The sequence below is a fragment of the Mustela nivalis genome (genome assembly GCF_964662115.1).
Source record: "Mustela nivalis genome assembly, chromosome: 7".
Classification (NCBI taxonomy): Eukaryota; Metazoa; Chordata; class Mammalia; order Carnivora; family Mustelidae; genus Mustela; species Mustela nivalis.
Genome location: NC_139026.1, coordinates 1931697 through 2002792, shown reverse-complemented (window position 1 = coordinate 2002792; position 71096 = coordinate 1931697). Strand labels below are relative to the sequence as shown.

The window sequence follows — 71096 nt, the reverse complement described above, 5'->3', positions numbered from 1 at the left end:
AGTATCGTGGGACGGAGCTACGAGCTTTCCCGGGACACTGCTGATGTGCTGGCTTCCGCCCTGAGCGGCCGGTGCCCGGCTGTGTCTACTGATGGCAGTCTGTTAAGGGTACATTATGAATCTGCACCTGTGCATGTGTGCCTGTGAGTGCGTATGTGCGTGTGATAACTTCATCGAGAAAGTCTTACCTCGCTCAGATGCATGGACGGGCTTATGGTGGTGAGGTTTCCACCAAGTATTTCAGGCATGAAGAAGGAGCTAATTCTTAACTGAAGAGAAAATGAAAAATTATTACAAAATACTAAATGCCTCGATACTCAGCTCGTATGCAAAATAATGTTTACATGCACAAAATATTGTAAGCATTGAATGTAAATCGAGAAAGGAATTATCACATATGCATGAGCTAATGAGGCTGGTTGTGGGGGGGACTGTTTTATGTGGGCTTCAGGGCGATCGTAAGAAAATCAAATCCCCAAGTTCTTTGTTAAGAAGATAGTAGTTAATATCTAATGATAAAGAATCAAAAATTGCAGGGACTCCTGGAGGACTCAGTCAGTAAAGCCTCTGCCTTCAGCTCAGGTCATGATCCCAGCGTCCTGGGGTGGAGCCCCGCATCGGGCTGCCTGCGCAGTGGGGAGCCTGCTTCTCCCTCTGCCTGCCTCTCTCTTTCTCTCTCTCTGTCTCTGACGTATAAATAAAAGCCTTAAAAAAAGTAAAAGAAAACTGCAAGAGAAATGCATCACTCGGGTGTAGTCAACCTCGGAAGGGTCACCTAGAGTAGATCAGGAGACTGCTCCTGGGGAGCAGGTAGGGAAAGCACCGTCACAGGGCTTGCTTCGTTTGTGTAAGAGCCGTGTAGAATTCTCTAGAGACTTGTAGAATTTCTAGAAATCTCCAGCTTTTAGAACTCTGTATGTGTAACTCAGATAAAAAAAGAAGGATTTTAGAAGAAATCGACAGCTCTGTCGTGTGTTTACATACATCGGAGAAATCTACAGGAGGCTCGGCTAGCAAATGCCACACGCATCTAATAACTCACAAGTTTTGTGAACTCTCAGAGACTAGGAAGAAGGCATGCCTACTCATTTCATTAAAATAGCTTGTGTAATTAAGACATCACTAGACAAGCAAGCACACAAAGAAAAATCTATCTCCAAGGCTACCGTAAACAGGTGAATAAATCCTAAATAATATTTAATAGCAAGATCAACCTCGTATTAAAGTTAATGCCTCCCAACCACACAGAGTTAATCATAAGAATATAGGGATGGTCAGAAAAACCTATCAGTGGGGTTATTACGCTCAGAGTATAAAGGAGAAGCTTTAATGATCTCACTAGACGCTGTGGAAGCATTTGATGACGGTCGATGCCCATTCCTGACAAAAACCACTTAGAAGACAGAGACAGTAATGAAACACTCTTATCTTGATAAAAGTATTTACCAGAAAACTGAGGCGAACACCATCCTTAACAGTGAACATGAGCGATATTTTCTAAAAATCAGCTCAGCAAGGATACCTGCAATGCAACCCTGTTTAATATTGCACGAAGGGTTCCAACAATGTAAAAACGAAAAAAAAATAACATGAGAAATATGACATTATGTATATGAGAATGTTCTTTCCTACAAAAATGCAAAAGCATAAACTGATGAATGGCTCGAGCCGGTCACGAGAGCTTAGCAACCTGAGACTGAATATATCAACCGATGAAAATCAATAGTTTTTCTAGAACCAACAACAGCCAAATAGAAAATGTAATAGGAAAAAAAAAAAAGGATTTTATTCACAGCCAAAATAATAATATAAAAGAACTCCAGACAGTTCTAGCCTATTGAAAAAGTAAAAATTGGCCTGAATAGGAGAAGAGACACAGACCACTGATCAGAGTCGACCAACACTCTAACCAACAATCCCCAAATCTCTGGAGCTTAGCCAAATAGAGGTGGTTTTCCTGCTCAGATTTCCAGGATGTGGACTTCCGCACGGAAATCCAGGGGCCCAGGCTTCTTCCATCTTGTGGATCTAACATCCTCTGACCCTGGGTTTCCCTGACGGGTCTCTGCACGCAGGTGGAAGACGGTGGCCCGGCGTGGCGCAGAGCAGATGGCTTCAGTGGGTCGGCTGGAGGCGGCTCACGGCACACCTGCCTCCTTTCCACTGTCTGGGACTTACTCACGCGGTGACCTCCGACTGTGAGGGAAGATGAGGCATGCCGTTCCCTATGTGTCCAGGAGGAAAGGGAAAGTGGCCCGCGACACTAGTAAGCGTGTGCCACCCACGGCAGGACTCCGGGTCATGTCACTTCGCCTCAGGAACCCACGCATTCCATCTGCATCCTGAGCAAATGCCGAGAGGTCTCACGATAGAGACTGATGAACCTATGTCTGGCTTAAATGGACAAGAAGAGGGTGGGAACGGCCGGCTCCGTTTTGAAAAGGTGCACTACAGGCTTGGACGTGGATGTGGGTTTGCCTGCTTGACGTGACCCAAAGTCGAATAAGAAAGGCGGCGTGGTCTCAGTGTGGCCCACGTGCGACGGACCAGAACGGGCCGTTGGGGATCCGAGGGACTCAGCAAGGAATGTAATCCTAAGATTACATTAATAGATGATGAAAGTGATGTTTCTGTGAAACTGAAGGTCTAATAAATGATGGGGGGATAATTGACTACTTACTTGCTTCAAAGAAAGTACCGATGGGCTGTAGGTTATAGTAAAGGTAAAAAAATTTCAGTTTAATCAAAAGCATAAGCCTGAAAAACACCTCTGTGAGCTGCGGTACGGGAAAGCACAGCTGTGCGGACAGCGGTGGACGAACGCCTGTGATGAATGACAGGACACACAAAGGTAATGCCAGAATCACAAAAACATTTTCAATAGAAAAAGCAAAATATTGATATTCAAATTTTACAAAGGATCCATACAAATCAGCGCAGAAACACGACCCGCTAGAAAATAGCCAAAGAACATGGACTGAAGGTTCATGGAACATGAAATAAAGTGGCCAATAAACACATTAGGAAATTTTCAAACAGAAACTAAAGATTTTTTTCCATTTTATATTAGGGAAATAGTATAAAAAATCATAACAGGAAGTGTTGGGGAGGATGTGCTGTCTTTGCATTTTGCCGGAAGGTTGCACTGATGAGACCTTTTAAAAGGGCAGCTTGCCAGTCAATTGGAAGAAAAATGCACAGACTCTGATCCAGCACTTACATTTCAGGAATTTATGTAAAAAAAGAACCAACCCGTATGCATAACACATGTATGCACACACGGGCAAAGAACTCTTTTCAGTATTATCTGTAATTGCAAATGCATGAAAACAAATTAAATAATCACCAAGAGGGATACGAGTAAATTAATCATGGCAAATCCACTCAATGGAATCCTATAAATAGCAGTTAGAAATGGCGGTAGTCCGCAGGGTTGACTTGCAAAATCTTTAAGATATATTGTTAAGTGAAAAAAAGCAAGTCCTTGAAAGGGTATAATATGATCCCATTAGTATCAGGAGGCACACACAGGCACACGCCGACAGGGAGGGGTGCGGACAGCATCAGGATACACACCAAATGGGGTACTTTGACGGTGTCCGTTCAGATGAGTGCAAGGAAGAGGTAAGGCATGCATCGGAGGAGTTGTTTAAATTGTTCATTGTGTATTTCTAGAATTCTTTTAAAATGGAAATGCGTCAATATGTTAATAATTAATGTAAATGTAACAAGATACAAGAAAATCAAGCCCATCACCTGCCTCCTCACTTCTCCCCTTCTTCCCCTAGGAGGGAAGTCCCTGTCTATATTAGTATTTCCTACAACAAACCTCTCCTGCCCTACAACTTCCCCAGCTCTAGGGTTCTTGTCAATGGCTTGGTACCCATGTGTCTGTCCATTTCTGTTGCTTGCTATTGAGGGCAGGGAAGAGAAGGCTTAGAGGCAGGTCCATCAAAGGAACCTCCCTCAGCTCAGGTCCACTGACCCATCCCCCTCGAGGCTGTTCCAGAGCAAAGTGGGGTGTCTGTGTCCACAAAGACCAGTCAAACTATTAGCATTCCCCAATGTTTCTCCTCTGTGTTGCCCAAAGGGATGTGGCGTCTTCCTGATCCTCTGTGCCAGCTACCCTGCTGACCCCTGCTTTCAAAACTCCCCTTTATTGATGCCTGTGGGACTGCACTGCCCTGGCTAGTCTCCAGCTCTCCGATTATCTTTTTCCTCTTTGTGGAAATTATATAAATTCTTTTAGCTTCACTTTAGAATTTGGAGGTCCTTGGAATTACTCCAATTTTATAAGCAATTATTGAGCAACTAGAATGTGCCTGACTCTGTGAGAGGCAATGTGGCTCAGAGGTTATCTAGGCACAGAACCGTGCTTCCAAGTTTTCACAGCCCGTGAGTAAGAAAATCAAATCTTCCCAAATGAAACAAAGTCCTTGAATAGCTGCTAAGTATCTCCACCACGGTAAGTAATCAGGATCCCGAGATCTGGCTTAAAAATCACAGTGATGTGCTGGAGACAGAAATTTTTTTTCACCATCAGGAGGAATCCAGGTTCCATAAGTTGCTTACAGTGAGAATTAGGACATGTCTCTTAACCGTATCAGCTCTTCACTTGGGAAAAATGACTAAGATACTCTCACTTCATCCACTTACAGTTTCAGAGATTCTCAAATGAATAGATCAGACAACTTGAACATTTATCTTCTTATATAACAATCACAGCATATGGGATAAATTCGAACAGAAACCCTTACAAGCACAGCTGAGTTTATATGAAATAAAAGGAAATCCCCTGTGAGTAGCAAGGTTTGATAACACGTCGGCCTAGGCCAGTGTTTCCCTGGGGCTATTTTCCAACTTAATGAACTAAAATACTTTGTTTTAAACCTAAAGACAAACCTTTGGGTCAATGCAAGGGAGGAAGATATAAAAGTGACTCCTGAATATTCAAACCCTGGGAACTCAAAGGATTGTACATTCAGTAGAAACCTACCAGAAATAAAAATCTACCCTCCAGAGAAGAGGGGAAGTGACCAACCCAACCCTAGGACCTAAAATGGACAGACACATGGGCATCTTGTTAGAAACATCTTAAATTTTTAAACTGCCCATCACCTGCTGCCAAACAAGCCTGATAGTTTCAAGTGAACTGAGCTACACCACATAGTTCTGAGCATGGAACAGGAAAAGGACGGTTTTAAGAAATAAAGTGGAATCCTCAAAAAATTCCACAGGGAGTGAGCAGTCAATCTAGATAATTTTCCATCTGCCCAGCTCAGACATAATCTTTTTAAAAAAACTTAGTTTTACATGGCTTTCTGGTTTGTTGACACAAATAACTTAATAATGTTTTGCTAAAACCCTGATTTTTTTCCCCTTTGAATTCACACAGTATCTACATATTCCATTAGTTGCTTTTAATACTTCACTTGTCCTTTAAAAAAATCTGACTTTTAAAAGGAAGAGAGGGGTATAAAGATATGCAGGTAAATACAATAAGTGCTTTTCTCTAAATAAGCTGCCAGCGTGTTCATTGGACTTAGGGCAAAAAAGAAGAAGAAGAAGAAGAAGAAGAGGAAGAAGAAGAGGAAGAAGAAGAAGAAGAAGAAGAAGAAGAAGAAGAAGAAGAAGAAGAAGAAGAAGAAATAATGATCATTTATAATATTAATCACCGACTCAGTTAGATCTGAGCCCTGAAGTTAGATTTGCTCTCTGGTTTAGGAAACTCTAAGAAATATGAAATAAATCTTGGTTGGCAGTACCTTAAAACACTGGTAGAAACAACCTAAATTTTGTCTGTGCAAACCCTCTTTTTCTCAAATTTATCGATGGATTTTCCACCAGAGAACTTCACCAAACGTGAAGTCACAATCCACAATCCCAGAGCATCTGCCACCAACACCGCAGAGAACAGCTCACAGAAGTGCGGGTTTCAGCCACCAGAACTATGAAATAATAAAACTGCCAGAGAAGCAGAGTATAAAAGGGCAAATGTGAGATAAACAAACCTTTCAAAGATATAATGCTCCCCAATGCTCAGAGCAGCAGTGTCCACAACAGCCAACGCTGTGGAAAGAGCTGAGATGCCCTTCAACAGACGAATTGATAAAGATGTGGTCCATATACACTATGGAGTATTACGCAGCCATCAGAAAGCATGAACACCCACCATTTGCATCAACATGGACGGGACGGGAGGAGATTATGCTGGTTGAAGTAAGTCAAGCAAAGAGTCAGTTATCATATGGTTTCACTAATTTGTGGAGCAGAAGGAATAACACGGATGGCATGGGGAGATGGAGAGGAGAAGGGAGTTGGGGAAATCGGAGGGGGAGGCAAACCATGAGAGACTGTGGACTCTGAGAAACAAACTGAGGGTTTTAGAGGGGAGAGCATTGGGGAGACGGGTTGGTCTGGTGGTGGGTATTCAGGAGGACATGTGCTGAAATAAGCACTGGGTGTTGTACACAAATAATGAATCATGGAACACGACATCAAAACCTAATGATATACTGTGTGGTGACTAATATAACACAATAATAATAATAAAAAGATATAATTTAAAACACCAGAAAGAAGCAGAAAGAAGCAGGATAATATTAACTAAAACAAAACAACACTGGAGAGGTTTAGAGAAACAAACCAAACAAAGAGAAATATTAGAGATCACAAACACAGTTAATAAAATTAAAACTCATTAGGATGCATTAAATGTCCGGTTTGACACAGATAAGAGAATTGTTGAAAAGAGAAGATAACCGAGGAGAATTTACGCGGGGCTCTTCAAGAGAAAGTTCTGGAACACATAAAGGAGTCGATGGAACAAGAGAAGTTGAAGTGGTCGGAGATCTAACAGAACGCCGTTCGATTTCCAAAGATACGAAGTAGAGAGAAGGCAGATAGTTGCTAACACAAAATATCAGGAAATGTAGGACTAGAGAGAGCTGATGAGGACTTAGAAATATAAATGTTGTGGCCACACAAATATTGGCTCACATAAACAATTAATTTCCCTAATCAATTCCTGAGCTTAAATACACGTGGGAGTGGATTAAAGCGTGGAAAATTAACACAGTGTTTGGGAAAAGAGATAACTGGGATTAAGCCATTGTAGAGTCTCGGTGTGGAACAGAGGGGAGCAACACTGAAAAATTCTAGACGTGGTTGTAGGTATACACCCGTGAAAACCTTTCGTTTAAAAAATGGTGGAGGGCATAATTTCAGTAACGGTCGAGAGACGTGGAAAACCTGTATTGGACAAAATTATTGAAGTAGCGGCTAAGAGTGTCAGGATCCCAAAATACAGAAGGGACAAAATGCAAACAGGTCAAACTCACAATTTAGAACAGAAAGTCTTAAATTCTATTATAAAATGTCTGTGGGGATCTTTATGAGGGACACATTTAAACCGATTCATGCACATGCTGAAAAGTTAAAAAAAATCAAAATAGTTTACTGGGCCACATAGCAGACAGGAGTAGTGCATTCGACAACAATAGAGTTCACATTTTCCCCAAGCCAGGCCATAGCAACCCCCTTCCCAATTGCCCAAAGATTGAAATCACAGCAAGTTATCTGAACACAAAGGAATTTACTTGTTTATTAAACAAACAAACAAAAAGCTAGAAAAGTCCTTATTACTGAGAACCTGAACGATGCACATCAAAATGATCTTGGGTCAAAAAAAAAAAAAAATCAAAGTAGAAATTAGACAGTATTTTGGCTATGAAGACACAGCATGCAAAACCAGGTGGGGTGGAGCGGAGTCATGGTGAGTGGGAGAGTTAAGCCCTGAACATATATTCTAGAAAAGAAGGAAAGTCAGTTTTAAGAAGTAACACTTTAGAGTAAAGTAAAGATCCCATAGAGGAAAAACTGAGAGTAACAGAATAGTTATAAAAATCACTGACTTTATGTCGATAGATTTTAAATGTAGACAAAAATGAATAACTTCCCCCCAGGATACAATTTACCGTATAGACTCAAAAAGCAAAAGGAAACCAGGGTTTGCCCAAAGCCGTGAGAGAAACTGAATCAGGGGTCAAAAGCCCGGTTGTCGGTGACTTCCACTTCTGGTCAGGATCTAGAAGTTCACGAAAAACCTTACCTCCCAGGGCAATAGAAGGAAAATCCAGGACCCATAATTGCGCATTTCGTGGTGAGAAGAGGAAAGAGACATGGACAAAATCCTAGGGAGAGATTTTCCGAGCGAGGTCGGTCGGTCTTTCATGGGTCCACAGGGAGCCCAAGAGCTTTCGCACCTGCGTGCCTGGGGCAGGTGCCTGCTCTGGGCATGGGTGGGGTCCCATAAACCAAAGACCTTCAAGGAATGAGGACACATTCGTTCAGCTTTGAATGTCGGATGAAGCCGGCAGGGAGGTGCTGGAAAAGCCACAGAGTAGCGGCCGCAAGGGAAATGCAGGTAAGACGGACGGTAGAGAGAGGGACGGATTGACGGATCCACAGCGATGAACGACAGATAGGCCGAGAGATGGAGGTAAGTGCTGGGCGGACAGATAACGGACGGAGGATAGGTCGTCGATGAGGTAGGTGTACCGGAGCGAGATGGGAATGACCGATGGCTGGATAGATCGGTGACGCACGGACGGACGGACGGACGGGTGATGGATCCGACAGTCACAGGCAGGTAGAAGTAATAGAGGAGGGGGCTGGGTGGCGCGGATGCAGACAGGAACGATAAGCGCGAGCGAGCCGGGTGGACAGCTGGACGCAGGAGCCGGCTGGACAGCTGGACGCAGGAGCCGGAAGGACGCAGCAGAGTATTTCAGGACAAAAATGGAAATTCTAAAATGGTTCACGTGACGTTCTGAACTAAAAATCACATGCTGAAATTAAAAAAAAAAAAAAATGACAGAGGCTTAAATCAGATCGGAGTCTGAAGGAATCGTTGTCGGTGAAGTTGAAGACAGGTCGGTGGAAACCGCCCCCGGGAGAGCAGAGAGGAAAATCGCTGAATGAGAAGCGGAGGGCGCCTCGCCCGCGCGCCGTGAAGACAGCGACCCAAGCCGCGCGAAGCCGGGGCGGGCCGGGGGACGCGGTCGGCTCCCTGAGTCCATACTCGAACATCTCTGCCCGATTCCGTACGAAGGGCCGTCCTCCCCCAGGGCACGGCACTCCCTGAAGTGTAGGTATGGACGCACCGGAGGCCGACTGCGGGCAGCAAGAGGCCGGGAGACAAACTGGGCCGTGGCCGGACACGGTCCTGCCGCGGGCCTCGGGCGGCTGGCCGGGACCAGCGCCGGCCAGCGCGGAGCTCCTCCGGCCTCCGAGTGCCCAGAGGACAAAAATACTGCCGGCCCCGATTCTGTGTGCGGCGAGGTCATGCTTCGGAGCACGACGTGAGTCCAGAGATGCCACGGTCCGCGCTCCAAGGGGCACCGAAGAAGTATCCACCCGAGGGGAAGCTTTGCCAGACGGAAACGCAGGTGGACAAGGAGGGAGGAATGCCAGGAGGTCTATCAAGTGAAGAGATGGTGCGTTTTGTTCTCTGGTCCTCACCACTTACCCGGAAGCCGGCGTGTGAAGAAGCGCGGCGGGAAGCGTGGATAAGGTTTAGGAGCAGGTGGGAGGGAGGCAGGGAGTGAGGGGGTAAACACGTCTCTGTGGGTTTTACTACTTCACATTTGTACACTAAAGGGGGAGTTCACATTGTAATTCAGGGCAGCCTCTGATCAATTAGGAATGCCTGTTGTAATCCCTGCAGAAACACTGAAAATACAGGCTTTCAACTAAAACCAGTAGCGGAGAGAAGGCAGAACGGAGAATTGCTTTACGGAAAGGGAAGCAGGAACAGAGAGCCCGTGGGGTCCAGACGGGCCAGGCGGCCACACACGCGACAGAAGCCCGGCCACACGTGCAACCACGTGAGATAGAAACGGTCTAGAACTTTCCCCAAGGACGAATGGCTGTGGAACTTGCCATCCGGTCACGAGCAACAAGAACATGGAAAAGGTGTCACGTCCACCACAGCAGGACATCAGACAACAGGTTTCCCGGGTGGGCCGGTCAGCGGAGAAAGGAAAACCAATCAGGTGAAGCCGGTGCTCACCCTGGGTCTCTGCCAGACGTGAACTCCAGGCCCTGATGCAGGCGGAGGGACCCCACCCCCAGCCCGGACGCTCGGCGGCGTTGAGGAGCTGGCCTGAGCCCCCAGAGGCCAAAGCGGCTGGAACCTCCTGGGTTCCCGGGGAGGGCAGCTCAGGGAGAGGGGCCCCGCCGTGAGACAGTCTGTAGGACCACCCCGGAGCCGCCCGAGGTGTCGTCCGCGGTGGGGCTGCAGCACGCGCTCCAGGGGGAAGGCCTGGGAAGGAAGTCGTGAGCGAAGGGAGAACCCGTGATAAGGACTAGAAGAAAGAAGTAATTCTCTTAAAGAGTAAAAATTCTCTTTATTCACAGAAAATATTGGGAGATGCATGGGTCCCCGAGGGAACCCGCAGACAGATTTATCCGACGGGGGGAACAGAACGTGCCGCTCTGGGGGTGGGGCAGTAGAGTCTGCGGCAGTTTCGTGGGTGGAAAACACAAAAATGACCATCACGAAATCAATGAAAACGGCCAGACGGCGAGGAGTGCGTTGAGGGAAAGACGAGCAGACGGTGGAAAAACGCGCAGGCCTTGCTAAGGGGCATGGAGGCGAGCCAAACCGGGGCAGGGTGCGCGTGTGCCCAGCGAGGCTGTAAGCCGGGCGCGCGTCCCTTCCCCGGCCCGTCCACGAAGGAGCAGGACGCCCGGCACAAGCCCCGCCAGGGTCCCTCACGGGCCGTTTCCAGCTGGTCCGAACCTCACGCGGGAGCGCGGAGGCGCGTGGTGTCTGTCCCCCGGGACGCTTTGCCGCATCACGCACAACGGTTTAGAACAAAAGGGACCCGAGGGAAACGGCGGGCTGCGGGCGATCGACAGAGGCGGGATTCCAGCCGTCAGCAGGAGACGAGGGAATGGCCGACTTAGGACGCTCCGGCGGGGGACGCGGGTGTGCGTCCGTCTCCGGCTGCAGGACTCTGGAGGAGAGCGGGAACGAACTCAGTGGCAGCAAACATCAAAACCGTGTTCTTAAAAGGACGCTGCAAAAGCGACGTGGAGCCACGGGTGCCGTCTGGACGCAAGTATCGGAGCCGCGTGAGGGACGGAAGATCCGAATCGGGCCGCGCAGAGAACCGCCGCCCGCCAGCGACAAGGAGAACCACAGTAGGAAGTAGGGCAAAGGGCACGGAGAAGCATCTCATAGTAAGAGAACCCAGGGTTTGGGCTACATGTGTGAAGAAATACCCAGCTCGCCAGCTATTAGGGGAACACTAGTATAACTGAGCTCCCATTTCATGGGTGCTGTGGTCGGAACCCCGGGTCCCCCCCAAACGCCACACGTTGACATCCCGGTGCTCAGTGTGATGGTGTCGGGACGTGAGACCCCGGCAGGGGTCGGTCATGAGGGTGGAACCCGAGGTGGGCTTCCCGTCCTTAGGAAGGAGACCCCGGAGTGTGCCCCGCTCCCTCGGCACGCGTGCACAGCAAAGGGGCAGCCGTTGGCGTAGTGGAAGAGCGTTCTCCGCAGGCTCTGACCAGGCTGCCGCCCCAGGCTGGGCTTCTGGCCTGCGGCGCTGTGGGAAATGGATGTCTGCTGTTTCGATACCACCCAGTCTGTGGCGCTCGGTCCGGGGGCTCCGAGGGCCCAGGACAGGACCTCCCAGGAGAACTAAGAGCTTGTACACCCCACGGGCTAGGGAGATGAGAAGCCATGGGACCAGCGCGTGGCCGGGCTACGACTCTGACCCCTGCCTCGGGGCTGAGTGCACCAGCAGCCGGCACATCGCAGATGCTGGGACCCTACGCGCCGGCGACTTCCCTCGGTCACACACCCAACCTCCGGACCAGTGACCAGGAGCCCCCGTCCCAGATAGGTCCCTGAAGCGCAAATTAGTTGGATATCAGGGAAAATCGGAAACTGCGGCCATCTATCCAGAGGAAAGTGGATAAATAAATTGTAGTATATTCACACTATAAAATGCTCCGCGGAGAAAATGAATGCCTGGGGAATGGTGTAATGACATCTACAGCTCTCGGGAACGGAAGGCGGGCAGGGAGCCGGGCCGCCGGGAGACAGGTCCCGGTCCAGGAAGCCTCGGAGGGGGTGCGGAGCCCAGACGACCCGGCGGAGGGGGAGATCGGGAGTCCGTGCCCAGGCCCTCGCCTGGGGGTGGGACGGTTCGTTTTCTGGGCCGAGCAGCGGACAGCCTGAATTCCTTCTCTTTGCCTCTTTCCTCCTGTCGGCCCCTCCCCGGCCCGGGCGGAAGGCTGTCCGGTGTGGAAGCCGACGCCGCCCCTGCGTCCCCCGCCCCCAGCTCTCTCTTGTGTCCTTCATCTCCGCGGGGTTTGCCTTCCTTGACTCCTGTCTTCTCGCCCGAGAAGGGGAGCAGGCAGGGTGGGGAGGGGAGGGCTCCTTGCAGGGGTGGGGCTGGGGCAGCCGCAGGGGTTGCGCCCCCCCGGAGGGAGGGATGCAGCCCCAGTGACGGTGCCGAGGCAGTGCTGTGCTCCCACGGGCTCCCACGGGTGTGCGCATGCGTGAGAGGGACGCGCGTCCCTGATGCCCACAGGCAGGGGCTCCTCCCCGGTGTCCGGGGCCGGGGCTGGGAGCAAGGCGCTCTCTCCGCGATCAGCCCCTGGGTTTCTGCACCTCCCCAGCGCTCCTACTCACCAAGCATTGCGCGTGTGGCAGACCCCGTGCCGCGCGCATCACGTGAGCCCCTCATTCCCATCTCCCAGGACCCCAAGTCCCAGGCGAGAAAACGGAGTCCTGCCGGGCAGGGGGAGGAGGGCCCCAAGGTCACGGGCGCGGCTGGCAGCCTGCCGGAGCCAGGGCACCTGCTCTGAACTCGGCCTCCTTCCCACGCACTCCAGAGAATCGCGCCGATCCGGGGGCCGTCGGGAACTGGACGCAGAGGACCGAGGCGTCGGCGACGGGCGCCCGCGCGCTCTCCCACAGCCACCCCCGGGCCGCAGACTCAGCTGTGAGCCGTCTCGCAGCCAGACCCACGTGAAAACGGCCCAGTGATTCAGGGTCTGAAGGAATGAAAACCATCTCAAGGAACTGGACCGAGTGTGTCCGCGGTGGCCTGGGAAAAATCCCTCTTGGAGGCCATTATAAACATAACAGGTGGGACAGGGTCATTTTCTCCACAGCTTCCCTGGACGGGAGTTAGAACAGCAGCACATGTTCCTGTCTCTCGGAATGTCCCACATTGTCCTCGCAACGGCCCCTCCCCTTCCCCCGGTGGCTGAAGGACAGGAGATGTGACCGGAACCGGACACCTGTTAGGGGCTGTTGAAAGGTTCCAGGTTGCCCGTGAGAGCAGGACTAATCACTGGGTGCCAGCCTGCAAGAGGACCCCCAAAGGCCCATGTCCCCGGTGTCCCGTAGTTGTGACACTGGGATTCATCATGAGAAACACGGAGCTGGACCTCAGGCCATTTCTGGCCTCAGAACAACAGGGTCTTCTGTCACGGTCACGGTCACGAGGAGTCTTGGTCCACACCTGAGGCTGGGGGCTGGTCCCCAGGAGACCCCACTTGGTGGTGGGTGAGGGGGTGGGGCTTTTCCGTCTCTGCCCTCCCCACCCCCTCCCTGACCCCTAGAGCAGAGCGGCCGGAGTGGAGGTCGGATGGGTCACCAGGGGCCACGGAAGTCATCACTCAGGCCCACGTAACTGAGTCAAGACCCCAGAGCACCTGCTGGGGGGCCTCCAGGCTGGGGAGTGGGAGTGGGGGCAGGAGAGGGGTGCCTCCTCCCCACACCCCGCCCTCTGCCTCCTTCCCTGGGGCCGCTGCTGAGCGCACCGTGCCTGCAAGCCTGCGGGGTGGGAGTGGGACGTTTCTTGGAGCTCTGTGAGCCCTGCTAGCAAATTCACAGAACCCAGGGGGTCATGGGAACCCCTGACTTGTAACCATTGGCGAGAAGCACAGGGGACGAGGGGACTTGTGTCTGGCTTCTGAAGGCGGGGGCAGATTTGTGGGACTGTGTCCTTAACCCGTGGGCCCCAGCTGTCTCTTAGTGGACAGTCACAGCCAGTCCGACTGTAGGACGTCCGGTTGGTGTCCAAGGATCACTTGGTGCTGTGGTGAAGGAAAACCCACACTGGAACCAGAGACACATCCTGGTGAATCTGGGTGTTGGACCCACAGAATGCAGGGAACATCTGGGTCACGAAGGGCATTTCAGCCCCCGCTCGGATCTCTCAGATTGTTCGCTCTGGGGGACACTGGCCGACCAACCACAGAGCCGCTCACGTAACCCACAGAGAATTCTCCATGGAGGAAACCTGAGCCCCCTCGGTAAGAGCTGGCACCAAATTCTACCCGCGTGGGTCCCTCAGTCGTCGACCACAGCCTGGCCAACATGTGGCCGCAGCCACACGGAAGACCCCGGCGAGGACTGCCCGGAGCCCACGCATCCGCATCCGCGAGCACTGGGAACGGTGGGAGCGTTGGGGCAGGTCCTTACGCGGCGTGGGGCCTGCAGGGGACACTCTCAGAGGACACTCAGAAGGAAGCACCTGCCGCCATCAGCAAAGACAGGCAGCCCCACCTTCCAGCGGGGGTCCTGGAGGAGATGAAGCTGATGCTCCTGTCCGGGCTCCGCCCTCGGGGGCAGCGCTGCTGAACCGAAGACTTGGCCGGGAAGCGGCTGAGTCATGCCAGACCCCGGCTCGGACTGAGCATCCTGAGTCCCGGAGCGAAGGCCAGAAGAGCAGGTCACACACAGCCCCCACAGGGCAGGGACCAACCTCTGCCCCTTTGGAGGACACGGCCACATAGCTCAGCCACTCATGTCAGTGACCTTGAACGCCCTTCTTCGAGAGAAAAGGAACTCGAGCTTCTTCCTTGTAGCCGTCTCTGCGGAGGTTCCCATGCCCCGGGGTCTCCTGAGCTCACCGGAATTTCCTGCAGCTCCTCCCCTGGGAGCTGCTTTGTTCTTGGAGCATCTCTTTGCTTCTCTGATCCAGAGGGAGCCCCCCTCAGACAACAGGGTCAGGACCGAGGAAGGGTCAAGGACGTCTGACTTAGTCTTAAAGAGCCCAGTCAAGGCTCCTGTCTGAAAGGGATGATTTTTGCGCAGGTTCCCGAGGAGACAAGACGCTATCTCTCTGCTCTGCCTGCTGAGAAGGCCTGCATTTCCGTAAGTGCGGAGATTACGGGACGCGGGGAAGGCGGCGGAAAGCAGGAAGAACACACTCTTCATTAACTTCTCGCTCCTTAATAGGATCCCAATGGGCCAGTGCGATTTCTACTTTAAGACCCCAGCACAAAACCCACCTGGGCCTCGGGCACTGAGGATTCCAGATTAGGCTCCGGGTACAGCCGAGTCTGGCTGTCGACTCCTGTAGGGACAGCCCGTCCAGAGGGTCACCCAAGGTGTGTGCAGGTCCCAGGCCCCTTGTGAGCTGGGCTCTCGCTGCAGCTTCTGCTCTTAAGCCTTCAGAGGGTAGCTCTCGGCACCTGGGGTGAGGGTGAGGGGCCTGGAGGTCTGCTCACCACGGACCCCCTCCCCAGGTTTGCCAGCCCCGTGGGCAGCCAGTGCTTCTCAGCCGTGGGCAGAAGCGGGCCCCCAGAAACGGATCAATGGGCGCTGCCTCTGGAAGGACCGAGAGCAAGCAGGCAGGCATGTGAGGGCCGAGGCGAGGTCCGAACTGCCCGCTCCTGCCGCCCCTGAGCTTTTCCCCCGGATTTTGCTGGGACATAGGAAATCCAGGTGAGGCGCACTGTCCCCCGACGCCGGGCAGAGGTGCTGGGCTCCTGCTGTCTGCACCCGTGGCTTGGACTCTGCTACACGGTGAGTGAAGGACTCTGAGCCCCTGTGGCCCCCAGGTGACCGCTGCACGGCCCCCAGGAGCAGGGTGTTGGAGCTCTGAGTGGCACAGCGAGGCACAGGTCCCCAGCTTACTCGACAGTTCTGTTGTGGTCACACGTGTTCTAGGCTGGGCACAAGGTGCGCCCACACGGCGAAACTTCCTGGAGATAGAAATCAGCCCGGTTGTCTCCTACCTGAGCAGGGGCTCCTACGGAACAGCGGACTCCTCCTCACGAAGCACGTGCCTGAAAGCCTCCAGACCCTCTGCTGATCACACGGGAGGTCTGGACTCACTTCCCCTTGGCTAGGAATGACTCGCCGGTGTCCCATCACCAGCTTGAATTAATTCCTCAGTCCTCAGCCCGCCTTTCAAAGCCTTCTCTATGGTACCCCTGCCTGCAGTTCTCCGGTTCTGCTCTGGGTGCCGCATCCCCCCGCGCCGCCCTGCCCCTGTTCTAATGCTCCCTCCCTGCTTGGAGACAGAGCAGGGCGTGAGGGCTTGGGCTTGGGCAATGAGCCTGTCTCCCTGTCTCTAAAACAGGGATGCTGACAGTCCCTGCTCCGTGGGTTTGGTAAGAAGGTTACATGGGGACTCCTGGAAGGCAGGACGCAATACCTGGTGTGTGGCTGATGCCCAGAGACCAAGCACCAAGGATTATCATACGCTCCCATGAAAGCCAACGTGACTGTGACTGTCTGCCGGGGTCTCCTGCCTCCTTCCTCTGGCCCTGCCTCTTTTGGCTCACTGCCTTCCCGGTCTCTGCTGGCATCTCCGAGCCGAGGACCCTGCTGCCCGCCGCGGGGGGAGCCTGGACAGACGGGGTGCTCCTTACGGGAGTGCTCCCCCCAGAGGGAAGCCTGGGGCAGCGCCGCTGGCTGGACGCCGGCTGGAGCACCGACGGTTTCCCAGGACGGGATTCAGTGCACCCCCCCACCGCTGCCCGTGCTTCTCGGAGTGTCCGCCAGAATCCGAGCCCGCCCGCGGAGCCGGAGAAGCCGCCTATCGAGGAAAGCAACGATTGTGCGCAAATACGGTCAGAGCGCACGGATTCTGCAGGCGGACGGTGATGTGGAAGCACGGGGTCCACGAGGACTGTCACCGACTGTCCAGTGCCCTTTCCTGCACGTGCGTCACAGGCAATGTAGAGGTGGGGACACGGAGGCACGGAGAAGTCGCCCGCCACAGTGCGCCGGGGGGCAGACCTCGGGGGGTCCACCCCGTACGGGGACCCCGCCCAGCACAGCGGCGGGTGTCTGAGGCCCAGAGAGAATTAGGTCCTGCCCGTGATGGACTCGGACCCTATTCCCGGTCCCTGGAGTGGGAACGTTGCAGGGGCATCTGCTGTCCTATCTGGATGCCCTGCTGCCTGGCATGGGGCATCCTGGGTGAGCACCAGCCCTGCAGGCCCCTCGTCAGCAGGTAAAGGTGGCTGAGGATGACGGCTTCCGGGGGTCCCAGAGCTGGGCTCTCAGCCAGTCCGGCTCTGCTCAGGCCGGGGTCCACAGGGTCACCCGATGAACCCAGTGGCCACACTGCATTTCCAAGGACAGCCTGGGCAGTCTCTCAGGAAGTCTGGACCTCAGGACGGGCCGACATGCCCCTTCTCCCTCCACTCAGGAACCTGACTGTCACAGACAGGCTCTCGGACCCCGAGGACCCGACACGGCCAGGCTTGATAACCAACCCCGGCTTCCTGCAGCCACAGACTCCCCACACCACGACCGTCCACGGCCTGGCTCTGACCCCCTTCCACTTGCTCTCAGAGCCCCTTGTAGCCCAGACTTAGCCCCTCCTGGAACCCGAGCTCCCTAAGGCCAGTAAGCTGGAGACTAAGCACAGAAATGGTCATTTCTGAGCGTGGCCTCTGCCCCCATAGGGTCTCCAAGGCTTTGCTTGGAATCCCCTGGCCCATCTCCCGGCTGCTGGGCCCGGAGGGGCTTCCACATTCTGAGGCACGGCTAGTAATCGATGCCACCATAGAATCGGAGGTGGGGGCAGGGGGCACGCGGTTGGGGTGGGGATAAAAGTCTCTTGTATTGGACACATATGGCCCATGGGCAGGGAGGCCTAGAGCCAGGTGGCCACAGGGTTGTCCGAGCAAGCGGAGAGCCGGGGCTGGCAGCCGGTCACTGAGGAGCGAGGACAGGTGGGCACGAGGGACCGGTGAGCTGGCTGGGCCGGGGTGAGGGGCGCACGCTCCATCGCCCTTGGAAAGCCAGCCTGGTGCCCATCAGAGGCGGGGCTGACGTCTGGCGGCCGCTGGGAGAAAGGATTTCCTGCAGAGCTGCTGATGGACACCAAGGTCCCCGAGTCTCCCCGGGGCACACATGCCACCTCGTTCTTAGTGGCTAAGTATCCGTCTCAATGTCCGGCTCCTCCAACACCCTGCTTTGGGCTTAAATACCGACTATGGGCACGTCCGCCATCTGGCCGAGGAGGACCTGGTCTTGGCCTCTGTGCATTGGAGGGCCCCCCAGATTTGGCCTCACCGTGGTGAGGAGGGGCTGGTCTTACGTGTCCCTGAGATTTCAGGCGGCTCGGAGCCCACGTAGGCTGGAGGCCCAGTTGTCACATGCTCCTTAGGCTTGGAGGTTATTCTGGGAGACTTACAGCAGGATTCCCCGGGAAATGAATCAGGAGGAAGGGATATTCGTCGAGCCCTGTGGATGAGGGGCTCAGCAGCAAGAGAAACGCAGCTTAAATTCCATCTCCGTACAACTTGCAGCCCACGACGGAGACCCGAGACAGGCGGGACGTGACCTTCTTCAAGAAACTCTTGGCTGCCTTAGTGCCTTCGTGTTTATGTTTTATTAAAGACTTCAAGGAACCTTATCTTAGCAGCTGCTAGTCCCTCGAAGTCCTGAAAGCTTTGCTTCCAAATTCCTTAGAGACTCACGCTCTCCCTAACCCCAGTAATTAAAAAGTGTAGGATCGACCACTCCTCACCGTCCCAGTGCAGCTCTTCCTGCCCACGGGTCCTGTCCTTGTGCTATAATAAAACCACCTTTTTTGCACCAAAAACATCTAAAGCAAACCTTCTTAACCATTTGCTCAAAAACCCCACAACTTCCAAACTTCATCACTACGAAACCGGCAGTGGCGGCCGGCTGACGGTAGCGGTTGCCTGAGATTACATGGCGACAGGAAGAGACTCCTCTCATCTGTGTGACCCACACACAGCCCGCGGTCCCTGCATGCAGAGAAAAAGTAGGAACGGCCCGCTGTCTGGAGCCGACCTTGGCCGTGGTGTCTCCTGGGCCACCTGCCCTGTGTCTGCTCAGTCTCATGTCACAGGTGTGCCAGGGTTCAAGTTCTCCTGGGGGACACCACGCATGCGGAGTCTCCTGTTGGCCCTATCTGGATGTCCGTCTCATTTATCGACACGGGGTCCAGAATCGCCGTGTCCGTCTCCGAGGTCCCTGAACGTGCTCTGGGAAGTCCAGTGGTCAGCCGCGCGCTCTGTTTTTGAAGACGCTGTGTACGGAGACTGCACTTGCTGTGGGGGCTGCTGGGGGGCAGGGGCGGTGTGGGCTCCTCTCGGGGGGGGGGCCCTGAAACGGAACGGTGCAGACACGTGCGGCAGGGAGCAGGAGACAGGAGCAAGCCGGTGGCCTCCAGCAAGAGAGGAGCCCGCGTGGCTGAGCAGAAAAGACTCGAACGGGTGCGGGTGTGCGCACCGCTGTGAGCCTCCTGAGCCCGCCCGAGGTCACTCCGGGTTTATCTTCAGCCGGCCCGCGGGGAAGCGCTCCAGGGCTGTCCCCATCCTGTTTGAATGGCAGCGGTCCGTTTCCCGCACTTTCTCCCTCCCGTCTTCTCTCCCGCTCCCTGCCTGCCTCCGTTCCTTCCTTTGAAAGACTTACCTACTTCTCCGCGGGGGGGAGGGGACGAGAGCGCAGGGGCAGAGGGAGAATCTCAAGCCGACGCCCCGCTGAGCCCAGAGTCTGACCCGGGCTTGATCCCAAGACCCTGAAATCATGACCTGAACTGAAATCGAGCCGGGACTTAACACGCTGAGCCCCTCGGGGCCCCCAGTTCCCCGTCTTTCTGACCACCGTGTGTCCACCGAGGCAGGGAGGGCCGGAGCGCCGTCCTGTCCCGTGGAGGTTCCTGCCGCTGTTGGTCAGCCCGCACGAGCCACGGCAGCCCCTAGTCCTCCTGAACTCATGCGTGCGGGGGAGGGAGCGTCTCTCAGGAGAGAGGGACGGGGGTTTTCATCCGTTCTTTTAAGCCGGACTCTCCAGCACCAGGAACGGTGACCCTTCAGCCACTGATGAACCCCTGAGCCTCTGGCCTCTTTTTCTCCCTTTTGTGCCGAGTCTCTGTCCAAGTCCTTCCGAGCTCAGCGAGGACATGTGTCCCAAGTCCCCACCGGGCTGAGAAGCCCAGAGACGCATCTGCGGGCTCAGGAACGTCCCCAGCACACGGTGTTACAGACATCGCAGAGGCTAAGTGGATCGTATTAAGGGAAAGTCTAATTTACAGCTTCTTAAAACGGTGTGAAGTTCAGAAAGAGAGAGAAGGAATATAGCAGCCGCAGCCGCACTAATTTTCCTGGACGCCCGGTGGCCAGAATTCGTAAGACTTGAATTTCAAAGAGCCTGGGAACTTCTTCCCGATTCATAGAGAGGCTCCTTTGCAAACCGCTGGATTCCTGGGCTCATCACGGATTTTATGAATTTTGTATTTATACACCAGAGCTCTTTGAAGTTTTATCCTTAGAAAGCAAAAACAAAAAACCAAAACCCAAAACCTAAGTAGGACCTTTCCCTTTTTTTTTTTTTTTTAATTAAGAAAGTGTGTGTGTGTGCGGCTGCGGCCAAGTTCATATTCAATAAGGGCCGGAGGGTTGCAACGTGAACGTGGAAGCAAACAGCTCCGTGGAAGCTCACATCGGGGAGCGTGCGGCGTTCGGGATTGACGATCAGAACTCTGCCAGGGATGCTGGGGGCGGGGCGGTCGCCGCATCCCAGAGCTCTGAGCGCGAGATGCTCAACGGTGTGGGTGACACAGTTCATTGTTGCAGAGCGGTGACAAACATAAAGCCTACGCATGTGTCTGTGGGTGTCTGTGGGCATCTCGGCATTTTCACACACATACACCGTGTGCGCAGATGTGCAGCGACGTGCTATGTGTGCACGCAAGTGTGTGCACGTGAGGAGTAGATGGTACGGGTTTGCCGGTGTCACAGGGGAGGGGAGTGGAGGGGGGCAGTGGAGGGAGAGGCCAATAAAGAAAAGAAATTAAGAAGTGATGCATTTGGAGAAAGAGTGTGTTCTTCTGCGCTTGTCAGGCATGCTGATGAGTGTGTACATAATAGATTAAATTTAAAATTAAAAGGAAACGAGAGCCGGGTGCCGCTCAGAGGATGAAATAAATGAAATGATGTCTAAGGAAGCCCTGGCTAAATGGTGAAATGAAGTTCGGCGGAAATTATCATCATTGTCATCAGAGCCGCTGTCATCGTTGCTAAGGACTGAACTCCAGCTGGATGAGGACACCGGCCTGTGGTCAGTTCTAGGCAAACATGACCGCTGAGCGTTTGCCTGTTCTATCTGCGCGTCCCCAAAGCTCTCGTTTGGCCATTCCTGTTCCGGAGGCAGCCCCCAGCCCATTCAGCTGCCCACCCAGCGCACAGTCCGCTACCTTCTTCTCCCCCAAAGCCTCCTCTAAAATGGCATTGGACTGGCCAGGGACCCCCTAGCTGTGGCCTGGCTCAAAGCTCTCTCTCCCAGAGGAAAGGCTGACACACGGCTATCTGCGCGCAGCCGGTGAGGCATGCCGGCGACAGGCCAGGACGGTGACTCCCCATCTGACCTGCAGCTGCCCCCAGCCCCGGCACCCTCGCTCACCCCCAGTGTGCCCATCGCCTGGAGTGAGACACGGGTCTGTGCTTGCCTCCTCAGTGGGGGTGCTGGCCGGTGATTCTCGAGTGTGAGTGTAACCGGAGCGGGTAAGTCTGTGCCGTCGTAACGGCGGATGGCAGCGCGGTGCTGGAGGAGAGGGGCCCATCCTTCTGTCAGGATAGCATTGTTTCCCCAAAGCCAAGAATAAAGAACTCCAGGCAGTTAGGGGAGAGCATTAGGAGATGAAAAAGGGAAAGAAGATGAGCAAATGCATTAAAGGCCACGAATAAGACCAGGACCATGTCTGGGACAACAGAAGCCCCCAGAAGCTGCTTTCCCAGCAGCGTAGAAGGCAGCTCAGAGGGGCAGAGCTGCAAAGGACAGGGACACAGCAGGTCTCAGTCGGCCGTCGGCTGATGTTTGTTTAGGGAATGAGGGTACACTTATGGGGGAGACCACTGAGTACAGAGCTGCTGAACCACTATGTGGTTCGCCTGGAACAGTATGACATTGTACGATCACCATGCTTCGAAAATCAATCAGTCACCTCCAGTCCTCCAGAAAGAGAGAGACTGGTTTAGACTGCACTGTTCTCCTCCCTATGATAACAGAATTCCTCCCAGAAACTTCTATCCTGAAGCCTTGGGGTGACCCCGGGATGCTCTTATTGTCTCTGTCATTAGGCAGGAAGGCAGAAGCTGCATTAGGTAAAGGCCAAGCCATTGCTCTGGCCCTTGGCTGGCTTGACGAGACTCTATCCCACCGTCAGGTGGCCACCCTGTTCCCGCTGTATTCTTTTCAAACAAGTCTCCAAGGTGGGTTTCTCTGAGTCTGTTAGTGAAGAAGTATTAAATCCCAAGACTGCAGGATCACTGTCCTAGATTGCTTGAGCCTGGGGAGATTCAGCAAAGGACTCTGCGTATTGGTGCAAACACAGCAAGGATGAGAAATTTCCTCTGTGCGCATGACAGAAGAACAGAACCAGATGAGCCTTCCCATGTAAGACCCACAAGCCGGTTGGAAGGTGAAGCAGTGGTGTTCAGGACACTGAACGTAGAGCAGCAAAGGGGCTGATTCCCGAGAGATGTTGAACAAATGCGGAAGGCCAGGGATTGCCAAAGATTTGCCACCCAGAGGGGTTTCTAGAGAGCAGCAAAGCCTCCCTGCTCTGGGGTCCAGCACACAGGGCTGACCTTCCTGGAGGCCCAAGGCAGCAGAATTTGCTGGGCACAGTGTCAGGGAGACACCGTGGAGACGCTGGGAGACGGGAAGCTCATCCTCGGGACTGAGTGCTGCTCTGCCCCTGTGTGCCCACGGGGAACTGGAACTGCCCAACACGGGGGCTCAGGGCAGGGGTGGGGAAGGGGCGGGGAAGGAGAGCGCCAGCTAGAACCATGCCAACAGGTCACGTGGGCTGGGGTCCTGTTCTACCCGCCAGAGTGAGAAAAACCCACAGTTTATGGGGCGTTCAGTACAGCACTCAGAACAGTGTCGGCTTGGAAATGAGAAGAAATGTCAGTCACTGAGAACAGACCTAGAACCGGCAATGAGGGGAGCATTAGTGGCCAAGAATGTGGAGGCGTCCGCATTCGAGGGTCCGAAGGAGCGATCACCTGTCCCACCGAGACATGGAGTGCCACACAGGTCCCCGGGGAGCTGACACACCACAAGGCCTGGCGTGAAAAGTCGTCCATGAAGGGATAGCAGCAGATGAGACAATGCAGGGAAAAGGCTTAGTGAACCTGAGGAAGTGTCTGTAGGCGTGACCCAGATCAAGGAAAGCGTCGGCAGGCCAGGAGCAGGTTCCGGAGACCTGATTCACATGCAGTTGAGTCCCCGAGAGAGAGGACAGAACAAGGATAGAGAAAATAGCTGAAGAAATAGCAGCTGGAAAGCAGGTCAAGTTTGACAGAAACTACAAACCTACTGATCCATGAAGCTCCAGGAACCCCTTGAACAATAAGCATGGGGGAAATCACACCAAGGAACGTCAGAATCAAACCGCTTTGAGGCAGAGACTAAGGTGACGGACTCTTCACAGTAGACATAATCTTCCTTGTTCCTTCTGCTAAGAACAGCTGGAAACCCTGTGCCTTATACACCAGTGAACATGAAGCAGTTCTGAAAGGAGAGAAGACGGACTGGCCAGGACCCCGGGACTGAGAAGAGACAGAGCGCTGAGTCGCTGGTATTTAATTGTTCATTTATTTTGCATCGTTAGCCTGGACTGGGTACCAGGAAGCTGGGTCCTAGAAGCACCAACAGGCACAGGTGAAATCCCCAACAAGACCCTGCTCCCTCTGACCAAAGAACCAGGAGGACCAGGAGGGACTGGCCCTGTAGACAGAAAACGTTAGGCAAAAAGAGCTCTACTCCAGCCAAATACAACAGGAAAACCTATGACCTGTCCCCCATGCCCTAGAAGATGAGAGGGCATAGTTTTCCTCTCTCTATGGGTTTTAACATGGTGAACCCGCCCCTCCAGCCCACTGGGTCTGGTCCAAGAGCTGAGCAGGACAACCTTGTTGTCCCACCTCCAGTGTCAGTGAGAGGGGGTTCTCCTTGTCTGCAGCCAAGACACCGCCCACGGAGGTTTAAGGGAGAGGCTGAACCCCCAGCCCCTCAGGATGGGGAGCTCCTGCCTGCCCCCAGAGTCAATGGAAGCCAGGTGGAGATCCTGGCCTTCCACCAGTAGTGACCGCAGGGGGGTCAGCCTTCCCCCACCACAGAGGCTTCGGAGGAGACCTACCAAAACACAGACTTCAATTAAGACTGAGACTCTCACAAAGTGACATCCAGAATGTCCAGGTTTCAACCGAAAATCACTCATCATGCAAAGAACCATTAAGATCTCAACACGAATGAGAAAGAGAATCGACAGCTGCCAACATTAAGAGGACACAGATGTTAGAATTATCTAAAAAGGATAGTTAAAAAGTCACCATCAAAAATGCTTCAAAGAGAATTTCAATCATTTAAGACACAAGTGAAAAAAAATATATATAAAGTTTCAGCGAAGAAATAGAAAAGTTCAGAGCTGAAAGTTCCAGAACAAAAAAATAGAAATTGTGAAACTGGAAATTAGCAGAAATAAAAACCCTCAATGGGTTCAACAGCAGGAGGAAGAAAATAAGACAGAGGTCCAGTGAGCTGGACATAGAACAATGGAAAATACACAATCTGAATAAAAGAAAAACTAAGAGAAATTAAATTTTAAAAATCATCAGATTTTCAGGGGCATGGGGACTGTGACAAAGGATTTAGCATTTGTGTCTCAGGGGTCCTGGGAAGAGGGAAGAAAGACAGTGATGCTACGAGGTATTGAAATTGAAAGTGGCTGGACATTTCCCAGATTTGTCAAAACACATCAATATTCAGTTTCAAGAAGCTGAGCATATCACAGCAAGATAGACCCACAAAGGATATCTGTAGCCAAGACATTTTCACTGGAGAGTTCTACGAAGCATTTAAAAAATTAACACCCGTTTTAGACAATCCCTTCCAGAAAATTGAAGAGGATGGAGCCCTTCCCAGCTCACTTTCTGAAGCCAGTGTTGCTGATGCTAACGCCAAAGACAGCTAAAGAAAAATCAAAAATAAAAAAATAAAAATTGTCGACTAATATCCTAATGTGAATATAGATATAAAAATTGTTAACAAAATACTGTCATAATTCTAAACAAAATACAATGATATATAAGAATATTATACACCATGATCAACGGAGGCTTGTTCCAGGGGTCAAACTATTTGAACAACACACATGAGCAAAAATATTTGAACATAAGTATTTGAACATCAATAAAATCAATACACAATATTGGTAGGCAAAAAAAGTCTCAATCATGTCAATTGATGCAGAAAATCATTTGACAAAATTCAACATCTATTTAAGCTATGAAAAAACCCCATGTCTCAGAAAATTAAGAATAGAGGAGAACTTTGGCAACTTGATAAAGAAAATTTACAACATGATCTCCAAAGGAGATCTGCTTAATGGTGAAAGACAGAATGCTTTTCTCCTAAGACTGGAAATAAGCCCAAGATATCTTCTCTGTTCACTTGCACTCAACATAGTGCTAGAAATGTTAACCCGTGCAAAATAATGCAATAAAAGAAAACAAAGACCGTATAAGTTGGAAAGAAATAAACATGATGGCTGCTATTTACAGAGACATTATATCTACCTAGAAACTCCAAAGAATTCACACTCTCTCTCTCTCTCTCTCTCTCTCTCTCTCTCACACACACACACACACAGTCCATTTCTAATGACCGAGTCCATCGTGTCCCAGAATACAGGTCGACATATAAAAATCAGTTGCATTTCCATATACTAACGATGCCTATGTGAAAAACAAAAAAATTAAAAATACAATGCCATTTACAATTATTAAAAAAATGAAACATTTCGGTGCAAATCTCACAAAACATGAAAAGGGGATGTGTGTTGACATCTACAAAAATGCAAGTGAAAGAAAGCAAAGATCTGAATAAGTCGGTGTCCCGTGGTCACGGTCTGAAGATCTAACATCGTGAGGATGTCAGTTCTCCCCTAAAATGATGTATTAGTTTAATCAAATTCCTATCAAAATCCCAGAAAAATATTTTTGTAGATATACATGTGCGTATTCAGAAATCTATACGGAAAGATCCAGGCATTAGAAAATGAAACCATTTTGGAAAAAGAAAATAAAATGGGCAAATCAGTCTACCTGATGTCAAGATTTATGATCTAGGGTAACTGATATGGCACAGGCTGGCGGGTTGACGACACACAGATCACAGGAACAGAACGGAGAACCGAGGAGTAGCTCCATCCGAGGATCACCAAGTGATACGTGACCGAGGTGAACTAATGCGGAGGCCGCTGGCGATCCCCACAGAAAAGGGAGAAGCCTCCACCTCGCAGCTTACGCGGAGGTCCACAGGAGTGGATCGCAGATTCACACGCACAATGCAGAACCATGAAGCTTTTAAAAGATTCCAAGGAAGGAAATGTTTGAGATCTAGGGCTTGGTAAAGGCTTCTTAGAAATGATGCCAAACACACAGCTCCGAAAGGAAAAAGAAGATGATGCGTGGGTTTTCGTCCAAATTACGAACTTCTGCTCTGTCTGCAGAAGACCCTGCGAAGAGCATGAAAACACAAGCTACAGACTGGGGGGAAATATTTGTAAACCACGCCACTGACAAAAGACTAGCGTCTAGAATTTACAAAGAACTCTCAAAATACAACATCACAAAATTCAAGTAGAAAATGGGCAAAGGAAGAGGCATTGCCTTGAGAGGCACACACAGATGGTGAGCTACCCCCGGGGAGCTACAAATCAGGACCAGGTGAGCCGTCGCTGCAGACTCACTGGAACGGTTAGAGCAAAAGTAGGCACAGCACCGAAAACGGCAGAGATGCAGAGCTCCCCGAGGGACAAACAATACGGCTCTTCTGCAAAGTATACAATGATTTCTCAAAGAATTCAGCTGGCTCGTCATGTGACCCAGCGGTTACACAGCCAGGTATTTTTTCCAGGGAAATGAAAACTCACGTCCACATCAAACTTTTAAGCAATTGTTCATAGCAATGATCCTTGTAAAATCCAAAAACTAGGACCAACTGAAGTGTTCCTGCGCGAGAAAGTGGTTACAAGCCCACTGTGGTTACAAGTAGTATCATGGAGTACTACTCAGTCATAAAAAACAATCAAACATCAACACGTGCAGATCTTGTGTGAGTGTCAAGTCTCAAGGGCACTGTGACGCACAAGAAAAGCTGGTCCCAAGAGGTAACATTCTGTATGATTCCACTTACATGACATTCTGGAAATGCAAAATTGTCAATAAGAAGAGCAGACTAGGGGTTGTCCGGGATTAGGGATGGTGTGAGAAAGGAACGGCCACGTAACAGCGAATGTGTAGCTAAAGAAAAAGCCGTGTGGTCAAGGAACGGCTCTGTGTCTTGGTGGCTCTATAATCCATAGGATGATAAAGTGACATAAAGTACACATTTTACCAATGTCAGCTTCCCAGTTTTAAGACTGCTATAACTAGGTAGGATGTACCCGCTGGGGGGTTCTGAGTACATCTGACCTCTCTGAAATATCTCTACAACCTCTTGGGAATCTGCAACCCTTTCAGAATAAATGTTCACGAACAGTGGCCACATCAAAGTGGCACGGCGCGTACATGGCGCCAGATGAGGACGCGGACGTCCGTTCAGAAACCGTGCAGGTCAGCAGACACTCAAGCATCATCTTGAGAACATTGAATGGAAGAAAACCACCTCTGTCCATGTTTAACACGTTTAACTACTTTCCCCCAAATGGACTTTTACAGAGGAAAAACTGAAAGAGTCCAGGACCGACAAACCCAAGCGACAATAAGTGTTAGAGGAAGTCCTTCAGACGCGCGGAAGGTGGGACAGAGGGACAGAGGTCCCCACACGAAGGAATAAAACACGCTGGACATGGACATGGGAGCCGCGCGAGGAAATATTGACGGCATGCTTTCTTGTTGTTTAAATCTCTCTTTTGAGATGTTGACTCTTAGAAGCAAGAAGGGCCACAGTGTGTTATGAGGTTTGTAACATTTGTAGAAGTGAAATATCGGACAAAAAGTCTGGAAGGAGCAAGACGAAAGCTGGCTGCTGTGAGGCTCTTCTGCTCCAGGGGAACAGCCGCAGGTCGACCACGAGAAGACGAGATCACAGAATCACCATGAAGTGGCGACTCCAGTAAGACAGCAGTGAATTCCAGGTAAGAAGTCACCCACAGAGATAAATGGCGTCGTAACTATAATCAGTTAACCCAAGAGAAGGTAGTCAGTGAAGATAAAAAGGAACAAACAAGACCTCTAGAAAGCAAACAGCAAAGGGGCCGATTAAATCCCAACTCACCATAGACCCACTGGCTGCAAGTGACCCGAACACGCCCATGAAACGCCAGGGAAAGAGTAGACAAAAAAGAAAGACACAACTTTATGCTGCCTACAAGAGATCAACTTTGTATTAAAAAACACAAGCGGGTTGAAATGGGAAAGGATGGTGACAGAGAGACCATAGGAGCACTCATCAAAAGGGAGTTGGAGAAAATCTATTAATATCAGACAAAGTAGATTTCAGAACAAAGATAATTACTAGGGATAAGTTAGTCATTTCATAACGGTGACGGTGTCACATCATTAAAGCGGACACAACCCTAAATGTTTATGTGCCTGATACTACAGCTTCGAAAGTCATAGAGTAGAAACTGGTAGAAAGGAGAGGAGCAATGGGTACACAGTTAGAGCCAGAGATTTTAACATTATTTCTCCAGGAATTGATAAAACAAGAAGACAGTATGTGTCAGGACAGTAGGAATCTGAAAGACACCATTGGCCAGTTTGATCTGATTCACATTTACAGAGCATTCTAAGAAACCATGTCAGAACTCATTCTTTTTAAGTCTACAGGGAAAATTCAAAATGGCAGAATGTACTTGGGCAATGCAACAAGTCCAGTGAACGCGAAAGGGTTCGACTCACACGAAGGCTGTTCTCTATCCAGAGAAGGACTCTGTGCGTGGAAAGGATGAAGATCTCTGGAAAAACCCCAAGTATTTGTGGGCTAAATAACCATGGGTCAAACCAGAGATCAAAGGAGAGAATGAACGTTTTTAACTGTATGAAATAAAACCCAAACTTTCACAACTTGTGGGCTATCCCTAAAGCAAGGCTTGGAGGAAAATTTATAGCATTAAACGATCCTGTTAGAATAAAAGAAAGTTCTCTGATCGATGACCTCAGCTTCCACCTTAAGAAACTGGGGTGTGGGTGGGGAAGCAAAGTAAAACCAGAATAGGCAGAAGAAAGGAAATGACAAAGACCACACAGAACTCAGTGGGATGAAAAGTAGAAAGCGAACGCGGCCAGTCAGTGAAACCGGAGCTCATCCTTTGAGCACAGCCACTGGATTGATAAATGCCTGTCCAGGCTGACCAGGACAAGAGAGGGACAGAGATTGCTAGCATTGGGGATGAGAAAGGAGGCATCACTGCTTACCAGACTGTGCACTTTATTTTTTAAACATTTTATGGATTTATTGGAGAGAGAGAGAAGGAGCGCACAAGCAGGGGGAGGGGCAGAGGCAGAGGGAGAAGGAGACTCCCCGCGGAGCAGGGAGCCCGACGTGGGACTCGATCCCAGGACCCTGAGATCATGACCCGAGCCGAAGGCAGAGGCTTCGCCCACTGAGCCCCCCAGGCGCCCCTAGGGAGCTGCGTACTTTAAACATGCAGTTCAGGGTGTGTCGAGGGCTGTTAGGGACAACGGGAAGCTGAGCAGAATGAGGGAGGACCAGCGCTCCCCACTGGGTGCCGCGCCCCCGGATCTGGGAGAGCTCCTGCAGGGGGGACGCTCCCGCCGAGTTTGATCAGTGAGCGGCCGTGACGATGACCGCTAGGACACAGACGTTAAAACGCTCGGCTCGGTGACAACACGGGGAGTCCCCTCCCGGTCTCGCTCCGAAGTATCGCAGACCCCCGCGGCACCCTTCCTCCGGCCGCCAGCTCGCGTGGGAGCCACGTCCCAGTTCAGCGCCAGCGCTGCCGTTCCGCGGCCCCGCACCCACATACAGGCCTGTGAAGGGCAAGGGGCAGGACCTCGCAAGCCGGAGGTTGAGGTCCGCCGAAGGGCGCCTTCCCAGGAGAGGGGAGCAGAGATCGGAGAGAGGGCGCCATCCGTGGAAACAGTGCTTGACCTCCAGCCGCTGCTCGGAAAGGCTTGGTGCGGTTACCGTGTCCTCCTGCCCGGGTACCAGACGCTGAGGACTCCCAGCCCTGCGGCGTGGCTCCCGGACGGGCGTGCGCTTCGCCCCAGAACCCAGCATTGCCCCCGACACACAGCAGGATTGCTTGTTTCTGCCCTCAAAGACCGCATACCTCTTTCTTGTAAGAAATCAGATTTGGATTAATTATTTCTATTTCAAGTTGTTTCTAATTACAGTTCTCTGTCTGGAAATCAATGTATAGTTTTGGAGTTTTGCACTTGGCTCTGACCCCAGCCCCACGTAGGACCTGAATTTTAATTTGGCACTAATTGGAACAAATCGGGAGTGAGGCTGACCTGGAGGGAGTGTGTGTGTGTGTGTGTGTGCGCGCGCACGTGCGCGTGTGGCGGGAGGCCCGCATGTGGGTCTAGAGGGAGGTGACATCGGCATTTCTGCGTAGCTGTGCCCCCAGTGGTCCTGGAGCAGGTTGCTAAGAACTTTTGTCTTAGGAATTCTGACTTCAGGAGAGCTATTTTATGTTCCAGAACGTATGCCCTCCGCAAAGACAATGAGCACGTCAGCGCCGGCACGGCCACCTGTGGGCCTGGGGACGCTCCCCGGAGCCCCCCGCTGCATCGTCAGGAAGACAGGCTCTGCCCCGCACAGGACCACGGACAGCCGACTCCGAGCTCAGTCGCGCCGACCTCACGCCCGTGGTTTCCGTCCGTCAGTGCAGACTCTACGGGTCCTGCAAACTCCAGATAAATGAATTGATTTGATTATCAGACTGATTTTATTCTCTGCGCGCTAATGAAGAGCCCACATTATGCAAATGTGCATGATTACGACAGCAAGTTTTTTAATTGCAAATTCATTCCCCAAGCCCAAAATAAACTTTTGCCATGCCGGGGGCTGCTGCTCTAACACAGGCCGGATGGGAAAACTCATTTCAGGAAGAACGCGTCCCCGGGAAAAAAATAATTAAGCTCCTTAGAATTAATCTGAGGTCCTTTCATATTTATCTTTTCTGACTCATTATTGAAAGTTAGAGGAACCAATCGATGTTATTTTACTGAATGGGGCTGAGAAAAAGCAAGGAAGGAAGGAGCCGGGGGAGGGAAGACGTGAGCCTGCTAATGGGAGGGACCTACCGCTTGTGCGCCGGCTTCTCTGCACGTGGTGAGGGGGGCCGCGGGTGGGGTCCAGCCTGACGGTCCTTGTCGGCCCCAGGAGCAAGCCGCCTCCCCTGGGCGGGTATCGCCTGGTAGAGAAGCAATCCCCGGTGGGCGGACGGCCCCTTCCGCAGCCCTGAGGGGAAAGGAAGCAAAATCAAATCGGCTTATTAGTCGCGAGGTCGATCTAAGGGGCAGGTGTTTCTCCTCCGCGGTGGGGGGACAGGGAGGAGGCGGAGCTGGAGACGGTGAACCCCAGCCAGCGGCCCGGACGCGCGCCGGCCTACGAGCACAGGTGGTCCACGTCCTTGCCGGTGCCGTTAGCAAGGTCCCTCTGAGTTCAGTGTCAGTCATCGTCCAACTGAGGCAAGGCCTCCCCTTTCGGGGCGAGACTTTGTCTGGGCTCCTGGGAGCAGGGAGACCTCAGGATCCTGGGACGCAGCCGAGCAGCCTCCTGCGGGGTCTTCTCCGCCCACAGACTGCACATGGGCGCGCTTCTCAGACCCGCCTGCGCCCACAGGAGCTCACCGGGCCCTCTGCCCCTGCATCCCGGGACCCTCACCTTCCAAGAGGCTCAGGCTCGGACCAGACTGACCACAGGCTGAACAGGGAAGCGGGGCGTTTGTGGGGTCAGCGCTGAATCAGTGGTCCTGGGGGCCAGGAGCACAGAGAACGGGTGGAAACTCTGTCCCTGCTTCCTCCCTAGGTTCCTAACTGTGGGTGGGTGACAAGGTGGGGGTGGTGTGGGGTCCTGGGGAGGAAGTCTATCTCTCCGACCCCGTGGCCACGTCTAAGTGAGGCTCCCAGTGTCTTGGCCTGCGTCGGACTGTGGCGTGACCACCGTCCTTGTCTGGAGCTGCTTGTGGCTTCGGCTCAGGTGACCCCTCGGACAGAACTGCAATGACTTCACTGTCGCCGTAGGTGTGGCTGTGGCCGCGGGGACCCCCTCCGTCGTCTGCGGGCTGAGGCTCTGAGCACGGAGCTCTGGCCACCCGGGCTGGGGCGCTTTCCCGGAGGGTCCACGGGCCATGCTGTCCCTCTCCTGTCCCTCGGCAGCTTTGGCGGGTGGTGGCAGGCGGACAGCTGAGTGGCACTGGCTCCCTCTTGCTGGAGCTGTCCCTCAGCGCCGGGAAGAAGCAGGCGACTCGGCCTCGTTGGGGCAGGCTGCCTTTTCCGCGCTTACGCCGAGGAGCTCGTCATCCTTCCTGCTGCTGAGACAGACCCGCTGTGTGTCTGAGCTGCGCGCCTGGGCCCTGTCCTTGCCCCGAGTCGGCCTGATAGCTGACAAGTGTGTGGGGTATGTGGACGCAGGTGCTCTGCAGCTCCAAAAAGCCCGCCAGCTGCGTCTCTGAAGATCGCTTGCCTCCGGTTAAGCCCGTCCATGCTTCCTTCCCACTTGGAGCCGGAACAGAACGCATCCTCCCCCGGGTCCTTTCCCACCGCGGGGCTGGCGCGAAGCTCAGACTCGGCCCCTCCCTCTAGTTCCCGACCTCCTGCTCCCGCTCTCTGGGGCTCCTTGCTGCTCCCCAGAGACCTGGGGATTGGCCCGTGCAGGACGGCGTGACCTCTGAAGCCCCCACGTCCTAGGGCTGCCCTGCCTCCCTGCCAGTCAGGCCAGAGAACCTTCCAGAGCTGAAGGGACCCTTGCCTCGCCCCCGACTCAGCCCCTCTGCTTCACTTAGCTTCATAGCGTGTGGCAGGGACCGAATTCATCCTGCGGATTTGTTCCCACCTCGCCCGCTGCCTCGGGGGACAGGGCCCTGTCTCTCCGGCTCACGGCTGCGTCCAGGTGCCCGGAGCACAGTCTGGGGAGTGGGCCTCGGGATGCGGGTGCTGCTTCTCCCTGAGCCCCCCGCAGAGCTCAGGCTTTCCCAGCTAGAGTCGCTCTGTGCTCCAGCAAGCCCACAGGTGCCCCGGCAGGGCTCCGGGTCCTTCTGAAACCTGCATCCATCGTCCCGCTGGGCTCGTCCCTGTTCCGCCGCACTTACGGCTCTGATACCCCGGCTTTGTCTTGGGATCCACGTCCCTCTCCAGCCGGCCCGGTGCTGTTTCCCGGCCTCTCCACCTGCCCTCACTGGGTGACAGGCTGGTTTTCAGCTTAGAGAATCTTTGCTGCTTTTCGAGGTACCTTCCTCAGACCACGAACTCCCCTGGACATGAAATTCCATGTTTACTCTGTTGTGCATTTGCTCCCGCCGCCCCTGCCCACCCCGCTGGGGACAGCTCCTGGGGGGAGCCTGGGGTCCCCCCTGTGGTATCCGTCAGGGAGTAGGTGGCAGGCGGACTCTTGAGAGTGTCCGCTGAGTGGGACAATGAGGGGACGGGCACGCGCGGCCTGCATGGTGGGAACGCCCGTCTCGTCACACAAGACGCGTCCCCGTGCTCCCGCAGCTTGTGGCCCCGGGGAGGACACGCCTCTGCCTGCATGTGCCCGGAGGCCTGTCTTCTCACGCAGCCACACTCTGCCCTCCAAGGGGCCCGTAATGGTGAGTGAGTGAGCGAGAGACACCTTCATTCTTCACACGGAGGAACCCGTCTTGAGCACCTCACTCAGCACTCGGATTCCGTCTCAGAACTTCCGTCCACTCTCCGTGTTAGGAGTCCGCTGGCCGAGCCGGACAGACGTCCCCTGATCCCCACCCCCCATGGGGTCACAGCCCCAGAGTGTGGGCCAGCCGGTGCCTGCAGGGACTGAGGGTGCTCTGGGCGACGGACAGGAGGACACCAGGGCCCTGGGTCGATGGCCTGTGGGGATCCGACGGCGGCCAACAGCCAGAACCTCCCCAGGGAGCCTCAGGGGAGACGGCAGGGCACCGGACACCTGACGAGCCTCTCGAGGACCAGCTACGCCGCGCCCTGAGTCAAAACAGGACCGTTAGAGAGTAAATATGTGATGTTCTGGTCGTAGGAATGCCGGGGCCGGTCTTCCCTAGCCAGGGTTCAGCCTGGAGTGACCAGCTCTGTCCTGCTCGGGAACAGCCTCTCCCCCCTGGTCAGCAGCCACGCGGTCACCACACCCTGGACCGCTGCAGACAGGCACGTGTCCCTGTCCTGGGAAGCCGTGTGAGCTGCTGGGGCAGACCCGTGGCAGCCCAGGCTGTAAAGACAGTGTCCCTGCTGCAGCTCCGGGCCCCCTCGGGCCCCCCATGCTGGACCCTCCCTGCCCTCTGGTCTGCTGTCTGGAGGCCCCCACAGGAGCCTCCATCTCACGCAGTCCTCGCCCAGTGCCTCTTCCCCGCCGGCCCCGGGCATCGGGGACCCGGGCCCTCCTCTGTGTGTGACGGGCATTTACAGGGCTGGGTCGGTGGACCGGTCTGTTCTGCACAGACGACACCGTGGGATTACACAGGTTTTCACCTACTTGTGTATTTTCTGGGTAACATTTTATTTCACAGTTGTGCAGGGGAGGAAAGGGTCCAGGATATGTGTTCAAGCATTTTCTCAGAACTGCAGAAAATCTATACAGTGTCTTGTCTGAAAACAGGGAGATAAATCCGACATTAAACAGCGAAAGCGCCAGACCCCACTGCGATCGCCCACCGTGGGTGGACCCAAACCTTCTGTTATTGAACCACCTGTACTTGCATAGTCTCGTCCCGAAGCCCGCGGTGCGGCCACAGCGCTAGTCATCACGGCTGCCACCGTTTTGGACAGCATTTCCTGTATGACAGGCTCTCCAGGAGGGCAGAGAGATCAGAGCATTGATTTTTTTTAAACCCCCATAACAATTTGGCACAATTCTGTAAATACACACTTTATAGACTTCCTGAAACTGCCCGGCGTTCTGTGGATTTATTGCCCGGCGCTGACCTAACGGCGTGTACCGGGGAATTACACCTGCCACCCCGCCCCCACTCAGAGCACAGGGCCCCATCCCCGCCGCTGCGCGGAGGGAACACGGACATTTGTCCTTAACTCAGAACTGTCCCAGACGTATCGATCTCAGAACCAAATGTCAAATACCCCACTTTCCACAATAAATGTCTCTCTTGAAAGTTCCGTGTAAATTGAATTTTTATAAATCAAATTGTATTGTGAAGCGGGTAAGTGCTGTTTATGGGAAACGCATTTGCCTTCCTTTACAAATGGGAGAAAACCACGCCAAGGATAAGGAAATTAGTTCACTTTATTTTTTAAAAAAGTCCTATTTAATCATTTTTACTTAAAAAAAATAATATCAGGTTGTTTCTTTTAAAGGGGGATTACTTGTCGCTGATTTCATGTTTGAAACGCTAATTAAGTGAACTTGAACCCCAGCCAGAACACGTAGCCTCTTTAGGCCCCACTGGAAGGTCTGGAGGAAGAGAGGCCCCTTCCCACCACCTGCCGCTCATTTCCCCGGCACGGACCGATGCTGGGGCTGCCGGTGGGGGGTTCCCACTGAGAATCACTGCGTGGGTGCGCGGTCCGGAACAGGGGCTCCCACACCCGCCTCATGGGGCTGCGCGGGTCTGGGGTAGAAGTTTCCCAGAAGGAAGCTGTGCGTCATTTTTGATTTTGGAAAACACGATTGGCCCAAGTTCAGTTTGGTTTGCTGGGAGAACGTGGAGCAAAGAATATCGTGGAGGCGGGTCTGAGTTCTGATCGGGCGAGATGCGCCTCTGTGATCTCAGACATCAGTCCCACTGCAGGGGTGGGGCACTTACTGCCTTTTCTACGAAATTCATTACGATTTTCCCTCATTTCAGCAGATAATTCCAGAACATCTGCTGTGCACCAGGAACTTTGTGAGCTACTGGGAATACAGAGGGGAGGGTACGGACGCCGTGCCTGCCTTGTGGGGTAAGACTGTTGCCGAGTAGCACAGGCCTGAAGCAGTGAATCAGGGGCAGTCGGTGCGGGGGTCAACGGGGCGTGACTCCCTCGAGGGACCCGATCACAACTTACGTTTTCTCTCTCCTGCTCCTTCAATTGTCAGAAGGAGAGGGATGTTCCCCCCAGTAAAAACCAAGTCCGTGACTTTTCTGCTCCGTAGAAGGGATCTTTTCTTACATATAAAACAGAGTCTTGATTTAGAAACTCACACGGCGAGTCGGCGAGTCGTTTATCACTGTTCGGAGCTGACATTTCCCTTCCCGGCATCGACCCCCGCCCCCGCTCCCAACCCTGTGCTAATGCTGCTGGCGGCTGGGACCCTGGGAAGCCAGAGCCATTCCCAGTATCTGACGGGAGATGGTGACACGGGTGTGTTGGTTTCCATCAGCAAAGGAGCCGTGTCCGGAAGAGAAGGTGAGGTGGTTGGGCTCCGTGCCGTTCAGTTCTGAGATAACTGTCCTTCGCCGAGACCCCTCTGTCTTCCGCACAGGACAGAGCAGCCGGACCCCCACCCCTGCACGTTCTGGTCTCTGAGAGTGCCCCTGACCGTTCTCGGCAGTGGTGCGAGAGCTGTTGACGGCTCCCTCGCTCTCGGAGCACGAGGAGAAATCCCAGCCTTTCGCTGACTTCCTGCGTCCAGAACGTCACCCACTCCCCAGTGTGGGGAGGCGTGAGGGGTCGCGCCAGTTATCAGGACGATCTACTCTCACAGATCACCAAGCCACCGGGAGCACACTGTGAGGACATGCCCTGCATCGGCAGGCCCATCACCCCGGAGCCCTGTAACGAGGGGCTGCGAGGGCGTCTGGCTCCCAGGAAATTAACGTCACTTTGGAAACAGGGTCCGGTGCACAGAGAAAACCCGGCTCACCTCCCAGTGCCCGGTGCACTCTGTCCAGTTCACAGCTGCAGGGCCCCTGGAACCAGGCACGGAGGAGAATCCAGGTGTGCACCTGGGAAGTATTTCAGGGCCCTCTGCCCCGGGACGCGACCTCCCGTTCACTCAGGGAGCTCTGAGTCTGCGATAGGGTCCAAGGCAGAAAGGGAGCGAGACCACATGCCTCTGCATCGCGGCCTCTAACTGAAGGGTCTGCCCGCCGGGATGTAGAGTTGTTTCCTGCTCTGTGTGCCGAGTGATACTGGGTGCGTTTTCCAGATGAGCGTCCTAGAGACGTCGTGGTCAGCAGTCACCATGGAAGTCGGGGAGCTGTGGTCTCTGCGATGTCTCCCTCACCCGGATGTTGCCTTCTGGTCCGTCCTTCTCAGGACTCCATCCTCCCTAGTCCCTGGTGCGACCCCCACGAGGACTGCAAGCTGAACTTTGGAGAACACCGTTATCCTCCAACAAATGCAGTTCTTGGCAAGCGTCTTCAGGGCGCTCAGGCAGGACCGAGGGGAAATGAGCTCGCGCGCGGCAGCCCCGCAGTCCGGCACCCCGGTACGCTTGGTCTTGGTATTCCTTTTCCTACATCACGCCGGGGAAGACACACGTCTCCAGCAAATGTGGGTCACCCACAAACCACGTTGCAATCAGTCCATCAATCAAGAACATTGTTAGGGACTCTCCCGGCTTCTGGAGCGGACACATCACGCCCGGGATCGCTGGTGAGTACATGGCGACTGGTAAGGTCGGCCTGATCCCAATTTGTCTCCCATTCTCTTTGGTCTGACACCCTTCAGATTCATTTCCACACATTTCCCTCACATTTCTACTGGTGAAAATTAGCAAGTTCTCATGATTCTTTCATGCTGTAAACTACCTCCCGCAGGTCGGACGTGACGCTGACCCTTGAAGGGTGGAGGCGGTGGACTCCGGTGGTGGGTGAAGAAGGGAGGGTGGGCTTGGGGCGGACAACCCCTCTCTCAGCTGGGGCGCCGAGTCAGCCAGACTCCTCAGCCATGGGGAGAGGAATGGCTTCTGCTGGTGAGGCATCCTTGGAGAGATGCAGGTGTTCAGGATTCTCAACCCGATCAAAGTCCACCAGACGCACCCACTGTGAGTCTCAAAATCCCATGACCTCTCAGACCATCCTCCACACTCAAGACAGTCGGTGGGTGGATGAATTCAACAAGGCTGCAACCTGCATGGTTATGTTCTGCACCTGATTTCCAATATGCTCCTTACTGCGACGGTGAGAAAAAGAGTTTGGGGGGCTGCCCTAGAGTCTCTTTGCTTCTCCATGACTTCCACGGAGACACGATGGCCCCGAGTTTACCATTTTTATTCTAGAAGCTCTCCAGTGTGAAGAAGGAGAATTCTTCACTGTATCGGGTTTCCTGGGACAATGGCTGAGTGGGGGAGCCACTTGGGGTAGCAGCCCCGAAGCCCTGGACTCCCCGGGTTCTGCATCCTGATGAGGAGTGGACGTCTCCCCGGGTTCTGCATCCTGATGAGGAGTGGACGTCTCTTTCAGGGATGCTCTAGCACACTGCGGATTTGGTGTCCGACTGCCAGACGCTAATGAGCCCAGCATTGCACTTAAGGCCACGCACGTGACCAATCCCAGGACCCCACCTTTGAGAATCTGCTTCCCGGGCTGGCACTGCTTCTGGTACCAGATGCCACCACAGCCAGGATCTATCAGGATCCTGCCCAGGCATTTCCGCAGGTGGGATTTAATACAAGGAATCGGCTGCTCGGGTAATAGAGGCTGAAAGCATGCGGAGAGGACGCTGTGGCAAGCCACAAATAACACAAGTTGAAAACAACAACCCGTTCCGGAGCTGGGGACAGCAACGCTGAGGCTGAGCTACCGGGTCCTGGGAGCCCCGAGGAGGGCATGGAGCCGGGGAACAGAGCGCAAGGATGGCGTCTGCTTCAGGTCGAGCAACTGTTCACCTGTGAGGGACCCTGTGCCCACCGCCCCCCTGCAGCCCTGCCCCCTATCGTGGAAGGCAGCCTTTGCCTATCTGCCCTCAGACATGTGCGTGCAGAGCTTGTCTGAGCCCGAGAGGGGAGAACAGAACCAAGACTGGGTGATTGGCCAAGGACATACAACTCGCTCTCCAGAAAGAAGAAAGAAGAAGGAACTAAGTGAGTCCGGGGGATTCTGGAGCTGGGCAGTAGGGGTGAGGAAGCAGAGGGTTTTGAAAGTGGAAGTCTGCTGGGACAGGAACGTGAGGACACCAGCAGAGAGGACATTTTGAAGGCACTTTGCAGTGAACTGAGAACACATTTGGATCGAACTGAGATTGTTGTCCATTTTTTTTTTTCTCCTGAGCCTCAGGTGCTGAGAGGGTCCCCCCCCGTTCGGCTCACAGCCAGCTCGCGGGCACACGGGTTCAGGCAGGACCCCCGTCTTCATTCTGCTCAGGTTTCTCTTCCACGCTGGGTCCCACCACCGCCCTGGCCTCACAGCTCGGCAACTGCAGCGACGTGTTTGATATATGCAATTAGACAGGTGCGTAACTTTGAAAAACAGGCAGTGTGCGCATACATAAAATAGATTAAAAGTTTATGTAAAGTAGTGTGCCGTGAATCTGATGTGGTTTCTTGCATTTTGCACAAAGCACCTGTATTTAAGCTTTTTCCTTGTTGGTCTGTAGCTCCTGATCATGGGTCCTGGTTCCCACACAGAGCACCGAGTTATGGGTCCTGCAGTGTCCGTCAGTCCAGCCTGGTGGATAGATGTCCTGGCTGCCTGCAAACCCTGACATGCCCAAGGGCTCAAGGCCCCGTGTGGATTTCTCTATGGGATACAGGATGGGAATAGACCAGAGTATTTCTTTCCTTTTATTAAATTGAGATATAATTTACAAGCCGTAAAGTTTACCCTTATAAAATGTACAATTCAATGGTTTTCAGTATATTCACCAATATATATGCCTCACCCCAATCTAATTCCAGAGCACTTTTATTACCCCATAAAGAAACCCTGCACTCATTAGCAACCGTCGCCCCCTCCCACCAATCACGGGTCTACTTTCTGTAAGGATCTGCCTGTATTTCTTTGCTTTTAAAATTTTGTTTATTAACTTACTGACCTTCTGATGACAGAAGTTAAATTAACTAACATTTCAGTCCATAAAACATGAGCCTGTTTCTCTCCTTCTTCCTTTCTTTTTCTTTTTCTTTCTTTCTTCTTTTTTAATAATCCATTTCTCTCTGCGCTCCCCCTTCCCTCCCACTGGCATTCACCCGATGTTTGGGGTTAACTATGTGTGATAGTAACTGTGGCATCTAATTACACTTACGAAATGCAGAGAATTATTTTGTGTACTTTTTTAAAAAGGGGTTTTCCTGGTGGTGGTGTTCTTTTTCTTGTTGTTGTTGGTGGTGGTGTTTTGTTTGTTTTTCTTTGTTTGTTTGTTTGTTTTGTTTTGTTTTGGACTCTCCACACTCAATGTGGGGCTCAAACTCATAATCCTGACATCAAGAGTCCCACGCTCCTCTGACTGAGCCAGCTGGGTGCCCCTAATTTTTTTTGTACTTCTTAACTCTCCACAGTGGTATTTTCTATCACTTTGTACTTTCTCACTCAACTCCTTGGTTTGGGAGTTGGAGGGACAGGCTGCACAGTGGTCATGACCAGCTCTGTCTAAGTACCACCTCCCATGAGAAAGAGCCGGAACCCACCGGAGAAATTGTTGATTTCCAAGTCTGGGGCAGAAACTGTTTGAGGAGCACGTGGGACCCCTCTTCACGCCTGCCGGCAGAAAAGTTGTCAGAGTCAACCAAGGTCCCATGACACGTGCTCAGAAAATAAATTTGAGATAATAGAGGTATTAGCTGCCATGCACTGGCAAACATCAGATAGATGTAAATTTGTGAGTTCATAGTAATACTGAAAAATGAACTCATTCATCAGGTGCAGAGGACCCTAGGGAGTGAAGGGCTCTAACCCAAAGATGGGAGGGAGAGCGTGGGGAGAACATGAGGTTTGCTCGGCTTGGCTGGTGTGGACTGACCTCAAGGAAACCAAAGAGTTGGTGATGGGAAGTGTCTCCAGCGAATGAATGAAGCAGAAGTCATGAAATTTCAATATCACAACTTGGAACTCTCGAAGGAATGGATGTCGGCCGGGGTCACCAGCAGCAGCAGACGTCACAGAGTAGGAGACAAAGGAGACTGTGTAACCGGCACCAGACACGCAGACGTCTTCTGGGAAACACTCCTGCAAACCCTAAATCCGACGGGGTGTGTAGATCTGCATTTACAGAAAGTACAGGGGACGTCTGAACAGGCTAAATGCCATCGCGGGGCTGCAGTCAGCAGAAGTCTGCCTGTGGGAAGCTCTGGGACAAACATCCTGTGTTCTTCAACAAACCACGTCCAAGGGGCACGGGGTGTGAAGAGAAGCCATTTCCGGATGGAGGGAGGTTTGATGGACAAGCAAACTGATTGCAGAGTTTGCCCCTAGACACAGACACAGACACAGACACACACAGACACACACACGAGCGCGCGCGTGCAAACACACAGGCAAATACGCTGCTAAGAACCACTCACAGAACAACTAGGGAGAGGCACGCACAGTGGCAGCAAGCACTGAGTGTGGAAAATTGCACAATGAGCTCCTGATGGTGTGATGTCTTCAAAAAGGGAAAACCTGTATATTTGAGTTGCAAACCATAATACTTAAGGATAAAATGACAGTCCCCTTGGAATTTGCTTTGCAAATCCTATGACATGGGATCGGGGTGAGGGGGTAGATGCAGGTTCAGTTTTCGTGAAAGCTGGGGGCTGCTTTGTTCCAGTTTTGTATACTTTAAATTTATATAATAAAATTAAAAGCAAAAGGTCTCAGTCCAGACTCACCTTTCCTCACTGGGAGGCATGGACACTTCCTTAACCCACTTCTACCTTTAAGGTCCTCGCCCTTGCAGGGGAGGGTGGTGAAACCTCAGTTGTGGGTTTGGGAGAAGTGACCGGCTCACAGCACACACGTTGTCTGTGGCTCTGCATGCCCGGCTTTGGTGGTGCCCAGTGGCTGGTGGCAGTGGGTTCTGGATGTCCACGCCCCCAGGGCCACACAGAGGCCACCGTCTGTGAGCATCTGTTGTTCTGTCCTCACTCGGGGACAGTTCCCGAGGGACAAACACAACTGAGGGGAAACCAAGAATGAAGAAGGGCTTACTGGGTTGTATGGTGTCCGCGCACTAGACTTCCCTGAATGTTGCCAGGTGGTCCGCGGGAAGGCTGGACGTCTGCGGGAAGGCCGCCCCCCACATCCTCGTTCTTGTCTGGAATCGTCTCTTGCTGCGTTCTACCATCCTGAGGTCTTGTTTTAGGGAATGTCGGCTTCTTTTCTTTGGTTGTGACTTTCTGGGAATGAACCGCTGCACACCACCAGGATTTCCATTCATTGCTTGGCCGTTTCCATGTGTATTTGCCCAAATACCTTGTTTTCAATATGCTGTTCTGTTGTCCGTTCTCGATGTTAGAAAGACCTCCCCTCAGTATCTCATGGGTCTGCATTCTTGTCACCGGTGTTCCACGTGAAAGAAAACCTAGTTTTATTCATCCCCAGACCCTCCCTTTTTACCCAGAGATGTGTGCCTTTCGAATCTTCACGAAGAGTCTGTCAGCACCGGGAGATCACAGACATGGTCTGGCCACGGTCCTCGAATTGTTCTATAGTTGACACTCGCTGTCTTAAAAATCTACCTAGAGTGTCTTCTGCTGTGCTTGTGCACACGACGTGTGCTGATGATGGTGCTTTATATGTGCCACGTGACGGATGGCTGTCTGAGTTACGCCTCGTGCGGTTTCCATTGGCTTAAATTTCTTCTCTGAAGGTTGGGTTTGTATTTTCCTGCTTTCCTGCCTGTCCTGCCACTTTTTATTGGATTGTAGACATTGTGCTCTTAAGTTATTGGGTGCTGGATTTTGTCTTGCTTCTTTAAATACCACACTTTTTTCTGGAATAAATTTCCTCACTATCTGCTTGATTTCTTTTCTTTTCTTTTTTAATGTTTGGCTTTAAGCTTTGTGAGGGTACAGATAAGTGAACTGTGGTACAAACCTCCCGATAAGCAGTTTAATGCTGTGAAAGTCACAACCTCAGTGAGCATCGGACGGTCTGGGACTGTGCTCGCCGTATCGTGTTCTGTGAAAAAGAGGAAAAGCCCCAGAACTGTGTATAAGAGGACCTCAACACTCCTGGTTTTAAATGCAGATGGAGTGTCCATAGATAAGAAAGTCTAGGAGAATTAGAAAGATTTCGGTCATTAGACATTTTTTGGAAAATTTCTCTCTTTCTTACATTGCTCTCCAGCGTGTGGATCTTATGTGTTAGAGGCAAAGTTAATACTCGCCGTAATAAAACATGCTTGGACCCACACTCACCATGAACACAACTATGACGGGCAGCACGAGCATCGGCAGGGACAGAGGAGAACCAGAACCACCTACGGTGCTGGCAGGAGTGCAGACTAGTGCAAACATATTCTACCCGTTAGAAGTAGGCACTGAAGCCACACGTGTGTTTCGTGAGCCCGCGGCTGCACTTCTAGGAAGATGTTCCAAAGAAGGGGCATGCGGCCACGCTCCGAAGCCACCAGCAAGCATGTGTGCAGCGTGTGGTCATGATGTCCCAGAGGGCTGGCGCCCCAAAGGTCCACCCATAGTAAAGTCAGGGTACGTCTGTGCAGGGCAGTGCCACCTGGGAACATGGAAAGCAGGGGTGAGTCTCTGAAACGCAGTGTGGAAAGGAAGAGTCCAGACACAAAGGAGCACACGTTACACACACATCAGGACAAAGGGAATCCGCCACGTTTGAAGTCAGGATCACGGTGACCCTTGGTGGTCAGAGCAGCCACGAGAAGAGGCTGTGGGGTGCCGGGCGCACTCTGCACGCATCGTCTTCCTTTCTGCTTACCCCGAGCCAAGCCCTGGAAAAGAAAAGTGCTAAGGAAGTGTTTGTTGAGTGATGGATGGGGTGGAGGGTGGAGAGACGACGCGGCCTTGACGCTCACAACTGTGGTTTCTGTCCGCTCCGGTCCGCTCTCCGGTCCGCTCTCCCGTCCGCTCTCCGGTCCGCTCTCCGGTCCGCTCTCCCGTCTGGTCTCCGGTCCTTCGCCCTCTACGCGGAGATGACGCCGGATTCCCGTGTCTCCCTGGCCTCCCCCGGATCACTGTGTTATGGCAGAATCCGATCTGATACAGCGATGCTCCCATTTTGCCCCTGCCTGGACTTGGGAGTAAAGTCCCCAAATAACACCAGAGACAGCTGTCTTCTCCTTTACGCTTCAGAGCGAATGCTCAACCGCGTCTTCCACGTTTACAGAAAACACGCCAGGACAGAACCCCAAACAATGGGCTAGGGTGGACGTAGTCTTCTCTCCACTGGAACGCAGAGGAGGCGGAGATGACCTGCCCAATCTCCCGAGAGAAACGGCGTTTTTGCTTCAAAGGATCCATTGAAGGAAAAGCCCCGTGGGGCTCCGGGGTGACGGCAGGAGTCCTTCCAGGAAGGGAGCGCCCGAAAGGTCTGCGTGTTCGGGGACATATTTCAACCACGTAGAGGCGAGGAGATGAGTGTGGTGTGAACAGGAAAGGTGTCTGGGGACCGTCACAGCAAGCAGAGGGGGCAGAGGTGGGAGGCCCTTCTTCAAGCCCAGGAGGTGTGCATCCGGCAGTCACTCGTCACGAGGGTGATGGGGCAAGGACGAGAAAGCCAGCCTTCTTCCCCCGGCGCTGGTTAGAAAGAACAACCCCAGGGGGCGTCTCTACAGGACGGCAGAGGTGGAGAGTGGCTCTCGGACGTGTGTCATGGTACAGGACAGGGAGCGGTGGCTGGGGGAGGGGTAGGAGGGCCGCCCTGTGTCTGCCTGTGGCCTATCGCACACGACCCACAGTCTCACTCAGGGACCCCGATCCCAGGCCACGGCTGTCGGCCCCCACGACGGACTGGGAAGTCCTTCCAGGCCAGAACATCATGTGAGGGTCCTAGCCTTTTTCTCAACAAGACCTTGGGGAAGGTCGTTTCCACCGGCGTCCTGTTAGACCCCTCCGTCCCTCACTGCTCAGGGCGATTTACTCCCGTTCAGGTTTCAGAGAGAAACACAAAGATGGAGAACACCCCGGCCACTCACCTCGAGCTCCGGAATGGCCGCCTCCGGCCACTGTTTCCGGTGCAGACTTCCCCGCTCACCGCACACGCTCCTCTGGCCGGGGACATCGTCCCGGAGTGTGGGGGCAGAAGGCGGTGGGGGCGAGGACGAGCACAGAGCCAGAACCAGACTCCGCGGACCCAGGCCTGGGCCCCGGGGCGCGCGTGTGCGCGCTTCACCTGGAGGGCGCCCGGCAGCCTGGCCCCTCGCATTCTTGCCCCGAGAGTCTGTTCTCCTCAGGCCCCTCGAATCCCTACGACGGCTCATGTGCAGACGTGCAGGGCCGGCTGCACGTGCTGAGTGACGTCACTGTGGCCTGAGGCAGAAGGGGGATGTCAGGTGGCAGAGGCGTGACCAAGTCCCAAGACCACGCCCGTGATTGGTGTTTTACACGTTTGGTTTATCTCCACCTCGATCTGAGCTCCGTCCCGCGAGCTCCACGAGCTCCACCGTGGCCCGATACAAAGCCGCAGAGGGAGAGCTCGGGGGGCCGGAGATGGGAGCAGAGGCCGGCGCAGGCGAGAGCCGCCCACGTTCGCTCGTCCGATGGTTCCGGCCACAGCGGAGCGTCATTAAAAATGCACTTACGCATCCGAGTGTACGGATCGATGGTGGGTCACGGGAGGCGCCGAGCTGGAGGCAGCAAGGAGTGTGAGGGGAACGGAGGAGGCTGCCGTCTGTCGGACTATCAGAGAGCACTGTCGTCATGCGATCTCCCAGGCAGTTGGATCCGTGATGTCAACTGTCCCCCCGAGTTTGGAACGGTGACTCTGATTCGGGCACCCCGGGTTAATGCACGGGGCCGAGTCACATCCCGCTAACGGACGCGTCGAAAATGTCCGAAGGGACCCAGAGGAAGTGATTGGCCACACCCTTCGCGCAGGCAACAGCCGCGTCCACCTTCTCTGACGTAGAATCTCACTTTTTCTAAGTGTCCCTGCAGCATCAAAAGTTTACTTTATGCAACGAGAAGCCCGCACTGAGGTCGTCTGAGAAATGCTCTTTGGTGTGTGCTGTCCCCGGGGACGGGAGACCTAGGGGAAGGCTGCGAGCGAGTCTGAGCTTCGGAACGCACAGCAGGAGCATGGGGATGGGGTCTTCTTGGTCTGACTCGTGCCAGCCTCACCTCCCTCAGCCCAAACCAATCTCTTTCCCTTCACGTTGCTCTTCCAAACCTTCCTGACCCGGGCCACAGAAGGCCGTCCCCGTGAGCACCTGACGGTCCCCTCACTCACGTAAGGGCTGAGCATGGAAGATGGACGTAGATGTCCGTTAGCGATGGGACAGGTGTGAGCACCCCGGAGGTCCCCTGGCTCCTGCCTTCTGTGGCCTTTCTGTCCCAGCCGTGCTCGCTCCCGCTGCTCTGTGTCCGAGTCCCAGCAGCGGACCCCGGAGCGGGGTCCAGACATGCTCTCTGCAGGTCAGACGGCTAGGGAGACACACGCACGCACCCTTTATTCTCTCCATCTGACCTCATAGGCTCCCGCGCCCCTGTTCCAGCAGATAAGGGACAAGGGGGAGGAAGGAGCTCGTCAACCGGAGACATCTGTGCCATGTGTCTCTTGGTTAACCCAGTCTCTGTGGAGTTAATTCTAAATTCAAAATTCAGATCTCTTACTAAGGCTGTTTCCTTGATTTGTCTCTTGTGTCTTTGCCCCTGCAACGCAAACGCCTCCCCATGATGAAGGAGCAGGTGTGCGGGTGCTGCCGGGGTCCTGGGTGCCTCCTCGTGGGTCAGGGGATGTTTTCTGCCCCAGCACAGCCACTGTCTAGGGATTCTCACCCTGGTTTCCCTGGTGAGGACTTAGGTCTTTGTCATCCCACCTTCTGGGGTGGCCACAGCTGTTACCACCTTGAGCTGCGTTCCTGAAAAGGAAAATGCACAGGAGAGGTCTGGACTCAATCTCTCTGCGTACAGACCGGCCAAGGTCCGGCTCTGACCCAAATGAGACCCCGGGTCAGGCGTCCGCCCTGCAGTCCGTGGCTGTGTGCTCGCTGCGGCCCTCCCCTTGGCTGGTGACCAGCTGATAGAGTTGGCTCCCTCTCCCCACCCCCAGGATTGGAGAGATGCTGGGCATGCGGTTACCCTCCGTGGTCCTGGGTGGCCGCCTACGGTACCTGCACCCCAGCTCCGTCGGCTGTAGCATCAAGACAGGGCCGACGTCCATCCGGCAGGGTGGTGCTGACGATCACATGAGCGGGGCCTGAAAAGTGCCGAGAGCAGGGTCGACACAGAGCGAGCCCTCGGCCAGGCATCCTCCTCGAGACAGTGGTCGCCTCTGGGGGGACAGAAGGAAACCACACAGGGCAGAGTGGGGGTAAACACACAGACGGGAGCGGAACTGTGTCCCCCAACCCGGGATTCACATGCTCAAGTCCCAACTCCCAGTTTCCCAATTTAATTGGAAGTAAGGGTGTGGTGGATGCTGGGAGTTAAGCTGGGATCATACTAGGGAGGGTTGGGCTCTAATCCTAAAGGACCGGTAAGGGGGAAATTTGGACGCAGAGACAGTTGACCAGGGAAGACACCGTGTGAGAGTGAAGGCAAAGATTGGAGGGATGCAGTAGGAATGAAGGAACGTCCTCAGCTTCCAGCAAGCCACCAGGAGCCACGAGAGAGGCCGGGAGCAGGGAGAGAGGCCGGGAGCACCCTGTCCCCCCGAGCCTCAAGGAGAACCAGCCCTGCCGGCCCTCTGATCTCCTACTTCCAGCCTCTGGAGCCGGGAGAGAACACTTCTCTGTTGGTGAAACCCTCGGTGTGCTGCCGTGAGACAGCAGCCCTAGGGAAGACTCACACACAGTCACTCGAACTTCACCGACGCCTGTGGGCTTCATTATCCATGTTCCCCAACGGACCCTCCTGTGAGCTGGTTGTGGGGCCACTGCCGACGGAGACACAGCCTCTCGGTTCCTGCTGATCTCGAGTCCCGACGCAGCGTTCGGGACTCGTAGTCATGGCGCAAGCCCTCACCAGCTGAGTCCACGCTCATGCTCAGCCCAGGATCAAGTGTCTGGGAGGTGATGCAAAGCGAGACCCTGCCGTGCGGGGCTTAGGCGCCTGCAAGCCGGACTCCACGTCTCTCCCGGTGGACAAACTTTCCCAGCCGGTGGCCTGGTGCTCCCCCCATCTCAACTCGTACTGGAGCCTCCTTGGGTCTCACTCCATGGTCACCTCTCCCCCTGGACCCTCAGGCAGGGGACGGCAGCCTCTGTCACTCAGACCACTGTCCCCCACGCCCTGCCCCCAACAGAAGATGGACTCCGAGAAGGGGTCCAGGAAATGTCCAGCGCCTGGACCAAAGTTTCCGCTGGAAGTCTCGTGTCTTGACTAATGAATACTCTAGTTTGGAAAACAATCCTGAAGACTGGCTGCACATCAAAATGACGGGCAGTTATAGGCACTCAATGGACATTTGCTGCATTTAATGGGATTGAATTTCCGAGGAGCTGGACATTTCCTCCATCAAATATCCAATATGCCCTGATCGTGCACGGGAGGGGGATGCGGCAGCCAGCTCTGGAGCGCGCGGCCAAAGACAGAGGACGTTCGTGTCATGGACAGAGACAACTGGGACCGGGCCTTCCCGAGAAGCCACTTGGGTGTTCCCGTTAGTGCGGCCCGTTGGGGAAGGGTCTCGCCGGGCACTCACAGAAGCCGGGTCTTCAAGCGGACATAACGCATGCTGACAGACAGCTCCTCAGTGACCGTGAGGTCCCCCCGGGTTTCCTCCCTCCCACGCACAGCCAGGGCTCTGTGCGGGAAGGACCAGAGATGAAGGCAGTGACGCCCTGACTGTCCTAGATGCCCCCTGAGGTCAAGCCAAGGTCGCATCAAGACGCTGGCATCTGCTTTTCTTTAACTGCTTCTCACCTGGGAGGGAGTGGCGGAACTGGAGAGGCTTTGCCATTGGACCGGGGCCGCGTGTGGTCCCCTCTCGGAGGAAAACCATCCGGGCCCCTCCGAGCTCCCGCCTGCCGTCAGCCTGGGTTTTCTGAAAGTCGCTGTTGCAGCTGACGGCTGAGATCAGTCAACAGGGGAGCAAGGCAGCTTGGGGGTCCGGGGTGGCGCACATCTGCGGACGGTCTGCTCCGTCTGTAAGCGCCGGGTCGCCAGGTAAAGAACAGGAACCCGGTTCAACTTGAGCTTCAGAGAAGCAGCAAATAATTTCCTAGTGTAAGTATATTCCAAATATCGTATTTTTACTTGGCTCCTTCTCGGAACCCTGAGAGGCATACTGTGCCACACTGAGTAGAACGGTGCCTTCGGTCGACCCCTGTGTGCCCGTGGCTGGACGTGACTGGACCCTCCTCCAGGCCCTGCCCGGGCGGGTCTCCACCCGTCCTTCTAGCGTGCAAGAGGGACACGAGCCGTCCGTGCTCCTGCGAGAATCCGTACGAGGAGGGCTATGCCGCGTCCGCGCGCTGGTCTGTGTGTGCGATCCCTTGCCCCCGCCTCCCTGCTCCGTCCTTCCTCCGGTGTTTCCTTCCTGGCCGCCAGCCACGCGGGGGGCCCCTGTGCAGGAGCTGAGCAACATCGCTCCTCGCTGGGCGACCGGCCGGCAGCAGCCCCACACCGGCAGAAATCGTGCGAAGTAACGTCCGGCGGCCGGTGGTGACCTGCCCGGAGCTCCTTTCCTGGCTGCTGCCGGCCCCCAGACGCCCTCACTCTGGAGCATTTCCTTGCCGACCGGAGAACCCGGGCAGCCTCCCTTTTCGTCCCCCGCGACGTCGCACAGAGTCCTGCCAGAGCCTGCCCACACGGATTGTGAAAGGCCACCACCTTGGCCTCAAGGGGGGTGAACTCTGGAGTGCAAACGCCTTACCTGTGGGGGCTGCTCCTGACCAGCTCTCCGCCGGGTCCCATCCTACTTCCCGAACCCCGTCATCCTGCGCCCCCGCCCCGTCATCCTGCGCTTTGTTCCCCATCTTGCTCCCCGAGCCCCATCTGCTCCCAGAGTCTCATGGTCTTGCGTCCTGACCCGCATCTTGCTCCCCAAGGCCTGTTCTGCTCCCCGAACCCCCTCAAAAGCAATCCCTTCTTCTCAACAGATCTCTTGAAGGAGAAGCACCAGGCTCCATTAGGGGACAAGCCCCTAAGACCGTCCCTCATTTTCTTGATTCGGAAGCAGCGTGACGTATTTGATCCTATTTGCTTTCGAAAGGTGGGTAAGAGGGGGAGAGAATGCGCCCCATTACCCAGGGAAGAAAACCGACCTCGAACAAGTTGAGGACTGCGTGTGAGGGCATCAGCAGGCCGGCTGACTCCGGAATAAGAGTCGGAGCCTCCGACCCCAGAAGGATGTTTCTCCCTGAGTGAAACACTCCCAGCCGCGGGCAGTGGGACCAGCGTCTCTGGCAGCCCTCCCCGAGCGCCCTCCAAGAATCCTGGTTAATTTGCAGCCAGTGCCTCCGAGCAAAGAGCTTCCCCCCCGCCCCCCGCCCCCCTGCAGAGCCAACAGTGGGCTCTCAGGAAGGGAGCCCGTGCTGGTGGATCTGCACTCTTCCGATGCGATGAAGACGCAGACGTTCTATCTCAAACCATGCTCCAAAAGACTAAGAGAAAAGATCTGCTTTTCTCCAGGGGGCAAAGGCAGAGAGCTGAGAGGCAGGATTTAGGCCCAGGATGGGGGGTGCTGGCGGCGTGCAAGCCTGAGACGGTCCTGGGGGAGAGAAACGGACGAACCCATTCAGTGTCCACCAAGAGGGACCCCCACGGCCTGGAGTTGCAGGAGGCGGTGAGTGTGCAAGGGGCTGGGCTCCGGCTCTGTCCCTCGGAGCCCCTCTGGGTGTGTGGTCTCATCCACTGGGCAACAGCCCAGCCACGGAGGCCCCGGGACTTCCCTGGACAGGCCTGGGGTGTGTCATGGCCTAGTCCCTGCTCAGCTGGGAGGCCTGGTTCAGGACACGCCACCCCCCACCCGCCCCATGCCTCGGTTTCCTCCTCTAAATTTGCTTTCTTCCCCAGGGCTCCGCTCACCTTCTACGGCTTTCTACACGTCAATCAGTTGTCACAAAGTAAAACGGAGTTAGTCCCTGTCTCACCAGCCACATTTCTAGGTTATGAAGCCGCGAGTGGTGGACGTTGAACAGAAAACAAATCCAGACTCCACAGGGAGACGCTTGATTCCAACGGCAGCGACAGTGTGGGGCGTGCGGTGGGAAGGAGGTCCTGGAGGGGGGCTGGTGTGGGCTGTGGGGAGACGCCGCCTCACGGTCCACCTGGGGCTCGGCAGGGGGGCGGTCCGACCCAGGAGGGGACGGTCCGACCGCATGTGGCCGAGCGCTGTAGCGAGGCACGACCCCGGGCTGTGCAGGGCCGCGAGAGGGAAGAGGATTCGGAGAGGTTCGGTGAACCTGCACAGGAGCCCAGGGCCCAGGTGAACGGCAGCCGTGTGTCTGGTCTCTCCGTGCGGGCGGCCCAGCGTTCGGACAGTCCCCGTCCCGGAGATCCTTCGGTCCGTGCGGCTCCGCGAGAGGCGACAGGGATTCGTCCATGTGGATCCGGCCGGGGCCCAGGCCCGCCAGCCCACGTGCAGCACCTCCCCGTCCCGACCGCTCTGCAGGCCGCAGCGCTGGGTTAACTCACCTGCGGGGTCGACCCTGGGCCAGGCCCACCTCCCCCACACCTGGGCGCCTGGAGCCTGTGAGCCCGGCGGTCATCCACCACCGAGCCTCTGCTCCCGTGGCCAGGGCTGTGGACTCTGACCCCTGAGAACCTCCCTCGGCACCTCATCGCCCCTACGGGCCACACTCCAAGCCTCACCCAACGCCGCTAGGACTGAGCTCTTGCACCGTGAGCCCCTGGGCAGTGTGGGGGGCTCCCCCGGACACCGTGCGGAGACAGCCGGCCGAACCGTGATGGGGCCTCCCCTGGGGCCAGACAGCATCCCTGAAGGAGACAAAATGGACCTTGTTCCAACCCACACAGTCAAACCTCGTCCCCTACCCTCCCAGCCTGCCTCCGGGATTCTGGATTCCCCCATAACCCACCCCCACACCGAGTCCCTTTCTTTCCTCCCCTTCCCATGCCCCATGGTCCGCTTCGGTCCCCGCTCCGTTCTCCCACTGGCACCGCAGTCCCTCTCTCTTAGCTCGGTCAGCCCAGCACGAGCCCGAGCCTCTCTCTGAGACAGTGAGCCCTGGAAAAGCCGTCTTGTGGCCCTTCACCACTGCCTGGTGTGGTTTTTCTCCGACAGCTGGGTGTCCCTGCGTTGGCAAAGCCACCTCAGACCTCCACGGGGCCCCCAGAGTCCCTCCCTCGGGCATACCCAGCCGCACCAGCGGGAACACTGGCCGGGCTTCCCTGCAGGTGCCCCGTGGGCAGCCCTGGGAGGCTCTCCCAGGACGCAGAGCCAGGGCACCCCCTCTACCTCGAACCAAAGTACAGGCAGGTCCGTCTGACCCTTCTCCAAGCTGCTCGTAGGATGTGAGTAACCATGTCAGGGGCCGAGTGGGGTTGGCTCTCACGGGATGTGGACTTTGCCTAATGACGATCCCCGTGTGACACTGAGCTTGTTTGCTTAGTTAGCTGGTCGGCCAATTAGTTAAGGGAGGTGAGACCCTGGGGGCAGAGTGCAGTGCGGGGACCTTCTGAATCCAGCACGGAGGTTGGGGGCTTCTAGAGGACACAGCTGTGTGGGATGCTTCCCCTGCTTCCTCCAGGGAAACCTCACACCCGAGCCTCCTGCAAGGGGCTGTCTCCCGGCACACACTGCAGACCTGCCCCACAGGCCCGGGAGGGCACCCGCCCCGGCCGGCAGGCAGAGCTAACCTGCGAGACGGTGCCGCTCGCTTGGGCGTCCCGTGCTCATCTCTGGGCGCACCTGTCTGGTCTCCTGGGCTCCCTAATGCAGTGTTGGAGGCAGATGTCAGACAGCTGTGATCGACGCCTCTTCTTTCCATTGTTTGCCTAATTTCATTTCAGAAAATCGCTGATGGGGAGAGAGACGCAGAGCAGAGACGAACTCCCAGCTCGTTCTTTCAAACAGTCATGATTGGCTAAGCACAGTGTGCTGGTGCCTTTTATTTAATTTCCAAGTGTGCGTTAAACCCAAGAGCTGCGGTTGGCGGCCTGTTTCCCCAGGTTTCCAATAGGCATCGGGCAGTGGAGTTAGGAAACTCAGCGGACGTGGACACGGCTCCCTGTGGTCGGCTGGCTGGAAGGGCTTGGCGAAGTCCATCAGTCACCCCCGAGGCGCCCAGATGCTTCTGTCTCCCTCACATCTGAGACCCCCCACCTGCTGCAGAGTGCTGGGGTGCGGACGCTGCCCGGTGTTGCGGGACAGACGGCGCTAGATGGAAGTGTGCCCCAGGGTCCTCGGTGACACTGGGCTCACAGGGCTTGCCCGGTCAGAGGGGGACCTCCCACGGTCGCAGACACCGTAGTAAACAAACGGGAGACCAGGTCTACCAAGCAAATCTCATTTCTGTGGCTGTAAGTGGTTTAAAGAAGATGAACAGTGTGCTGGCAGACATCGGCATGGCGGGAAGGACAGACAACGGCCGTGCAGAGACAGCCTCTCTGGGAGGATGCGCTCCAGGCGAGGCCCGGAAGTGGCTCGTGGCAGGTGTCAGCCTGGCCAGCTCTCCTGTCCTGCTTCTTCCAACAGGTCCTAACCTGGACGTCCCCGCGTCGGTGTTCTGGGGAGGTGCTGAGCACCTGCCGTCAGCTGACTCTCAGTGAAGCGGGTCATGTTCGGGTATGTCTGTGGGCCGCCCCATCAGCTGGAGGGTTGACCCTGGATGTCCCCAAGAAAGGGGACATCATGCCTCAAAACTGTGGCCTTGGCTTCCGCCCGAACCCATCGCCTGTGAGCGCCGTCCTTCAATGCCTCGCTTTTAATTCTTTTTACTTATACTTCTATTAATTCTGTGTTTTTTCTTTATATTTTATTTTATAGTAAGTGTGTGCATGATGCACACACGTCCTCTCCTGGTGGTTCCGTTTCTCTGATGGACCATGACTGATTCTCACAGAGAGACTGCGTCTCCGCCGGGGTTTATTCCAGGCACAGTTTGGGTAACCCGGGTTCACCTGGGGCCTCAGCTGCTCAGACAGACGCGCTGGAAAGCTCCACCCTGGCCTCTCCCTCCACCCTGGCCCTCTCTCCGGACGCTACAGCCCTGCAGTCCGGGAACCAGCTGGACGTGACTGTGTGGACGCTTCTGGGTGTCTCGGCCTTGCCGTGTTGTCCACGAGACAAGGAAACATTCCCCTGCTGGGACTTTCTCCTGTGGTCTTCCTCTCTTGTCTTCTTTTTAACTCATGTCACACACACACGCAGGAAAGCACACAGATCACAAGCACACAAGTGCCGACTTCAACAAACTTTCACAAAATCCGTCCTCTGCTCCGACCCAGGCCATCACACCCCCAGGGCCCCAGACACCCACGCCTCGTCCAGCCGCGACCACGACCACCCTCCTCTTTACAAAGTCACCGCCTTCTGACCACTAGTCCCTGTGGTCAGCTTTCACCGGCTCTGAATCCTATAGAAGTTGGATCATACGGTCGATTTTCCTCTATGTCTGTCTTCCATTCCGTGTTATGTCTGTGGGAGTCTCCCCTGTGGTTTTGCAGATTCCTGGTATAGTTATAGTCTTACGGCAGAGCGCACGGTTTAGGTAAACATTGCACCGCTGGTGGATGGTGGGGCTGTCTCCAGGCTGGGGTCATCACCCGTGATGCCGGGCGTCTCATGCCTTTGGTGCAGAGTGTATGGGGCTCTATAGGGAATAGTGTCGGCATTACCGAGGGCAACGGTTGGATTCACCATCAGCATGTGTCCATCCGCAGTAGCCAAGCCGTGAGATCTAATACCCGTGCCGGCTCTCCTCACCAACACTTGGTGATATCTGACTGTGGAGGTTCCACTCTTCGGGGTCTCGGCAGCGGTGTCACACTGCGACCTGCAGTGGCCCCTCCTTGATGACCGATGAGTGTGGACTCTGTTCCGCAGATGGCCCGTCTTTAGGACCTGGTCTTTGTGCCACACCCGTTCAGCCCCTCCACCGCGTTCCTGCGGAGTGTGTCCGGTTCCTCCTTGCTGGTTCCCGCGTCCTTGGCCACCAGTACTGTGACATCTGCTCGCATTCAGGAGTTTGCCTGTTTGCTCTTTTTAGTCTCTCGACGAGCCCATGTTCCTCACTGTGATGCGGCCATCCATCCCTCTTCTGCACAGTTACTGCCTTTTGCGTCCGGCCCGAGGACTCTCTGCCAACGGCACGTCACTAAGATACTCTCCTAACGCGTCCTTTTTCCACACTCAGATTTACAGCCCTTCTGGAAATCAATTTTGTGTGTGATGGGAAGAGGACGAGGTTTATTTTTTCCATATGCATATCCGATGGACTCAACATCATTTATGGAGCGGACGTTCCCCCACGGGTCCGGACCACCGCTACTGTAAATTACTCGTCTGTAGGACGCGAATCTGTTTCTGGATCCTTTCCCTCCGACGGGTCTCCTTGTCTGCCCTTGCCTTTCAACACTAACTTCATCACCAGAGCTTTACAATAAATTTTGATTTCTGGAGCGGTAATTCCTCCCACTGCATCCTTCTCTAAGATGGTCTATTCTTGGTCCTTTCCATTTCCATATATGTTTTAGAATCAGTTCAGAATGATTTTTAGAATCCCTCTTTCCAAAAATATGTTGGCCAAGATTTTAAGATTACATTAAACCTATAGATCAAATTGGAAAGTACTGGTATTTCACTACGGGTATTTCAATCCATTATTTTGATTAATTTCTACAAGGAGTATTTTGTCATTTTCTGTGTAGAGATCGTCCCACGTAATTAGTTACTTTTGGGAATTGAGAATCATCCAATCATGGTGAATGGTATCTTTTTCAATTCTATTTTTCAATCTGTTTTTAGATTTTTATGTTTCGTTGTAGTTAGAAGGAAAATTGAGCTTTGTACGTGGGCCTTACATTTTGTTGAATTTATTTATTAGTCATCCTGGTTTGTCCATAGAAATCTTAGAATGCAGAATGTACAAAATGTGTTGTCTGCGGACATTTAGCCCAGGCTTGCGGCTGTCATTTCTTTTTCTTGCTTCGTTGCAGTGGCTGCGACTTCCGACGCATTTTCAAATGGAAGTGATGGTAGTTTGTTTTGTCCTCAACATCGGGTAAAGATCATCCCCGCTTCGTCACTGTGGGTTTTTTTGATGGTTTTTGTTAAGTTAAGAAAGTTCCCTTGAATACCAAGTGTGCTAAGATTATTAATTTTTTAACCATGAATAGGAGTTGTGTTTTATCCAATGTCTTTGATCTATCTAATGAGACAATCCTACAATTTCTCTTCTTTGGTTCTTAGGGTGACTTACAATGACCTATTTTCCAATGTTACCTTTGAATCTCTTCTACCTGACATTCCTGGAATAAACACACCTGACCTAGCATACCCCATCTATTGTTCTATGCCATGGATTTGAGTCTCTATTACTTTCTCTGGGGATTTTTGCAACCATGTGCATTAGAGACCTTGGCCTCTGTATCAGTTTCCTATTGTCGCTGTAACAAATTTCTAGGAACCTGATACCTTAAAAAACAGATTTATTAGCTGATGGTACTGGGAGGGCAGATGTCTAAACTCAAGCTGTCAGCAAACTGGTTCTCTCTGGAGGCGTCAGAGCAGAATTCATCTCCTCGGTGTTTCAGTTTCTAGAGCCCCCAGCCTTCTTCGGTTCCTGGCCCTGTTCCCTCATCTCTCCAACTTCTTGTCTGTCATCACAACTCCTACTACTGATCCATCTTCCTGTCTTTCTCCTGGGACGGCCCTCGTGATTACCTTAAGCCCACCCAGACAATCTGGGAAAATCTCCATAGCTCAGGGCTTAACTTAATCACATCTGCAAAGTCCCTTTTACCATATGAGGTAACATACGCACAGATCCAGGGATTAAGAAGATGGAGGTATTTCTGGCAGTAGAGGGGGTATAATTCAGTGAGTACAGTCCCCATACAACCTTTATCTATAAAGTGCATGTAAGGTCTTGTTATCAAGAAGGCTCTGGCCTCATCAAGACAGTTGAGAAACGCTTCCTCTCTTTCTGGCATATTAGAATCTTGTATATTTCATTGTTGGGCTAATGATCAGAAGAAGTCAGGGGTATATAGGCCTGGAGGAACTTTTTTGGTATGGATAAATTTCAGTTATAGATTATCCAACATTTGAACAAATCCAGAACTCTTTGGATTTCTCTCTTTCTGCTTGACTCCGTTTTGGCTGATTGCAGTTTTGATACAAAAGTTTACTTCCTTTTCTTTAATTTCTGATTTAATTTTTATTTTGTACTCGGCTATCATTTTAAGTTTAATTTACCGTGCTTTGCCTCAACTACTTGAAATGGATATTTAGGTTGGTTCTGAACCAATACAGATGAAGTCGGCAGATCTGGTACAGGCAGAGCTGTCGGTGTAACCCGTGTACCTTTCACTGTGGTTATGAAATCACATGCGTGATCAGAGATTTCCTAACTTCCCTTTGCAGCTTTTTTTCTTTGATCTATGATTCATTTAGAAATGTGTTGCTTGGGTTTTTGTGTGTGTGTGTTTTTTTTTTCCTATTTGGAAATGATCTACTTATTATTATTCTTATGCTGTCATTGGCTTCCAGCTCAACTCTGTTGTGGTCAGAGAATGCTGTAGGCCTAATTTCAATCATTGGATCCTTTTCTGAGACTTGCTTTGTGGTTCAAAGTAGGGGTGATTTTAGTAAATGTTCCATATGCAATAAAAACGTAAACTCTACATTTGTTGGATGCATGTATTTCTGCATTTATCAATCCCATTACATTCATGGATTATATTGTCAAAGTTTTCTCTACAGTAACTGATCATTTTGTCGTTTTTGCTTTTAGTTGCAGAGTGAAGTCTGTGAAGATCCCCCATAATGCCTGTTTCCTTGTCAATCTGTGGCCTTTGCTCTAGCAGCAGTCCTCACGAGCACTGGGAGGCTATGTTCAGAGGTGACAGTATTTTTAGAATTTTCATCTCCCCAGAGGAGTGACCCTTTAGTGGCTATAATTTTTCTTTTCCTACTGGAAGTCCTGTCAGCTTCCAAACTGACTGTGTCTGATACCCCACGGCTACCTCGTTTTGTCATTATGGTAGTTTGCATGGTTACGATGATTATTAGCTATATTTGCATGGTGCATCTTTATCCATTTTTTAATATCAACTTTCCTGTATCTCTAGTTTTTTTTGTCAGAATATATAGTGTATATTCTTCTTTAGCATGAAAATCTCTCTGTATTAATCAATGTACTTAGTCTATTTATGTATGATATAAACGCTGATAGGTTTGTCGGAATTTTCTGTCTTCTTATTTCCACATACCACATCTGATCTGTGTCTCTATTCCCTGTTCTTTCTTTCTTTATTTTTTTTTTTTTTACCATTCATTCCCCTTCTCTTCCCACTTACTTACTCTTCCTTTTACTACGTGCTCAGTGACTTCCTGTGGCTTAGTATTTGCATTCTCGACATGCCAGTTTCCAGGGTATTATATCATTTCTTGAACATTGAAACTGTATGATACATTACTCTTTCTTTACTTCTACACCATTCTTGTCTTATATTTGAATAATATATGTATGTATGTATGTATGTATATTTATTATTATGTTACGTTAGTCACCACACAGTGTATTATCAGGTTTTGATGTCGTGTTCATGATTCATTGTTGCATATAACATCCAGAGCTCCACGCCATACGTGCCCTCCTTAATACAATTCTCACAATATCACAATATATAATTATAAGTGCAATTATACATATAATTTATATATATGTTCAGTTTCTGCATTTCTATGTCTCCACTGCAAGCCACTTTGTTTTCTACCTGAACAACTTCTGTGGTGTTCCTGGAGAAAGTTCTACTAGTGCAGAATTCAGTAATTATCTAATTATGTCGTCATTTTATCTTTACCTTTGGAACATGGTCTGGCGGCGCACAGAACTCTGGGATGGGAGCTCTGTGTGGATGATGTGCCCTTGTCTTTGGGATTCTGATGTTTTAGTTGAGCCCTTTTTCTTATTATTGGTTTTTCAAGGTGATGCATTTTATTTTCTTTGACGATTTTTGAGATTTTTGTCATCAATTTCGATTTTATAAGTTAAACCCAAATACCTCTCTGTGCATTTGCACACATTTGATGTTGGGGGTTTAATATGGGAGAAATATTAGGCACTTTTTTCTTTTTTCTTTGATTTTCTGATTACTTACCGATTGGACTTTTTTGTCATGTCTTTGGCTACCACCCATGCTCTCCTAAAATATTTTCCATCCTTTTCTCCTAGATGCTCACGGCTAGATATTTTTTGCTAAACCATCTTCTCATTATTCACCCCCTTCTGAATGTGTAATATTCGTTTATTTGTTTTTTTAGACCTATTAATGACCATACATAAAATGTCTGGTAACTTCGTGCCTTAAACAGTTTAAATTTCACATTCACATCACAATTTTATTTAAATTCCTTATGCTCCCTTTGACACTGCTGTCTCTGTCCCGACTCAAGGGACACTTGAGCCGATGTTGAGAGAAGTCCTCTGAAGCACGTTGCCTCGACTTCCGGCAAAGCTGCATTCAGAATGTTTAAGCTCACATGATACACTATTAATGAAAACCCTCTCTAAATCTCATATACTCAGTTGCATAATATTAGTGGCGTTGCTTATTCATCATCTAGATGTAGTTTTAGGATCTCTACAAAATAACCCCCTGGCTCTTGTTTTTTATTATTAATTTTTTCTATTGTTAACTGAGATATAATTTACTTACCATAAAGCTGTCATTTTAAATTACTTCATTTTTTATATATTTAGCTATTCTTATGAAATTCTCTATCTTCTCATTCATCCATATTTTTAAATTTTAGTAAATTTAGAGTCTATACAAAATGACTTCTCCACAAGGAGATTTGTGGATCTGTTTCTAATATTTGTTTTGTCTCTTTTCTTTGTTTTCTTGGCTTTATATTCCAGGCTACTATGCCTGCAAATTTCTGTTGCATGTCAGACATGGCATATAAAAATCATATAGATAATTTGGTGGTACTCTTTTTCCTCAAAAAAAAAAAAAAAAAAAAGCACTTACTATTTCTTCTGGCAGGCTTTTATGCTGGGGCTAGTTCCAAGCTATGAACTCATTTATTTGGAGCTGGGTTTCAGTGTTTGCAAATTTTGGTCTAGTTTTGGCTTCTTCTTACTCTTCTGTAGCCCCTCCAGAAATTCTAAATGAATGTTTGGATTATATTCTAGGGCTTCTCTCTTTAAAGGGTCTGAAAAATAAATTATATCTCCTGGCCATTTAAGAGTTCCAAAAGCTCTGTTCGGCTTCTTATTCTCTCAGCTGTCACTTAAAAATCTAACACATGGGCAAATCCGAACGCGGTCAAAGCTGCTGCAGGTCAGCACTCCCCTCCCTCCTCACCCACGCCTAATGTCCTGGCCGCAGAGTGGAAAAACCAGTAACTTCTAGGGTAGGCAGTGTGCTACGCAGAATTTGGGATTAACAGCTGGCTAGAAAACTTTTCTCCATAAAGAACTCCAATTCTCTTGGTGCCCCTCGACGCGCAAATACCTTTGCTATGGGGCCATTTTCTTGTTCAGGTGGAAGCATGGATTCACCTCTCCTAATTATTGTATGGCTGATGCCCTCTGAAGTTTGCTTCTAGATTCAGCTCTGGAAAAGCTCCCGTGGAGTCCTTAATCCACCATCTGACCCTCATAGCCTTAGTGCACACAGCTTCGAGGACTTTCCTGACCTTGAAGTCAACTGGTAACTTGTATGTCCTTCCCACTCCGATATTGAAGATGCATGCTAGGGACCTGCTATCTCTGGGTCCTTAGCACAGGGTCCGGCATTTGTTATTTCCTGAATACATGACAGTAGAAGGAAGGGGGACAGCCTAAGGAAGGATGGCGGTGCTTGAAAGCTGCATCATGTTTCATCGTATATGAAACACTTGCACAAACATTCTGAGTAAACCTTGAGTGACTAAAGCTATTCACCTTGTCACATAACGTAGATGCAATCTTTGGTATGAGTTTTGTAACCCCCTCGAAAATGAGAAAATTAGACCTCAGTGAGGTTAAGTAACTGGCCTGAGATCATTTTAAGGCTTTTAAGTAGGAGAACTGGGATTAGAATCCAGGCTCTTCCCATTTTGCCAGATGGCATCCTGATACAATCTGGCCTTGATGCGTGCACTGGTGGTAATTTCAGGAAGGCCTTTGGTACCAAACTTGGCTTCCCACCACCATTGGCAACTCCCAGCATTTTCACATTCACCGCATAGAACCACGGGCACCTTTGAAATTCAGAACTTGTCCACTGGATATCTGGATTTACAGATGCTAATCCCTGTACTCACTTTAAGCAGGAACTTTCACAAAGTAGAGCAAAGTTACAAGCTGTTTTTCTATGCTTTCATGTAAGAGGGATGCTTGTGTTGTGAAAAATTATGCCAGGAGGCTGCTGGCAGCTTTCGTCAGATGACAGAGGAACATCTGTTCCAGTGAAGCCCTCTTCACAGACTCATTTGCAGGGAACAAGGACCTCCTCTGGCAATGTGAGAGCAGACCTGGTTAGGTGGCCTTAGATGGAATTTGATTATTTTCTGGGTCTTCCCAGTTAAGCACCAGGGGTCTAGAATTACAGGTGACCCATGATATAGAGGTAGTTCAGCAGGGCTGGGAGTGCAGGTGCCTTGCCAAGGATGCGGTCAACCTTGGTGCCCCTGCAAAACAAGGTACAGCCATCTATAGAGGAACTCTGTGCTCGGAGGTCAAGCCTGATGTCTTTGGTGAATTGTTACCAGTGTGTGCCTCGATGCACCATCCACTGGCAAGTGTGTGTTGAGCACCTGCTACATACTTGGGATTTCCTGTGTTGAGTAAGAATGCAGGTTCTACAGAAGCATTAGCAGAGGTCTTCAGAGAAACAGAGTCAATAGAAGATAGTAGAAGGAATTGGCTCCCAGGGTTATAGAGGCTAAGATGGCCCAGGTTGTGCCTTCTGCACGCTTCAGGGCTGCTGGGGTAGTCCCCACCCCAGGCAGGAGAAGGCCAGCGTCCCCTCAACAACAGCCAGGCACTGGGAGCAAAGGTCCTCTGATTCTGTGTTTCTGCTCCTTTTTCTTTTGTACAAGTGCCTGCTTCCTAATTCCTTGCCAAGTCAGCTATGTCATCAAACTTCCTGATCTTTACCAGTTTGTAGATGGGACGGGCATTGTGTTACCATTCAATAATGAACCAGAAGACCTTCTCATTTTGATTAGATCCACAGTTCTCTTCTGAGAACTATCCTACTTTATTTTCTGGTCCCTTTTATGGTGGGTCCGTGTTCTTATTCATTTGCAACCACTCTTTCTCTATTAGGAAAATAGTCCCTGTGTGGTATGTAAATTGCAAGAATTTGGGAATCTCAGTGTTCACTGAAAAGTCCCATAAGAAATGCACAACTTCACAAGTCCGTGAAGCTGCGTTAACCACTGGGACAACACTGCACACACAATGGGCACATACAATGAGGCTCGGCTTAGACGTTTGTCATGCTTTGGGAAAGGATCTGATGTACGTTTTTCTGAAACGCACGGGTCTGTATGGTTGACCATGCCGTCTATGAATAACCAGCAAGGATTAGAAGTCCACGATTTGCTGTATACAGTGTAACTGGCCTGGGTTTCCAGGACTAATACATGTGGATTCCAGACTCTTGGGGACAGAAGAGATGAAGCCTCCCCTTGGGACTTCTTGATGTATCTTCCCAAGATACTTGCAGCATCCAGAATGAAGCATTAAGTTCACCATTTTGGTGACCTATGGTCTAAGCTGCACACACAACATTGCACAGAGCTATCCATGTCCTGGGTGACAGGAAGCCTGCGGTGCAAGGAATTTAAAATGTGTCTTATCTTCACTTGACACGGAGAAATGAAATGTGTGCAATTGGGCCCCAGTTCAGCAGAAGACGGCGCATGATCTGGAAGTGGGGCAGAAGACTCTACCGGGCTGATTTGGGCACACACATTTGTGGAATGTTTCAGACGGAAACTGCAGGAGGCCAGTGCTGGAAACAGAAGTGGATGGGGCCCCTTCCGCACGCGGACAGGGCCCTAAGCGTAACGAAGAGCTTGAACAAGGTGAGAGGCGCTTCCTGGCTCTGCATTGGTACCGTGTGCTTCCGTGTTCTGTTCAGGCCTCCGGGGGTTGGAGGAGCCCCCCTCAAACCAGGAGGGCACCTGCTTTACTCTGCCCACCGATTCAAAGGCCAGTCCCATCCAGAAACACACTCACAGACACACCCAGAAGACCGATGAGCCCAATATCCTGCTGCCCCGTGGTCCATCAAGTTGAAGCGTCCCTGTGGGACCGGGGGCTGGGTTCTAACCTGCACCCCACCATGCCCCCGCCATGTATGCCGGCGGCTGCCAAGCGGCTCTGTGCCTTGCTTTTCTCACCTCCAAACTGTGGATAAAGATGGAAACAGCCTCAAGGTTTATGCTGAGACGGAAATGAGAAATGAGGGGAAAGGGCTTAGCGTGCGTCCGGCAGGGCCATGAAGGGGCAGCCCCAGCGCCCACCCTCGTCGCTGGAACCCTGCGCCAGCGCGTGGCCTCCCAGACGCCAGCGCAGCCGGCCAGCCTTGTGGGACACACGTACGTCCGCTCTTCCCCCTCCCCAGACGCCCCAGTCGGGTCCTGCTGTGAACTGATAAACCGAGTCTCCAAAGAGGTTTCATTTTCCAGCCCTCACCCTCGGTCCAGCCAAGTCAGCTACTGCAAGTGAGAAAACACACTCTTCTTATCTGGAACGTCCTACAAACAAGACTTAATTAAAATAAATAAATAAATAAAGGTTTTAAAGCGGCCAAATGGAAATACAGAAACTCTCTGTAGGAAGTACTTACTAGCAGCTCTTACCCACATGAAGGGGTTTCCTGATTTATCTTCCTTCTGCACAGACTGGAGGGGGGCTGTGGCCGGCACTGCTGGCCGGGGAGGACGGAGAGAGGCGGGCGGGATGGTCAGACACCCCGACGCTGACCTACATTTCACAGCTCGTCAGGATGATTAAGATCAGAAATGAAATAACTGTTAATTGACTCTATAAATTCTATATAGGAAAAGAAACACTCTTAGCAAGTGCAAGTTTGTAATTTCGCTTATGTTTTAATAATGGCTGAGAAAATTAGAAAAGAAAAAGATTGTTTGGAAGCTGGGCCCCTTGAAGCCGGTGTGCGGGGCCTGGTCCTTGGGCGGCCGGAGAGCCGGATGGAGGAGCGACACCCGGGGGGGCCTGAGCCGGCTCGGGGCTCTCGCGGACCTGGACCTGGCGGGGGAGGCCGCGGGCCCGACAGTGGCCTCACCGGCCTCTCCTGCGGGAACCCCCGGCTTCCCGCCCACCTGCCTTCCTGTGTTCACCGCGAGCTTTCCCTTTGCACGAGGACGCCCTCACTCTGATGACTCTAGTCTTCGTTCATGTATTCAAATTTGACGAAGCCTTTGGGAATGTTGCTTTCTTCATTTGTTTGCTTAACAAATGCTAAATACACCTTCCTAGGTGCAGGGCACTGTGCTGGGCCTGCTTTCAGCAGCGGACAGGTCTCCGCAGTCCTGCGTGGGAGGGGTGGGGGGCAGTGGCTGCAGTGTGGCTCCCGGGAGCGCGGGGCTGGCGGGCCGCAGAACACAGGGCTCCCCCTCCCCTGAGCAGCGGCACCCCATTCTGAGTCCTAGAGCTCACCTGCTGCTCGCGGCCGACTGCGCGGAGGGAATGCTCGTTCCCATCTCGTAACTGACTCAGCGGAGCCGTGGGCCCCTCGGGGGGACCGGCAGAGGAGCGCTCTCCGGGTCCACACCGTCCTGCGTCCGTCCACGCTGGCACGGACTCGGGGCCTTCTCTGCTCTTTGGTCAGCAAAGCAAACCATCCCAAGGCTGCCGCACGCGAGACCTTGCGTTTTCTCCTCGCGCAGAGCAACGTGGCCCTCGCAGGGTGGGTGGACGTGGCCAGACCACGCGCTCAGCGGGGCGGCATCGCGGGAACGCAGCCCCCGCTCCTGGCCGCCGCCTGCCCTGCTCCCCGTCGGAGACCAGCCCCATCCGCCGGCGGACGGGCAGCCCGCGGGGCCGGAGGGAATCACGCGATGTCAGCAAGGATGTTTCCAAGACGCGCCTCCGCGTCCACGTCTCTCCTCGATGTCACAATGTTGACTTGGTCCCCGCTAAAACGCAGCTTTAGGGGAAAAAAAATCACATCTTTTCAAATTTTCTGCAATCCCTGTCATTTGCAGCATATGCTTCTGCATAATGATGTTCGTAAGTGAAGTGACATTTCAGAGTAATGAGGCTTCAGTGACAACGTGTGAGAGATGTGACAAGTTTTCTCTAATAGGAAAAAAGAGTGTAGACACTCGGAGGCCCAGGGTGAGGCTGCTCTTGGCTCAGCCTGGGAACCCGGGGGTGGTGTGCGGGGGAGCACGTGTCTCTGAGCCCCCCCCCCCACCCCCTGAAGGACGTACAAGGTCAGTACCCACAGGGTCGGACAGGAAGAGGGCGGGTGGGCGAAATGGTGGCCGCAGGAGGGAGCCGCCCCGGCGCTGGGCACAGTCCTGGCCTCACGTGCCCGCCTCGGCCGAGTGCCTCCTGTCTCTCGACACCCACCCTCTCTTTCAAATTAAGGACAGTAACAACCACCTCCTGGGAATGGACCCAACAGATTGTGAAAGAAAGCCCTCATGGGGTGAGCACGCAGTGGGCGGGCGTCCCTGAGCCGGAGATGGAAATGCCCGCTCTCTTTCTGAAACGGACGGCCGGAGGGGAGGGGTCCGCTCTAAGTGGAGAGGTGGAACCCACCTGCCTCCAGCCCTCCCTGGCCATGCGGGGGGGATGGGGGCATGGCCAAGAAGCAGGTCTTCTCCTCCAGACCTCTGCCCATCAGCCCCGGGCTGCTGGCTCTGCCCATGAGACCCAGGAGGACACAGCTCACCCCGACCTTCTGAAGCCTCGGAAGACCAGGCTGGGCTCCCTGTGGACACCTCCTCCGTGGGGCCCCTTGGGACCAGCAGTCCTGGCGGGACTTGCCCGTGAGAGTGTCCGACAGGAGGCGACTCCCTTTGCTGAGAACCAGGGAGCTGCGGCCCGTCCCCCCGCGGTGTCCCTTTCCCCCCTGGATGCAGAGAGCATTCATGACCCCACGGAGCCATGCCTGCACATCCCTGAAAACTCACATTTGTCTTTCAAAGGGGATTTACTAATGGGGGAGGGGGGAGTCCCAGAACTGTGTTCATTCAACCTGTGAATACTTGCGGAGCCCCTGCTCCTTGCCAGGACCCGCTAGGTGGGGAGACTCACGGCGCCCGCCCTCTGGACTTGGATCAACAGTGCGAACCTGAGAAAAAACCCTGGGGTGCCGAAGGGACAGAGAAAGGGTCTTTTGACCCATTTTTCGAGGTGGGGGAGAAGGAGAAAGGGCCCAGCTTGGAGAGCAGTCAAAGGGCCCCTTGTGGCAGCCTTGGTGGCAAGGTCCCCAAATGTGCCATTCTCTGGTTTCTCCTCAGGGGTCAGCTCTGCCTCCTGCCTCTGTGCCTGCAGAGGGGAGGGGAGAGGGGCTCCCATCTGGAGCTTCTGCCACTGGGGAGCAATGCCCCCCACCCCATGCTGACAGTTACATGGAGCTTTGAACTACGGGTGTTTCTGCACACGTCCCGCTGAGGCCCGGTGCACCTGTCTGCGGGCCGCGCCCCCGTCTGTCCAGGCTCTGATAACAGGGCCGGAAGAGACTGCGCCTTCTGAGTTGGGAGCTGGAGACCCACTCCTTCCTCACCTGCGTTCATTGCTGACCCCGAGGAGCGGGATCACAAGCGGGTACAGCTTTGTTTCATTAGGAGACTGAGATTTTGCTATTAAGGGGCTGTGGGGCTAATGGAGACAGCCTTGCCCTCGAGGAAAGGTAGGTCCCCGCAACAGTCCAGCTCCAAAACAAGGCCGAACGGGGTCCTGACCCCTCCCCCACAGTTAAGGAGGCTGTGATTACTCAGCCTGGCGGAGGCTCTCCCTGCCGCTCTCTGCCCCAGGGCACAGGTGACCCACCTGCTCTTCCATTTCTCCTGAATACCCCCTGGCTGGCCACACAGCTGACGTGGGTTGAATGGTGCACCCCCCCCCCCAAGATAAATCCGTCCAGACCTCAGAATATGATGTTCTTTGGAACAAAGGTTTTTGCAAATGTGAGTGAGGTCATCCTGGGTCAGGGTGGGCCCTGCATCCGGTGACAATGACAGGGGACAGAGACAAACAGAGCCGCGTGTCGGCGAGGCAGACACTGGGTGACGTGACCAGAGCCCAGGGACCCCAAGGACCGCTGGCACCTCCTGGAGCCAACTCAGAGACTCAGGGGGAACCCACCCTGCCGACACCTTGATTTCTGACCTCCGGCCTCCAGAGCTGGGAGCGGTTTCCAGCCTCCGCTTTCGGGGCCTTGTTACCGCGACCCCGGGAACTCGCGCAACAGTCCTCCGAGCGTCTCCCTTCTGTTCTCCGCGTGCGCTTCCCCAGGAGAGCGCGGATCTCTTAAGGAACATCTTCCCACTAATTAGCCATCGCGGTCTCCCCAGGTCCTGGCCCCGTGGTGGGCACACAGTAGGTGCTCATTAAGAGCTCATTGAACTGCACAAGCTCTGGTCACTTGATCAGAGGGAGTCCCCAGGGACGTCCCCCAGTGGGAAGGGAGGGGACCCCTCGATACTTTCTTGCCAAGGAGGAAGAAGCTTGGGAAGAACCAGCTGGAGGCAGACAAAGGCAGGGAGCTTCGAACAGACATTTCAGACGCAGGAGCGAGAGTCAGGGCAGGCGGGTCCACGAGGAGAGCCGTCGGCTAAGGAGTCTCTACAGCAAGTTCTGATCGTCTTTGAAGGAGCGAAATTCACCCCCCAGACAGGACACTGGGCTGTGCGGCCTCTGTTGTGGGGAATGGCTACCTGCCCAGGGCCAGGGTGAGGGTAAGGGGAGCCGCTGTGGGTGCCCAAACCGGGTCATCTCCAAACAAGGTCTGCCATCTCGGCATCTTGGTGTCGTTAAACACGCTCTGAGGCTGCTCAGCTCCCTGACCCCAGAGGCACCTGTGCCTCCCTCTGGGATGATGCCGGGGGCACTCTGCCTTCTGTGGACTGGGGCGGGCCTGGGCCCCAGCGGAGCGAGACCACCCCTGCTGGTCGTGAGCCTCAGCACCTTCCACAGGGAGCTCCCTCCCTCCCGCCCTGCCTCCGCCAGCACTCGCTGAGTGCCTGCTGTATGCAGGTAACCCTCTCAGGTAACCCTGAGCCTGCTTTGCACGTGAGCCCAGGGCTCCCCAGAGCTGTGCCATAGGAAACTAACAGGCAGGACGCCGGGGCTGAGCCACTGCCTGCTGCAGGGGACCCAGCACCCTGCCCGTGGTCTCAGGACCCTCGGGACAACCCCTCATGGGTGCTCGGGTATGTCCTCCTAATCTCCTGCAGCCACTGCCGCCGCCGTTCACCTGCTCAGCCTCTGCCGCCGCCGTTCACCTGCTCAGCCACTGCCGCCGCCGTTCACCTGCTCAGCCTCTGTCCTGCCATCGGCGATCTTTCCTGGGCCCCGGGAGGCGATCGGGGCACAGCCCTGCCGGGGCCACGTGGTTCTGGAGCCCCCGCAGTGGCCACGGGCTGACTCTCCGATGGTGTCAGCACCATGGACCTGGAGGGAAGTGTCCAGGGATCTCTGGCCTTCCTGAGCTGGGGCCCTGCTCCCGTGTTCCAGGGAGGCCCGTGGCCCGGCAGCCCGCTGGCCTCCCCGGACGGAGGGTGTGTGATCTCCCGGCCCGGCCCTCCCCCCTGGGGGACCGCGTGTTGCAGGGAGGGGTTTCTGGTGCTGTCCCTCCACCTTGAGGGTCCCGGCCTGGACACCCCTGGGGGTGCCTGGAAGCCCGTCATCCACGGTCTCTTCTCCAAAGCCCTCTGAGGCCCCGCTGCACACGGAGTGTCCCCAGCAAGGGACGCCCTGTGGAGCCGGACGGGACCCTGCCTGATGCGGGAGATGGGCAAGAGCAGGTAGACAGCATCGTTAGGGAAGCCGGGGTTGGAAGGACGGGACTCTGGGTGGGGGCACGTGGAGGGGACGGCCTGGGAGCACCTCGGAGGGGAGGACGTGGGCAGGGAGTCAACCCGCAGGCGTGGTCACGGGGGGCTGCTGCGCCTGGACGGCCACGCAGGGTTGGGGGGGCGCTCGGCGGGGAGCACGCCCGGGAGCCTTGCGGCTGGAGAGCCCGTGGGGGGCGCGCCGAGGGCTCCTTTCTCTCATCCTGCCCCTCCCAGCGGTAGCCGTGGGTTGCTTTATGCCCGTGTTTACTTAACACTGTCTCCTCCATAAGCACATTAATATTTGTTAATATTTATTTAGTCTGTGCCAGGCTCCAGGCTAAGAGGTTGGCATGGATTAGCTCATTGCGTTCTCGAGCAAATCTCGAGGAGGGTCTATTGTTTTCTCTGTAATAAAGATGAGACAAGTGGAGACTGGCCTCTAGCTGGAGGGTGGAAGCCCTGGATCCCTTGGAGGGTCCCCTGGCCCTGACGCGGGACTCTGGTGGCCAGCAGAGCGTCTGGCCGCAGAGGGCTGGCGAGGTGGGCGAGTGAGCCGGCGGCTCCGTTCCCCCCGCTTCTGTTGGCTCTTACTGAGACGGGCAGCCGGCCCACAGGTGCAAGCCCTCATCTCCGCGCCTGACTCCTCCAAACGGCCTGCAGTCAACACCCGTGTCCGGAGTACCCACGAGAGACCGGAAGCCGGGAGGCACCCCTGCAGCCCGAGACCCTCAGGTCATCCCTGTTCTGACAGGGACGGCTTCCGGAGGAGCTGGCTTTTCCCGGGGATCCTGGAAAGGAGGCTCCGTATCAACCTGCACGAGGCAGTGCGTGCAGGCTCCCAGCCACCGTCCTAGAAAAGGCACGAGCGACTTTGGGCATTTTGACCTGGACGTGGGGCCGGGGCTGGGGCTGGGGCTGGGCTTGGCTCTGGGACTTATGCTGGTGCCCAGAACAAGTCAGCCTTCCGGGAACCACAGAGCAGGCGGGCTCATCCTAAAAGGAGCGAGGGCCCTCCAGGACGATAGTGTGGACGCAGCTACTTCAAGAGATGATTTCATCCGCAAAGGTTGTTTAAAAGAGCAATTTCAAGGCTCAAGGGCTATAGAAACCTCACTATCCAGACACCTTTACTCTTTAGAGACAACGAGATTTTCCTGAGCAAAGAGCATCGTTCAGCAGATGATGACTTTGTCCTGCGCCGAACGGCGGGGCCTCGGGCTTTGCTGGCTCCCGGATCTGTTCCTCTATCTCCTGTGCCTTCGGCTTCCTTCTCTCCACCTAGAGCGCGTTCACAACACCCTTACTGCCGCAAGCCCCTTCGCCCAGCCTGGCCCTGATGCACAGACCTTGTAACCAAGCAGCGTGCGAAGCCAGAGTGCCCAGAGCCGGGGGCAGCACCTCTTCTCTGAATCGGCAGGAATCTGGGAGCCCATAGATGCTCAGAGCCAACTCCTTCCTCTCCCAAGGTGTGCTGTTACCTGAATTTATCTCTTGGCG

At 53.5% G+C, this 71096-nt stretch overlaps 1 long non-coding RNA gene across 3 annotated transcripts; it reads right to left on the bottom strand.

Annotated features, from left to right (window-relative positions):
- Positions 1–41743: 41743 nt before the first annotated feature.
- Positions 41744–47765, bottom strand: LOC309869090. 3 transcript variants are annotated; one of them, XR_014313983.1, is made up of 4 exons: positions 47605–47765; positions 47105–47352; positions 44122–46915; positions 41744–44036 (listed from the first exon to the last, which is right to left on the bottom strand). It is a non-coding gene; the product is annotated as an uncharacterized lncRNA (long non-coding RNA). The 3 variants fall into 3 exon arrangements; XR_014313984.1 differs by having other exon boundaries at positions 41744–44265; positions 45469–46915; XR_014313982.1 differs by having other exon boundaries at positions 41744–46915.
- Between the last annotated feature and the right edge of the window lie 23331 nt (positions 47766–71096).